This window comes from Equus caballus, chromosome 3, assembly GCF_041296265.1.
Source record: "Equus caballus isolate H_3958 breed thoroughbred chromosome 3, TB-T2T, whole genome shotgun sequence".
Classification (NCBI taxonomy): Eukaryota; Metazoa; Chordata; class Mammalia; order Perissodactyla; family Equidae; genus Equus; species Equus caballus.
The window spans coordinates 40484351-40556439 of NC_091686.1; the positions used below are offsets into that span (position 1 = coordinate 40484351).

At 36.1% G+C, this 72089-nt stretch overlaps 1 protein-coding gene and 1 pseudogene across 1 annotated transcript; both read right to left on the reverse strand.

The window, feature by feature from the left end:
• LOC119645514 (olfactory receptor family 2 subfamily L member 35, pseudogene) lies at positions 30546–31484 on the reverse strand (annotated as a pseudogene).
• On the reverse strand, positions 41706–42668 carry LOC138923317 (olfactory receptor 2T29-like). The gene has a single exon (XM_070261770.1). The coding sequence runs from the start codon at positions 42666–42668 to the stop codon at positions 41706–41708; it is 963 nt and encodes a 320-aa protein (XP_070117871.1).
• Between the last annotated feature and the right edge of the window lie 29421 nt (positions 42669–72089).

Consider the following 72089-nt stretch of genomic DNA (forward strand, 5'->3'; position numbering starts at 1 on the left):
TAATAAATAATACAAAGAGTAAAAATAAAAAGATGTTAGAAAAAATGTTAGCTCAGGTCATTGGCCAAGCTTACACCCAGGTAGCTGGTTGCTTTCGACAACTTGGATGGGAGCAGAAATGGCCATTCGAGGCTTGAATATAATTTTTTTTCCATTCCAAGAACCTATGTGCCCTGAGGTTAGAATTTGTTAACACCAATACCAAAGATGACCAAAAGCAAACAAATGATGACTATAAATTCCACCAAAGTGCACTCCAATCTGAGAGCACATTTCATTATGGATTCTTAGGACTAATGTGGGGAGTTCTGATGCAATGTTCTCACCGGCTTAGGTCCCCAGTGATGTGCCCCACAGAGATGATACCAGATATCGCCATGATGAGTTAATTTTACTAAAGACCACTGATATCACAGAGACCTCACTACATACTCAGGTGTGCTAGCATCCTTCTCTGATGCCACACAGCAAGGAAAGAAATCTTGGCAATTGATAGTTCTCAGTCTTATTCCAGTAGCTGGGAGCCATAGGTTAATTTCTATTGTAGTATGCCCTTCTGAGGTGCAAACTCAAGAGATCATTTTGGAAATATTTGTGGGTACCAGAAGTGGTACCTACAGCATGCACCATCCCCATGGATTTCAAGAAGAGTTTATTTTCCTTCCCTCCAAAGACTGTGCATTTTTAACTTGACTCAGTGTCCTGTTGCTTAACTTTTATTTCTCCTCTTCCTCTTTTTTCTGCCTTATCCTGGAAAATTTATTCAACATATCAATGGAGGAATTTCCAAGACCCTTTCCAATACTCAAAGTAAAAATATTTTCAAAAGATAAATTTTATATATTTATCAACTTAAATACTGCAGAATAAAATATCACAATTTAAATATTTCAGAACTGTTCGAGCCTTATCAGATAATTTTATTAATTTGAAGCAAGAAGAAAAAAATAGGATTCCATTCTTTATCAGCGTGATGTTAGATTAAGAATAATAAAGGAAGAAAAAATTTGTGCAATTTTATTTTTATTTGCGATCCTATTTGCTTGTTGCTGAAGTGATTTACTGTCAGTTGCAGCTGTGGTTATCATGTCTATGTTCACATTTTGGAAAAGTGTTTAATATTATAATTATTAATATTGTAAGAATGTCACTCTGCTTAATGTTTCATATCCAAAGGAAAATCAAAATGAAAAATAAAACAAATAAGGAGATATTGTCTCCAAGCCATATATAGAATGTTCACCAATATTTGAAAGTAAATATTCACATATTGAAAATGAATCTGCATATCATGACTAGTTTGTAATAGTACCATCCTGCAGGTTGGACATGGTGGTAACCCATCAGTTGTATCTCTAAAGGGCAGAGATGTCAGAAGTAACACTTATGTAGGCAGTTACCTATCAGTCTTTCAAATTCTGAAGTCTAAGCTGATGAATGATTTGGGCTGAATACCAAGGCTGAAGCTGAACTTCAGAGCATCCTTATTTACAAGTATCCTGCAAGATACTCAAATCTGAGGAACAGTCTACACAGTAAAAAAGGTACACTTAGGTACCATGTATATAAACAATGGAAATTTAGTTCTAAGAGACACACAAGTCTTGAATGTGAAAGTGGTGCTGTGCCCATGTTCTGAATGATGAGAAGAGGGAGAAGAATGATCTCAGGAAGAGGTTCTGTGTAAAGACAGAGAGCTGTCACGAACTTGTGGATTGGAGATAAAGGAAAGAGGCCTGTCACAGTTCTTGGCTGGGCAGGACACTGGAGACAGAGACACCTTTCAAGGTGGCTATTGTAATATCTTCAGAGGATCTTTTATTATGTTGGGGACATTGGGACCTGCTAGTAAGAGCCATTTTCAGTAGCTCAGTAGTAGGATTCAGCTCTGAAGCGTCTTGAAAAGAAGCTGTTGCTAGAAGAAGTTATCACTGGGGAGTTGAGAAACGACAGTGCCTATTAGTGTGGAAGTGATTTTGGCACCAAGCACTCTGAGTAATTAAAGCATTGCATCTGCTTGGAGACCAAGAGTCCATGGTGGCAGGAGATATTAACCACAATTGGCATGTACCTCAAGGAATACACTTTGTCTTTCCCTCCTTCATGAGCCAAAGGCAAGTACTGTGATTCCAAGGAATCTCTACAAGTAAGGCTAATTTTAAGACTACTTCATTGTCATTGCCTCAATATAGCTTATGACTTCCAAAAATTACATTTTGGAGAAACACTTGGCATATGTCTATAAAAGTCTATACATTAGCTAATAAATCATATTGGATTTTTATATTAATCACTTTTTATTTTTCAGAGCAGTTTTAGGTTCACAGCAAAATTGAGAGGAAGATACAGAGATTTCCTACATAACCCCTGCCCCAATACTTGCACAACCTCCCCCATTATCAACATCCCCCACCAGTGTGATACATTTGTTACAACTGATGAACTTACGTTGACACACCATAAGCACCCAAACTCCCTAGTTTACTTTAGAGTTCTCTCTTGGTGTATGTTCTATGTTTTTGGACAAATGTATAATGTCAGGCATCCATCCTTATAGCATCATGCAGAGTTTCACTGCCCTAAAAATCTTCTGTGCTTCATGCATTCATCTTCCCCCCACCTCTTCATATTGGGCTTTTAAATTATGAAATAAGATGAAGATGAATCTATCTTTAATTAGGCCATCTTCTTAAATTCTTTGCTTTTAAGAGATTTCTTATAGGCTAAATTATCTGCAGACAGAATCTGCCATTAGAAGGAACTGGGTCCACTTGGAACACTAGGTTCTGAAAGTTCATCTATTTTTGGAGCTCTTTAACAAATCAATAAGAGAACAAACATGATACATGTCATTATCATTTTCCAAACATAAGATCTTATTCTACTTGGCTAGATTTTTGAGTCCAGGCTATATTCTAGGGAACAAAGAAATTTATAATGTCATGCAATACTCTTAACTCCTTCATTGCCATGCCACTCTTGACCCTTACAACTTATCTTCAATTAATGTAGGTATGTAGGAGTAGATGGAAATCTTTTTATAAATATGCTTCTCATTAATATAAGCATAATCATAAACCTCATATCTAACTTTCCAGATCACATATCTTAATGATAATTGATAAGCAAAGGTACGTCTTCCTGCCTCAAAGAAACTCTCTTCCTTTCACAGGATGTGAGTCTATTTTAGTGTACAAAATTTTTATTCCTAGTGTGACACAGGTAAAGAGGCTGAGAATTGACATTTTTAAGTTTATGTTAAAAAATATAAACCCAGATTGTTTTGTGTATTGCAAATTTATTCATGTTCTTAATTAAAACAGTAACAACAGTACAGAACATTCATCTACTTAATCCTTCACTCATCATGTATAGTTTTTTGATCTGTTTGTAAATATCCCAGTCCTCTCCTTTTTTGGTTTAGACTACAATTCCTGGACTGCTTGTGGAAATATATTACATTATCTTGTAAAGTTGAATATGGCCACACCCTGCAACATATCAATTACATTTCTAGAGGACATGTTTAAAATGTTCGTAATTACTATTCATAGTAATGAAATACTAATTGAGAGGATAATGGATGAAAAAATTTTGAAATTATCACGCAATAGAGTATGTATAGAAGTGGAAATGAATCTACAACTGTATTCAACAACTAATATAAAAGTTAGTAGCCTTAATGTGGATGAAAAAATAAAAACAATTCATAGAAGTCTGCAGATAGTATGCTAAGTTCAGAACCAGGAAAAAACTAAAAAAATACGTGTATGATAAAGATATTCTGTTTTTAGGAAACAAGATAATTGTACAATTAAAAAATCGGATATTGGCTATCTTTACGGTGAGGCAGGGGGCAGGATATGGAAAAGGTTAAAAATTGATTTAATTATTGGTAATGGTAGGTAGATACCATCTTGGGATAGTAGTAATCTTACAAATATTCATTATATTATTTAAATAAATGTAAAAGGCAATAATATAAAATGAATCAAATAAAAGACACTAAAAAAGTTTGGAAATGGGTGAATTCTACAGTTGGAATTCTATTATAAGAATTGCTTTCTTCTGCTTTTCTGTTGCTTCTGCTTCGTTTTGTGTTGGTTCCATTTTCAATCAGGCTTTCTCCACTCATGGCAAGATTATGAGGAGTTCCACATCTGTACTCTCAGAAACTCTATTAGGAAAAAAAAAGACTTTTCTCAGTAGTTCAAGAAAAGTACTGAGATTGCATCTTATTTGCTAATATATACATGACCCAGTCATTACAACCTGGGGAAATGCTTTCTGATTGACCACACAGGAATGATACCCATCTTTGGGAGATAGCACTGCTCATACCTTATGTAATGAAAAGGCAGAAATTGTGGTTTCTCAGAAGAAAATCAAGTTTCAGTTACTCAAAGAAGGAAAATGGACTTGTGTCCAGCAAAAATAATCAATTCAGGGCCTATAAGATAGTTTGTTATAACTCACCTTTAGCATCCTTATGAGGAAGGCAGGATAAATCTACAGAAGTATTTAGATACTTTTATAGCAAAGCAAATATACACCAAAGGTTGAATACATCCTTCTTTGGGGGTTATATTCCACACCACAGCATGAGAAATATCATGCTCTATTGTAAGAACAACCTGACATTTTCAGTGTCCCAGATGATGTCTCCCAGGGCTGTTGATTCTAAATGCTGTTGAGGCACACAAATGAAAGGGATTCCTAAAGGAGTATTTGTTGTGTCACAAGACCTGACCTCACATCTACCTCTGTCCTAAATTAGTGGTTTTAGTGTAGCTCAGAGAGGATCTCTATGTATTTCTTTAACCATTACATGGGTAATTTTCCAGAAAAGGTAATTACAAATTATTACTCAAATTATTTTCAATTAGGCTTGAATTGTTTTAATCATTCATTCACCTACTAAACAATTGATAATTTGAAGCACAATGTGAACTGTTGTTTATAAATATGTTCTATTGTAGATATGCTGGAGAACAAGATTGTCATGAACCCTACCCTCAATGGCTATCTACAATTTCCAAAACTCAATAAGAGTTTGAAGAATAAAATAGGATATTTTCCTGGTTTTTGTTCTTTATGCAACATGTTCCTATTTTTAATTTCTCAATGATTGAGCATTTCAATCAAGACATTCATGTATCTGAGTTTTAGACACTAGTACTCATGTGGCCTTCTTATGCAGAAGATTCACTCCCTTCTTCCTGACAGTCTAATCCTTTGGATTTCAAATCACTGTGCCTTCATGATTTACTCATGATCCTTTAAGCATGCTCCTTAAGAGTCTTCAAAAATTCTTTTAAATGTTCATGAAACTCTACATTTTGTCATTTGCTCACTTCTCCAAACTACCTGTTTTCTTCAGGTGATCTCACCCAATCTCATGATTTAAACTATCATTTACCAGTAATGATTTCCCAATCTAGTTCTGCAGCCCTAACTTGAGATTCACAATTAAAAAAAAGCCAACTGTCTACTGAACATTTTCCCTTGTATATCCTATGATGACCTGACCCTGTCATCATTGCCCTATTATTCTAAACTCCCCAACCTGAGATACCACTGCTAGCCATTAGAAATTTTTTCCATTATCATCACCATCTAGTACTACCTGGTTTTCAATTTGGGCTGGTGTCATGAAAATGTGTGGGAAGAAGACAAACCATGGAAAAAGAGAGTGATTAGATCTCCATATTGAACTTATTAAATATGCAATTGGGCAATCTGCTTAACTTCTGTGAGTTTTAGTTTTCTTTTATATCAAATGTCATTGTTAACACCTACCTCATTGAATAGTTATGTAAATGAAATGATATAATTTATGTAGGGTGATAAAAAGAGTCTAATATGCATAATGTATTCAATAAATATTTGGTGAAGTAACATTGTTTCAATAAAGTGTATTCCAAAATAAGAGTCTGTTTACTAACATTAATTAGCAAAATAAATAGAAATGAATTCAAAAAATATGAGATATCTATTCAATGCTCAGTATGCATGTTAATTCTCAGTATAAATCTGTGGTTCCTTCATGAAGGATGGCTATAGCACACAGAACAGAACTTCTCATTGCAGGACACCATACTGCCTTCCCTGGATTGTACTTGCAAATAAATTACGAGAGCTAGGAAAATATCTCTCCTAATGCACAGAGGGGTAATTTAGGGAACTAGGTGGGAGCAGAGTAGTTTCTTGCTGATCTACTTCCTCTTCCACCAAATACACTGTTTTTTCTTCTTCCTCTTCTCTATCACCCTCTCTGCCATCCATTTATGTTTTCCTCTTCTTCCCCTGATACCTTTGCTCAGCCTAACACACATAATACCTCTAAACCCTTGTTTGTATTTGGATACCGAGTATGAGTCACTTTCTCTTTTGTGGGCTAAATAGACAAATCAAAGTTAAATTTATTACAGCATTTGGGATGCTTCTGATTAGCAAAGAAAAGGAAACTTTAGGGCATACTACCCTCTAGGATGCTTATATTTTACATCATCATGTCAAAATATTCCCTCAGGAATTAAGACGTGGAATTTTTCTCCCAGTATTCTGTGGGATGGCTGCTTTCAAAAAGGGATGGAAAGACTTGACACTACTATATAGTGTTCTAACAGGTAAGTTACAGGTTATTTACATCTTTGTACCCAGAAAGGCACCATTACAGAATAATGCAAATTAGTTTTTAAATATATTTTTTGTGTGTCTATATTGCTCCTACTTCCTCTGATAAAGGAACAGATAAAAGAATAATGTTTTTAAAAAGTTTACTCTTAATATAGTAAATAAATAGAATCAAACATAAGCTTTAGAATAAAAAAGTTTTTTGAGCTCAACAAATATGTTATGAGCACAAAGTATGTGAAAAGCCATCATTGCTGTGTGTGGATACAAGGAGGAATTCCATGCCCTAAGGTTTACCACAGATTCTTGAGATGGCAGAGTAAAAAAGTTCACAAAAGCTTTTCATGTAAGGTAGCTGAGCAAGATAAGTCCTCACTAGGGGCATTAAAAGTTAGAAAAGATTACGCCTGATTAGAGTTTAGAGAAAAGGTTAATAGAGGTAGTGACCTTCACATAGCTTCTGCAGAATGTTATCTCCAAGTGACAGCTTTAAATATAATGTTGTTTGTTACAGTATAGAATTACTAATCTCTGCATCTTCGTAAAGTGATATCATAAGAATAGAATTTGCAGTTTACATGCATCTCAGATTTAGTTTGAAAAACTGAATAACCGCTACTCATGGAAAATTCAGAAATGACAATGTGCAGGCTAAAAACTATGTAATGAATAAGAAAGGTAATGTCCCATATGTGTGGGAGGGGAGCTTTCTATCATTCTTTAATTTGGGCTTTTGAGGGATAAAGAATCTTGGGTCAACCTGTTAACCTTCCTGCAGAAAATGGTAAATTTTGTGTGTACATAAAATGAGATTCTCCCAAAGATAGAATTCTAGTGTAACCAAATCAGGGAGGGTTGAGTAGTTTAAGAGAGAGTTGTTAAGGAGAGTAAAGATTCTTACCGTGGTCGCTGCAATAAAACAGATAGGATAAGTTAGAAAGATCCACCTAACACTCTCATCTATTTTCCACCTTTATCTCTCTGCTTTTCTTTCAGCTCTTTTCTGTTACCTCCCCATCCAACACATTGTGTTTACTATTGTTTTGACAAATTTAGCCATTCTAAGGTTGGCTAAACTTGTTTCAGGTAAGTACAATAGTTATTAAGTTGTGCTATTTTATTAGTGTTGTCTTCAGATCATTGTTACTCATTTTTTGTGTTAGATTCCTTTGAGAACCTGATGAAAGGCGTTAACACACCACTGGAAAAAATCTACATATGATCATCCACAAAGACATAAACAAAAACATAACCAATATTAGGAGGATATGAAAAATGTCAAGGCTCTCCTCGTATTCTTTAAGGGCCAAGGATTCATGATAAAAAATAGTTAAATGCTAAGATGATCATTTTTATGGGTGTCAGGGTCTCAAATCTTGCATGGCCATGTGGTGCTGTTCAGACTACACCATCTTCCACTCCAGATTGTGGAGATGATTTATTAAGTTATTTAAAATTCATCGCAGTTTGTGTTTCTGAATTTATAAATTGTGAGTATGTTTGTCTGTCTACCATGCATAATAGATAGAAGGCCACAGAAGATTAATGATGTGAATACATTTTGTAATAAGAATAGCACTAAACCAATCAGATAAATATATTAATAAGTAACGGAGAAGGTTCAATTTAAAAACATTTACTCAGCACCTACATTGTACAAGGCATTGAGTTTTGAACTGTGGAGAATAAAATCTGAGAATACATAATTTTCAAAGATTTTTATTCCAAAAAGGAAGCTAAAGAGAGAGCACATATAAGTGAATTTAACTAATATTATGTAATAATATAAGAAAAGCTATCAAAGAAGCCCTTAAGGAACAGGAGAGAGAATTTCTTTCATCATAAAGCAGTCACTGAAGGTCACCAGAGAAGGTTTCTTAGCAGTTGGGTCCTGGAGTTTTGGGACAGTTGAAGTAGTTAGGAATGAAATGACATTTTAAGAAGGAAGGAGACTGTTGATTGAACTGCTGACTAAATATTTATTAGAACTCATAATTATTAATAAGTTAATGAAAATATATATATTTATAATTCTTAAGTTATCTTAATATGTGTCCAGATGTATAAATAAACTTGTTCCTACGGCCAGCCCCATGACCAAGTGGTTAAAGTTCCATGTACTCCACTTCAGTGGCCCAGGTTTGTCGGTTTGGATCCTGGATGTGGACCTATTCTACTCATCAGCCATGATGTGGAAGCATTGCACATACTAAAGTAGAGGAACACTGGCACACATGTTAGCTCAAGGTCAATCTTCCTCAAACAAAAAAAGATATCTCTACCATTGGCAACAGATGTTAGCTCAGGACAAATATTACTTAGCAAAACAATAAAATAAAATAAACTTGTTCTAGAAATGAACATTCTAATGGGGTTGATAGCACAAATCAAAAGTCATACGCTCAAAGGAGTGGCCACAATTATGGGACTTAATTTCAAGTACAAATATTTCATGATGGATCACTCTTTCAAATTAAGAAGGAAAGAATGAGCTTATTGTTTTGATTAAGATACTAAGGATCAGTTTCCTCATAGTTGAAGATGTTTCTCAAAAGTTTCATAGTGCAAAGAGAGTTTTTTAAAAATCTGGTATCCTAATATAAATTACTTCATCAGACACTTTCCTGAGAGTAGTTTTTGATTTGGAGGAACATAAGGTATATTTCAAGTGGGCTCAGGAGAAGAAAGCTTACCAAGCGAGAGGAAAAGATGTACAAGGGAAATTTTTATCTGTTTACTCTATCATAGTCTGTGCTTTGGCCACTTACAACTTTCAAGACAGTGTATTGAAGGATTGAAGAGGAACACAATGAGATACGTAAGCCTTCCAAATTTTTTGCTTGCATATAGTCCCTTTCAAAATTATCTTGAAAAGAAAGATGTAGATAAAAAGTTTTCTTCTTAGAAGTGAAGGCAGTGATAGTATTCCTTTCTAAGTTTGAAAAAAGAGAAATATTCATTGAAATTAATTAAATTTCAAAGTTAAATCATCATTGACTTAGCCAGGACAGAAATAAATTGAATGAAGTCAGTTACTGACTGTCCACTACTCTTTATATATATTCATTAATGGTATTTATATAGCATAGAAGAGTAAACTAAAAAACTTGGGGCTATAAATGTGTGGCTTAATGATATATACTTCTATTACATAAGAAATTAGTATAAATAATTCAAATAAAATATTTTAAATCATGGTTATATGTCAAATTTTCCCTTGTGAATGTAACGTTTTAAAATAGACTTTATTTTTTAGTGCGGTTTTAGGCTTACAGAAAAGTTTCACAAAAAGTACAGAGAGTTTCCACATATCTTCTCTGTTCCCCTCAGTTTCCCCATTTATTGACATACTGCATCAGTTTGGTATATTTGTTACAGTGGTAAACCAATATTGCTACACTTGTACTAAAGTTCATAGTTTACATTAGGGCTTACACTTTGTATTGTACAGTTTTATGGGGTTTGGCTTATGCAATATGTCATGTTTCCATCATTTCAGTATCATAAATATTTGTTCTCCTTCACTAAAAATGACTTGTGCTCCATCTATTCATCTCCTCTCCTCTCTCATTGAATCACTAGCAATGACTGGTTTTTACAGTTTCCACAGTTTTGCCTTTTTCAGAAAGGAAATTTATAATTCATAACTGTCATGTAAATATTGCCATTTCGAAACATAAATATCCTTCTTAAGGTTATCTCATTCATTGTTTTTTTCTATTAATATTTTAAAATTCAGTAACATCAATTGATTACTCTCTCTACTTGTAGACCACATTAATATATGACCCTTGATTTGGGCCAGCTATGTTACAATTAATTCGCATGATTCAAAAGAAAACTTAATACCACCCCCTGCCCGAAGAAAGAATCAAGTTGGGAGTATAAATTAGATTTTACCAAGAGAATGCTATTCTGAGTACAAAACCAACAGTCACAGCCTTCTTAAGATCCAAGACCTACCTCAGGACGGTGCATATTCTCACAGTTCGAGAAAGGTCTAAGTAAACACAAGCTTAGAATTTGCAGTAAATGCTCAAGAATTGGAAAGATAATTGCTAGATTTTATCTTGTTCCTTGCTACATGGACTTTTTACAGTTATTTGAGTCTGATACTTTCTGCTGAATTAGGAAGAAAAATTAAGTTGAAAGTTGATGATCAAATGCGTCGAGACAGAAGTGTCTAATAAATGAAACCCTTTGGAACAGGTAAAAGTAGCTAGGCTGTAGAGAGAATCATGGGGAGGAAGTTAATCTAGAAGCAGAAAGCATCAGTACTCACCATTATGAAGAACAGCTAAAGCACTGATAAAAACCATAGGTGACACTAGGAAGGCAAAAGTCAGAGAAACAGCAGTGAACCACAGTGGCAATGGGCCTTCTGTACCAGACTATACCTGGTGCTGTCACTTCCCCTTCATAAATTTGGCTCGATACTAACCAGCTTATGGGTTCACATTCTTTATTTTCCTGAAGTAAATACCTCTCATGCCTCAAGTTACGATTGTAAAATTCCACAATAAGAATATCATATTCTCTATGAACTTTTAGGTCAATCCAAACTATTAAGAAAAATTTAAAACTCCCACTCTTCTTTTGGCATCTGAGATGAACTTCTTGTTCCACAACTTTCTCATTGCATTTTTTACTTCTCCATTTCTCAGTGTACAAATCAGAAGGTTGAACAAAGGTTTTCCAATTGACAGGTGTCATCATGTCCATGCGGAAGGTGGTTGAAGGGTATGTTTATATAAATGTATAAGGACCAAAGTACACGATGACCACTATGATGTGGGAGATACAATTGAATAAGGCTTTTCTTATTCCTTCAGCACTGTGGTTTCTCAGAGAATGCAAGATGATAACGTAGGAGAACATCACCATGACAAAACTCACTATACAGATGGCCTCCCTTTTGGACACTAAGAATAGATTTACCACGTAGGTGTCTATACAGGTAAGTTTCAACAAAGGCTGCAAGTCAGAGAAATAATGATCGGTCACATTGGGGCCACAAAAAGGTAAACTCAAGGTCATAAAAATCTGAGCTGAAGAATGTACACAGGACCCCACCCAGGCCACAGCCACTAGTGAACCACAGACTTGATAACTTATCTTAGTTGTGTAGCACAGGGACTTACAGGTGGCTACAGAGTGGTAAAAAGCCATGAGAATTAGGATAAATATCTCTAGGCTACCAAAGTAATGCATTAAAAAGACATGGATCATGCACTCACTGAAAGAGATAGTGGTCTTCTTCAAAAGGTCAGCCACAATCATTCTAGAGGATATGAACATAGAGAAGCAGGTGCCAGATAAGGATAAGTGGAAAAGGAAGAAGCACATTGGACTTCCATGTGCCTAGCTGGTCTAATAATCAGCAAGTTATCTAACAATGTGCCCAAATAGAAAATCAAGAAAGTGACAAACTGTTTTCTTCCTTACAGGATCCTTAGTTTACCCAAGCAGAATGAACTCAATCACATTATTGTTCAGCTAAATGATTTCATGAGTGAGAGGAAGGGATGAATGTGAACTAAATTGTGTGAAAAAAATAAAGGAATTAATGTAAGTTGTGCCATGAGATATTTTGGGATAGTTAAAGGAAGTTAATTCTTGGTACTATGGGAAATCATGGAATATTTTAAGCAAAATTAAATACTCTTCATGAAGTACATTCTGACAGATTTCTCAACGTCACTTCCATACTTTGTTCCTAAATTTTTAATGACCAGTTCAGTGGGCACATTGAGTCTCAAATAAACTTGTGGGTGTGACACTTTTCCTACAGTACTCCTCAAATACAACCCTTTTTTAGCTTTGACGTTATGTTGACTAATTTTGCCAATTTAATACATACAAAATTAAGAGCTAACCCTCATTTTATTATTTTCTTCAGTTTTCTCTTTTTTTTTTTAAACTGCTGCCAATCCTCCTCTTTTTGCTGAGGAAGACTGGCCTTGAGCTAACATTTATCCCCATATTCCTCTACTTAACATGTGGAATGCCTACCACAGCATGGCTTGCCAAGTGTTGCCATGTCTGCACCCAGGATCCAAACTGGCAAATGCCAGGCCACCAAAGCAGAACGTGTGCACTTAACTGCTGTGCCACTGGGCTGGGCCCTTCAGTTTTCTATTTTAGTCAGTCTTGGAGCCCATGTTTTGCATGGTACATCTCTTGGCATTTAGGATATACATGACTGCCCTTGTAAGTTCAAGAATAATAATAAACAATGCACATACCACTCCCAACAAGATAAAGAATGTGTTATTTATATAGTCCTTTACAACATTGTTACAAACATTTATACAAATAATATATTTTCTAGAAATACATAATTTTCTCCACTTCTGTACACATTATATCCCAGATATTCCACTTGAAAGGAGAAACAGGAAACACTTATAGTCTTTGAATAATCTACTGCAAACTTTAAGCACTATTATGATATTAGTTCTTGGCAAAGACTAATAGACAGAAATGAACGCTCTAATTGTTAATATATCAAATATCCCCATTTTTATCTGTCTTTCATCAGTTTCTGGAAAGCACCCCTTAGAGCTCCTGAAGTGACACTCCTAAATTAAAGAAGAGATATTACATAATAGTTTGTTTTCACAATTCAAGTTTTTAGCTTAAGCATCATAGACCTAGAGTAGTTGTGTGTTTGGGTGTAACCAAGCAAATGGTTTAGGACCAAATCTTGACTGTAACCACCCAAACTCCACCTTCATGAAACAATGAAACGGAGTAGAGAAGAAGAAATGGCAGGGAGATGTGGCTTTAGAAAGAGGGATATTAGATCGTCAGTAACTGATTTATTTATTTTTTTATTTCTGTCTTAGCAAAGTCAACGGTTATTAAATGTTGGAGTGTCACTTCTTTCAATGAAGATTTCTTTTTTTTTTTTTCAAATTTGAAAACGAATATTATCATCACCCTTATTTCCAAGACCAAAGTCTTTCTCCAGATATTCCCTGCCAAGTTGATATTGGATGAGACACTGTATGAAAGTAAAAATATAAACTGAAATAAAGTATATTTAAATATAATCTGGAATACTTACTTATCCTGTTGTCTCTCTCCCCAGTCTCACCCAAAACTTCAATATATTGTCTTGGAAGTTGTGAGTTGACAAGTGCTCAGCCTGTGACAGACTAACTCACTGTCATAGTTATATATTTTTCCCTCTTTTAGTACATTTTCTTCTCAATAGACTTGAAATTTCTCTCATCTTCCTCCAAATCAAAAACAACTCTTGGGACAAGGCCTGATGAGGTTATTCACTTTGGAGTGTCAATGAGAAAAAAAAAAGAAAAGTCTTTTTGGACTTTGTGATCCAGGACAAACATCTGAAACTATAAGAGAAATGCGTCTTGGCATCATAACCATTACAATGAGTTTATCATTTCCTTTGTTCACTTAAATGAGTGATGTGTCCTATAATATTAGCATTTGAAACTGTGGTAGGCATTGGAAGCAAGATCATGTGAAATTCTCTCATGCTCTATTCAGTCAGTGATTTTGGCCACACACTAGAGAGTGTAGTTTTTGGTATGGATATTATCAATTCTATTAACCTGTCTGTTTCCAGGGTAAATTTAATTCTTTCTTACATTTGGACATATATACTGAAAATGACATATAATATTTTATTCATTTATAATTTATATTTATATATAATTATATTTAGTATATATATAATATATACAATAATTATAAATTACTTTATTTATAATATAGTTACAAATAATAAGTATATTTAATTTGTTTAACAATAATCGTGGATCTTTATCAAATATTTAATCAATAGTTTCATGATGACATTAAAAGTCTAGACCCAAATCTGCATCCACAATGCTCAATTCTATCCTTTCATGTCCCAAACAATTTAGACTACTTTAGTCATATATTTATTAATTTCTCTGAGAAATATTCTCTGTGGCCTCAAGCATACTTCAGGGAATCTCCTCCTGTGTTAAACCAAGGAATTTTAATCTATTTTTTAATATATAATACCCTCTGATCTAGCAAAAAGGACAATATAGTTCTCAAATCAACAAATATTTATTGAATTATGTGTATAAACAGGGTATGTTCACCATGTAATGGGGCTATACTAAGATTAGTAAATATAACAGGTGTGATCTCTGTAATAGAAGTAATGTACTAGCCAAGGATTTAAAATAACTAGTTGTAGCAGCAACTCGCATATAACATAGAGGAAAATTGGCAAAGATGTTAGCTCAGGGCAAATCTTCCTCAGGAAAAAACATAAATAAAAATAAAAAAATAAATAGTTGTACAGTATGCAAACTCCTCTTGCCCTCTCCTTTCTCGCTGCAATCTTTCTATTTCTAGCTGCTTCAACCTTCTGTGAACTTTAGGATCAAAATGCTGAGAAACATCCTTTAAATGGCTTTCAGTGATTGCCTGTCAGAAGGAAAATTCATTCTCCTGTTCTCTAAACGCTTGCTTTATAGCTTTTCTTACAATAGTAGATGCTATTGCCTTAACACAAAAAAAATGAATGTGCTTATTTTAGCTTCCTTCCTGGAGTTAGAATATTGAAAACTATGTGTTCTCAGGATTTTATTCTGCATTGTTCCAACTCAATGCCTTGTACTTCGTGGGTGCTCAGTAAGAGTTTTAAAATTGAATATTTTCTACTACCCTTTAAAACATGATCATATTTACCTCATTTTTATTGCACCCTACTGATTACAAAACACATTCACAACATAAATTTGCTGTGGCTTTCTGTCTACTGTGTAGGTTAGAGAGACAAATATGCTTCCAATTTATAAAACCAGAAAAAGAAAAAAAAATCCCTGAGATCAATTTTAAATAACTTCTGAATAATTGTACAACTGGAGTAGAGGATGTCATACTCTGAACAGTACCACATGGCATGTAAGACATTGAAACTCTGATACCCATAAAATGATCATCTTAAAGCATTTTTTTTAATGAATCCTTAGTCCTTAGGGGTGGAAGAAGATCCATTTTTCATATATTCCTAATATTTATTCTTGTTTTTTTTGAGTGATATATGTATAATCAGGTCAAATTTTTTTCAAAGGTGTGTTAACACGTTTCATCAGGTTCTCAATGGAATCTGATACAGCAGGTTACAACGATCCAAAGACAAAATGGCATCAGTAACCTAGCATATCTTCCAGTAACTACTGTAGTCACCTCAACTCTTCAAACAAGATAAGGCAACTTTGAAGTGACTAAATTTGCCAAAACAAGGATAAGAGAATTTGTTGGTTTAGGAATGGGTGCGTGACAAAGAAGTATTAAAAAAAAAAAGCAGGTGGGAAAACGTGGAGAATTGATGATGATGAAATACAAGTTGTTAGGTGGCTCCTTCTGTGTTTCTGTTTTACTGCAGATGTTACAGTGGGAAGCACTTAGGCACTGTCTCTTCAACCATCCACTCCTCCCTAGTTGAGCTACACTAGCTTCCTATCTTTGGGAGGATCCCTATACTTACTTTATTTCTACACAGAATTTACCATATTCTGTGAGAATGTTAGTAAGTTGCCCTGAGATTCTTTACCCCTTAAATGCCCAAAGAAAAGGGTAATGTAATTTATTCTTCTGAGCTCCTCACTCTGGGTACTGACTCACATAATTTCTGCTTATCTGTTCAGGAGATGGCCTGGAAACAACTTTAACTGAGAACCAAAATTTCATCATGAATATCAATACCCACTGCTTATGTTTTCTATATCTGTTTGCCCCAAATTACATGAAATTAATATTTATTTGTTCCTTTTTTCAAATCTTCTAAAGAGAGCAGGAATCTTGTGGAGAAGGAAGTAGTTAAAATCACATGTGGAAGAACACTGGAAAGGGACAAATGTGGATGAAAATGGAAGATTTTTACCCAAAATATCTTCAGTAACTCCCCTCTCACATACTGGCAAGTTATCTTTCAGTTTTTAGCCGCCTCACTGTCATAATTTCTGAGCTATCTCTGGGAAGTAGTCAGCTTTTAAATTAAATTTCAGAAATGTGTAAATTGCAAATTATATTCTTATGGTATCATATTGGAAGCATACAGGGAGTAATAATCTTATATCCTGATACAGAAACTCTATTAAAAGTTGTCTTTGGAGATGGAAAATTCAGCATTCTCCAGAAGTTACATGTAGGTCACTGCCTCCATTAACCTTTCCTACAATTTCTAGCCAGGCACGTCATTTCTAACTTTCTAGAATCCAAAGCTCTTAGTGAGGATTCATCTTGTCACACTACCTTACATCAAAATCATGTGCTAACTTTTCTGCATTCTGCCATCTCTAGAAACTGTAATGAACCTTAACTCAGGAAATACATTCCTCTATCCCTATACTGCTTTTCACATGATGCCTTTTCACAGATGTGGTGCTTATACAAGATTTATTGAGTTCAAATATCAGTTTTCCTCAACAACTATATTTATTCTATTTATTTCTTATATTAGCAGCAAATCTCAAAAAAACTAAGTTCTTTTTTTCTGTTCCTTTCTCACTGTTTGTGGAAACACTATAGTCAAAATAAATATAAAAACATATTAGAAAATTATTTTAGATTATTTTATAATGATGCATCTATGTGTAAAAAGATGGAAATATCTGTAAATTATCTGTTAGAAGACTCTCTGAATTAGTGTCAAGTCTGACCATTCTTTTTTGATAGTGGCATTTTCATATAACACTGAAAAAGTGTTGCCTGCATTCCAGGGGGAATATTTTAAAAAATAATTATGTAAGATGTTAGCCTCCAGGAAAGTATTATTCTCTAAAGTTTCCCTTACTTTGTTAGTCATAAACATCCCACATGTTATAAACTTAACTTTTGATTTGTCTGTTCAGCCTACAAGAATGGCAAATTAATCTGCTTCATGCTTGTTAACCACATACAAAGATTAAGAATTGTTAGATTCTTCAAACTGACAAAAGCTACCAGGGAAAAAGAAGAATAGAACAAATAAATGGTGGAGAGGATGACAAAGAACAGAAAGAAGAAAAATAGTGTCACTTACAAAAAAGGAAGTAGGTCACCCAGAAACAAATCTGCTCCAAACCAGAGCCCTAAATTACCCCTCCTGACATTTCTCGGTGGAAACTTTGCAGAACAGAAGGGTGTGAGATGATATATTCAAAATGCTGAATGAAAAAAATCACAAATGAAGAATTCAATACCCATAAAAAGTATCTTTTTAAAACAAAGATGATATAAACACATTTCTACACAAATAAAACCTGAGAGAGTTTGTCACCACCTGACCTGACTTACAACAAATGCTAAAGGGGCTTCACATTTAAAGGAAAAGACAATAAACAACAACATGAACACATTTGAAATTATAAAACATTCTATGTAGTTACATATGAATACAAATGCAGAATACTTTACTAAAGTAGTAAATCACAATGCATAAATTAATGTAATCACAGTATATAAATTTCTCTTAATTTTAGTGTGAACATTAAAAGACAAAAATTTTAAGAATAACTATAACTATGAAAGTTGCTTAATAGAGATAGCATAAATATATATGAATTGTGACATCAATAACATAAAATTATAATAAAATGTGAGGGGTGAAGTAAAAATGTAAATGTGGTTGATGTTAAGACGTCACCACTAAAATATACTATTCTAATATTAAGATGCTTTATGTAAGTCCCACAGTAACCACACATAAAAACACCTATAGATGATACAAAAGAGAGAAATGGAAAGGAATCAAAGAATATGAGTACAAAAATTAACAAAATGGAAAGGAAAACAGCAAGAGAGGAGTAGAGTAACAATTGCAAGACACTTTCACAATAACTAACAAAATGGCAATAATAAGTCATTGCCTATCAATGATTTCTTTGTGTACTTGGATTAAAATCTCCAATCAAAAGATATAAAGCAGCTGAATGGACTTTTTAAAAGAGTAAGACTCTACTATATGCTTTCTATAAGTAAACCAACTTCAGATTTAAGGAAGTGAAAAGTCTGAAAATGAAGGCACAAAAAAATACCCAATGCTAATAATAAATAAGAGGGAAGAGCTGTGGCTATACTTTATACTTGACAAAAGAGTCTTTATGTCAGAAATGGTTAAAGGAGACAAAGAAGAACATGATATAACGATAAAAGGATCAATTCATCAGGTAAACATAACAATTATAAATACATATGCATCCAACAGCAAAGCTCATAAATAAATAAAAATAATAATATGACTGAGGGAAAAAGAGAGCAAAATATACTAATATTAGGATACTTCAATACTCCCATTTCAATATTGGATAGAACATCCAGGCAGAAAAACAATAAAGAAACAGGTGAATTAGACCACCCAAAAGATGAAATTGAACTAACAGACATATACAGAACTTTTCACTCAACAGTAGTGGAATACACGTTAACTAAATAAACCCAAAAAATAGCAGAATAAAGGAAATAGTAAAGACTAGAGAAGAAATAAGTAAAATAGAGAAAAGAAAAACAATAGAAGAATCAATGAAAATAAGATTATTTTAAAGTTAAACAAAATCAATAAAGCCTAAGCCAGAGTAAGAATAAAAGAAGGCTCAAATAAATGAAGACAGAAATGAAGGAGGAGAAATTTCATGGGATGACAGAAATATAAAGAATCATTAGAGACTATTATAAACAATTATGCACCAGCAAACTGGAGAACCTAGAAGAAATAGATAAATTCCTAGAAGCTTATGACCTACCATGATTAAATCAATAAGAAATAGAAAGCCTGAACAGATCAATAACAAACAAGAAGATTGAATCAAAAATTTTCTAACATATAGGAGATTGTTGGAAAGATAGTGGAGTAGGAGGCCTCTGAATTCACCTCATCCTGGGGACATAACAAATCTACAACTACCAATGGAACAATTACATTTCAGAGAGAACCAGAAACTGGATAAAAAGAACCTTCACAGCAAGGAGCAATACTGACAGACGTGCAAGAGACACAAATATCCCTCTACTGAGGAATAAACCATATTCTAGCCACAGTACTCATGGCCGGGAGCAAAGTTAAGATACAAAGCCTTTCCTGGAGGAGTGGTGGAACTGAGCAGGAGTGCTCTGCCACAATAAGCAGCCTTTGACTTAAGCACAACTGAGATGAATGCCACAATATGTGGCTTTGCTGGCTATTAAAACCAATCAGGATACCCCCAGAAAAGCTATTGAACATAAGAGAAAGAAAAGTCTGCTCTTAGAGGGACTATGCACAGGTTGACCCATTCCTGAAACCAACACAAATCACCAGAAAGAAAGGTGCATAGTCTTTTGGTAAAAGAGACTTGATAAACGGTGAGCACATCTCCAAGAGGCAGGCTACAGCTGGGCCCACCTACACAGGGACTGAGACATCGGCAGCAGCTATTATTGTGACGTAATACAAGCATGCTGACACAGACACTGGCAAATGCCATTGGATTTCTTCTTCTCCTGTTTGTGCAGGGATTTGCTGCAGCCATTAGAGCTCCGATTTAATCCAGCTCAGCCAGGGCAGGTAGACCACCTGAAGGACTGGTCCTGCTCACCAGAGGGCCTGCAGGGAACTGATGGGCCCACGTAGGTGGGGCATACGGGACGTCTGCAGTGAGTTGAGTGAGTCAGTATTGGCATGGCAGGAAATGCACGTAAGACAGGACTGCATTGGTTGGATGTGTGGACCCATAGGTGGTGGGGTTGTCGGTGGCAGCAGACTTGTGCCATTGGCCATCTCAAACAGCCACACAGGGTATCTGTCCCACACTCCAACACCTGAAATGATTTTGTGACGCCGTGCCTAGAAACAGCTCCACCCAGCTGCACACCTGACAAACCTAACAACAGCCTCTGAGACAAGAGCCCTACAGCAATTGTGAGCCTCTGAGTCTAGCAACCAACCATGCTGAGTGTCTGACTCACTTAACAGCAAAACAGCAGCAGTTATGTGCTATTAGACCTTGAAGGCAGTTGTGCTGGGTCTTTCCCCACCCAATGATGTGAGTAAAGTGACCATAGGAGCTGCACACAGCTTAGAATTACAACCAGCCAGCCTGGGGGACAGAATCCACAGCAAGAGTAACCGTGGCACAACAGAAGGACATGTGTAGCCTTTACAGGGGAACCTCCTGCAATGTTAGGAACTGGTGACCAGATGGAATCAAATTACTGGGCTCCATATTGTATCTCTTACATAAGGACACATTGGGAGCTGATCCATCTAATACTTAGATATAAGCACAGAGAAGTAGGAAAAGTGAGAATACAGAGGAATATATTCCAAAAAAGAAACAGGAAAATCCTCAGAAAAAGAAATAAATGAAACAGAGATAAACAATCTACCTGATAAAGAGTACAAACTAATAGTCATAAGGATGCTAAATGATCTTGGGAGAAGAATGGGTGAAAATAGTGAGAACTTCAACAAAGAACTGGAAAATATAAAAACAATGAATCAGAACTGAAGAACATCATAATTGAAAAAATTCATTAGAAGAAGTCAATAACAGAGTAGATGACACAAAAGAATAGATCAGTGCACTTATGAAAGAGTGGAGGAAATCACCCAAGCTGAAAAGAAAAAGTAAAAAAAGAATGAAAAATAATCTAAGGGACCTCTGAGACAGCATCAAGCACACTAACATCTGTATTATAGGTGTCCCAGAAGGAGAATAGAGAGACGAAGGGGCAGAGAATCAACATGAATAAATAATAGCTGAAAAATTCCCTAACCTAAGGAAGGAAACAGATATCCAGGAACAGGAAGTGCAGAGAACATCAAAAAAAGATGAATCCAGAAAGGTCCACATCAAGACAAAGTATAATTTAAATGTCCAGAATTAAAGATAGAGAATCCTAAAAGCTGCAAGGGAAAGTAGAAAAGATACATACAAAGGAAACCCCATAAGTCTATAATCTGACTTCTCAGTAGTAAATTTAGACACTAGAAGGGAGCAGCACAGTACATTGAAAGTGCTGAAAGGAGGAAACCTACAACGAAGAACACTATACCCAATAAATTTATCTTTCAAAACTGAAGGAGACATAAAGAGTTTTCCAGAGAAGCAAAACCTACAGGAGTTTGTCACCACTAAGCCAGCCTTACACGAAATGCTAAAGGAATTTATTCAAGTGATAAACAAAAGATGACAAATAGGAATAAGAAAATTATCAAAGGAAAAAAATCACTAGTAAAGGCAAATGCACACTAAAGGTAGTAGTTAAACCACCTATAAAGCTAATATGAAGATCAAAAGACAAAAAGTAGTAAAACTATATATTTCCATGATAAGAGATTAAGGGATAAATACACAAAAAAGGTTAAATATGATGTAAAAAACATAAAATGTTGGGGGAGGGGAGTAGGAATGTAGAGTTTTTTATAAAAGGCCTATTTTAAGAGACCATCAATATAGATTGCTATTTTCATAGGTTATTATGCATGAAGCACATCATAATCACAAACAGAAACCTATAATAAATACTAAAAAAATTGAGAAAGAAGGCAAATGTAATACGAAAGACATCCATCAAATCACAAGGGAAGAGAGCAAGAGGAGAAGAAAGGAACAGATAACTACTACAACACTCAGAAAAATATGTAATAAAATGATAAGAAGTATACACTTACCAATAACTATTTTAAATGTAAATGGGATAAATACTCCAAAAAAGACATAAGGTGACTTAATGGATAAAAAATCAAGACCCATGTATATGCTGCATATAAAAGACACACTTCAAACCTGAAAACACTCTCAAAATGAAACTGAGGAGATGGAAAAAGGAACACCATGAAAATGCTAATAAAAAGAACACTGAGGTGGCAATAATTATAGCAGACTAAAGAGACTTTAAAACAAAAAATATAAGAACAGACAATGAAGGGCAGTACATAATGATAAAGGAAAAATCCAACAAGAAGATATAACACTTATAAACATATATGCACCCAACATAACAGCACTTAAATATATAAAGCAATTATTAACAGACATAAAAGGAGAAATAGTAACAATAATAGTGAGGGACTTTAACATTCCACTTAAATCAATGGATAGATCATCTGAACAGAAGATCTATAAGGAAACATTGGGCTTAAACAACACATTAGATAGATGGACTTAGTAGATATATACAGAACATTCCATCCCAAAACCACAGAATACACATTCTTTTCAAATGCAAAGGGAACATTCTCCAGGATGGATCACATATTAACATGAAAGCAGTGTCAATAAGTTTAATATTTTAATAATACTAAGCATATTTTAAAATTAATTTATTTTCAGATGTACATCATAATATATTTCAAATTCTGTGTAGATTACATCATGATCACCACCCAAAAAATAATTATAGTTCATCCCTTCACATGTGAGCCTAATCACCCCTTCTGCCTTCCTCTCCCACTCCCTATGGTAACCACCAATCCAATCTCCAATGCTATGTGTTTGTTTTTAGTTGATTTTATCTTCTACTTATGAGTGAGATCATACGGTATTTGAGTTTCTCCTTCTGACTTATTTCACTCCGCATAATACCCTCAAGGCCCATTCATGTTGTGACAAATGGCCGGACTTCATCATTTCTTATGGGTGAGTAGTTATTCCATCGTGTGTAAATACCACATCTTCTTTATCCATTCGACCATTGATGGGCACCTAGGTTGCTTCTATGTCTTGGCTATTGTGTATAATGCTGCTATGAACATAGGGGTGCAAGTATCTTTATACCTTTGCATTTTCAAGTGCTCTGGATAAATACCCAGCAGTGGAATAGCGGGATCACATGGTAGATCTATTCTTAATTTTATGAGGATACTCCATACTGCTTCCCATAGTGGCTGCACCAGTTGTTGTATTCAAAAGGACTCTGCTGAGACCAACGTCAGGGGCCAGTCCTGTGGTGTAGTGGCTCACTTCACACACTCCACTTCAGCAGCCTGGGGGTTCGCAGGTTGAGATCCTGGGCATGGACCTAGCACCACTCATCAAGCCATGTTCTGGGGGCATCCCACATAAAGTAAAGGAAGATTGGCAACAGACGTTAGCTCAGGGCCACTATTCCTCACACACACACAAAAAGACCAATGTCAAACAGCATATGGCCTATGTTTTCTTCTAGGGGTTTTATGGTTTCAGGTCTTACATTAAAGACTTTAATCCATTTTGAGATAATTTTCATGTATATTCTAAGATAACAGTGTACATTCGTTCTTTTTCATGTGGCTGTCCAACTTTCCTAACACCATTTATTGAAGAGACTGTCTGTTATCCATGGTATGTTCTTGGCTCCTTTGTCAAAGATTAGCTGTTCATAGTTGCATGGTTTTATTTCTGAGCTTTGAATTCTGTTCCATTGATCTATGTGCTTGTTTCCCCCCCAAAATCGTGCTGTCTTGATTACTACAGCTTGGAAGTATATTTTGAATTCAGGGAGTGTGCTACCTCAAGCTTTGTTCTTTTCCCTCAGGATTGTTTCGGCTATTCAAGATCTTTTGCTGCTTCATATGAATTTTAGGATTCTTTGTTCTGCTGTGAAAAATGTCATTGGGTTCTGATTGGGATTGCACACAATATGTAGATTGCTTTAAGTAATATGGGCATTTTAACCTTGTTAATTCTTCCAATCCAAGAGCAGGGAATATCTTTCCATTTCTTCATATCTTCTTTGATTTCTTTCCATAATGTCTTATGTTTTTCAGTGCACAGGTCTTTCAGCTCCTTGGGTAAATTTATTCTGAGTTATTTTATTCATTTTTTTATGAATGTAAATGAGACTGTATTCTTGATCTCTCTTCCTGCTAGTTTCTTAGTGTATAGAAACACGACTGATTTTTACATGTTGATTTTGTACCTAGCAACTTTACTTTATTTGTTTATTATTTCTAAGTTTTTCTTGTATATTCTTTAGGATTTTCTATATACAATAATGTTATCTTCAATAGTGACTGTTTTATTTCTTTCTTTCCAACTTGGATCCATTTTATTTCCTTTTCTTGCTTAATTGCTATGGCTAGGACTTCAAATTCTATAACGACTAAGATTGACAAGGGAGGGCATCCTTGACTTTTTACTGTTCTTAAAGGGATAGCTTTCATTTTTTTCACCATTGAGTATATGGGCTGTGGGTTTGTCATATATGGCCTTTATTATGTTAAGTTACTTTCCTTGTATAGCCACGTCATTCAGAGTTTTTATCTTAAGTGAATGTTGAATTCTGTCAAATGTTTTCTTTCTGTCTGTTGAGATGATCATATGATTTTTATTCTCATTTTATTAATGCGATGTATCACATTGATTAACTTGTAGATGTTGAACTATCCCTGTGTCCCTGGAATAAATCCTACTTGATCGTGGTGTAAGATCCTTTTAATGTATGGTAGTATTAGATTTGCTAATATTTTGTTTAGGATATTTTCATCTATGTTCATCAGTGATAGTGGCCTATAATTTTCCTCTTTTGTGTTATCCTTGTCTGGTTTTGGTATCAGGATAATTCTTGTCTCATAAAATGAGTTTGAAAGTGTTCCATCCTCTTCAATTTTTGCAATATTTTTGAGAGGATGACTATTAAATCTTCTTTGAATATATGGTAGAATTCACCTCATCCTGGGGTTTCGTACTTTGGGAGGTTTTTGATTATAGTTTCAATATGTTCACTTGTGATTGGTCTATTCATATTCTCTATTTCTTCCTGATTCAGTTTTGGGAGTTTGCATGATTCTAAGAATTTACCTACTTCTTACAGGTTATTCACTTTGCTGGTGGATAGTTTTTCATAGTATTCTCTTATATTCCTTTGCATTTCTGTGGTATTTATGGTAATTTCTCCTCTTTTATTTCTCATTTTATTTCAGCCTTCTTTCTCTTTTACTTTGTGAGTGCAGATAAATGTTTGTCAGTTTTGTTTCCCTTTTCAAAGAATGAGCTTTTAGTTTGATTAATCACTTTTATTGTCTTTTTAGTGTCTATTTCTATAATTTCTTACCTGATTTTTATTATTTTCTTCCTTCTACTGTCTTTGGGCTTTGTTTCTTCTTCTTTTCTAGTTCTTTTAGGTAATTAGTAATGTTAGATGGTTTATTGGAGATTTTTCTTTTTCTTCAGGTAGTCCTGCATTTCAATGTACTTCCCTTTTAGTACTGCTTTTGCTGCATCCCATAAGGCTTGATATGCTATATTTTAATTTTTGTTTGCCTCCAAGTATTTTGTAACTTCTCCTGTGATTTCTTCATTCATCCAATGGTTGTTCAGTATCGTATTTTTAATCTCCACATATTTGTGACTTTTCCAGCTTTCTTCTTGTAGTTGATTTCTAGTTTCATATCATTGTGATCAGGAAACAATCTTAGGATTTCAATCTTCTTGAAGTTATTGAGACTTGCTTTTTTCCCCAACATACAGTGTATCTCTGAGAATGTTCCATGTGTGCTTGAGACGAATATGTATCTGCTGCTTTTCGATGGAATATTCCATAGGTATAGGTATTTATTAAGTCCATCTGGTCTAGTGTTTCATTTAAGGCCAGTGTTTTCTCGTTGACTTTCTATCTAGACAATCTATTCATTGATGTAACTGGGATGCTAATGTCCCCTACTATTATAGTGTTGCTGTGAATTTCTCCCTTTAGCTCTGTTTAGTTGCTTTGTATATTTTGCTGCTTCTATGTTAGATGCACGTATATTAATAAATGTTATGTCATTTTTGTGGAATGTCTTTTTTTATCATTGTTTAATGCCCATTTTTGTTTCTTTCTATCTTTTGTCTTGAAGTCTATTTTGTCTGATACAAGTATGGCTACATCTGCTTTGTTTTGTTTGCCATTTCCTGGGGTATCATCTTTTATCCCTTCACTCTGAGCTTGTGTTTGCCTGTATAGCTGAGATACATTTCACAGAAGTGGCATATTGTTGGCTCTCATATTTTAGTACACCCAACTCTCTCTGTCCTTTGATTGGTAAATTCAATCCATTTACATTTAGAGTGATTATGGATATATGTGGGCTTCATACTGTCTTTTATCTTTTGTTTTCTGGCTTTCTTATATTTCTATTCATTCATTTTCCTTGTATTTCTGTCTGCCACTTCACTTTGGTGGTTTTCTGTGACATGTTTCTCAGGTTCCTCTTTTTTATGTTTTGTGACTCTGCTCTAATTTTTTATTTTATAGCTACCATAAGCTTTGCATAAGAGATGTTATAAATGAGATAGTTTTTTCATGCTTATAGCATTTTTTCTCCATTGACCTTTGTATGTGCTGTCCTTTTCTCTTCTCCTTCTGTTTTTCTTGTCACAAGTTATCTCTTGTGTATTGTAGGTTTCTTACCAAGTTAAGATGGTTACAGTTATATTTGATGCTTTCTTTCTTTCCAGACTTGATGTTATAATTAAGTGTTTACTAATCTCTTCTGATATAGAGTATAATTTTGATGAAGTCCAATTAATCCTTATTTTATTGTTACACAGGTTTTTCTGTCATATCTAGTCAAGCATAATTAAACCCAATGTCATGAAATGTTTCCCCTAGGTTTTCTTTTAAAATTTTATAGATTTTAACTCTACATTTTGCTCTAGAACCATTTAAGTGAATTTATGTGTATGGTGTCAAGTAATGGTACAATTTCATTATTTGTATGTAAATATTCAGTTTTATCACCAATGTTCGTTCAAAAGACACCCCCATTGGATGGTTTTCAGACCCTTGTTAAAAGTTATTTGACCACATATGTCAAGGTGTTTCTTCTGGTATCTCTATTTTATTGGTGTATTTGTCTCTATGCCAATACTACACTCTTTTTACTAACGTAGTTTTGTAGTAAGTTTTGAATCAGAAAGAGTGAATTTTCCAATTCTTCTATGGGATTGTTTTGGCTATTTGGGTACCTTGAGCTTCCATACGTATTATAGGATGTAGTTGTCTATTTCTGCAAAAAAACCTGATTGGGATTATGATAGCCTTTTCATTGAATCTGAAGTTTGTTTATGATAGTGCTGTCATCTTAATAATATTAAGTTTTCTGATCCATTAACAGAGGATTTTTTTCTATTTGTTTATCTCCTCTTCAATTTCTTTCAGCAATGTTTTGTGACTTTCAGTGCACAAATTATTTTGCCTTCCTTGTTAAGTTTATTCCTAAGTACTTTGCTCTTTTTGATGACATTGTAAATGTAATTGTTTTCTTAAATTCTTCTTAAGATCTTACATCATTAGTGTGTAGAAACACAACTGATTTCATACCTTGCAACTTTGCTGAATTTATTATTTCAACAGACTTTTTTGTGGACTTTTTAGAATTTTCTCCTATAAGATTCTGTTGTTTTTGAACCAAGATAATTTTACTTCTTCCTACCAATTTGTATGTCTTTTTCTTTATTTTTCTTTCCTAATTGCTCTATTTAATCCATCAGTACTATATTGATTAGAAGTGACAAGAGAGGGCATCCTTACTTGTTCTTGATCTTTGAGGAAAATCTTTCAGTACTTCACAATTGAGTATAATGTTAGTTGTGAGGTAAATTTGTAACTGTGACATCAATTTTACATCACTTTAGTATTTTTTCAAGTAAAGCAAGAACATGATTTCAGCAGCCACAGAGTAAAATTATGGTCCCATAACCCACTCCTCCAGATCCCAAAGGCAAATAATTCATATTGCTTTACCACTTTTACCCTCTATTTCCATGTATTTTCTGCCAATATGCTTATCTTATAATATTTAATAAACATCATATACCTTTTTTGACTCATCACCTCAACCACAGTGGATGGAGACTTTCCTTCTCCACATACCAGCACCTCTAGTACTTTTTTCCCTTTTCTCATCCTTTCAACATAGTTACATCTCACTTTGTATCTGGTATGGCAAAGTTGAGAGCATTATAACATCTTCTAGTATATATTCCTAAAATATAAAAGTATAAATTATTTTAAAACCTTATAATATTTTGGTTACTATTCCATATATAGTTTGTTTCATTATTATTGCTATCTTCTCTCTCAAGTTGCTTTTAGGGCCATAAATGTATTGGCAATATTGACAATTTTCAGAAAATGCTCCCACAAGGATATTTATAATTTTCAAGAAAACATCTTTCAATAAAATATTTCTTATTTGCTTTTCTATATTCTGTTCATGCTGTTTGAATATGATGGATCATATATAATATCAATTTCAAAAAGTGTTATCCTTTAATAATATTAACCCCATTATTATTTTGTTACATGCATTTCTAGGAATGACAATAAGCATAGATTTGTTTCCCTATATTAATTCTCTAATTCTCTTAATCTTTCAAAATGGTAATCTATTTATGCCGCTGTTGTTGTTTTCTTGTAGTTCTGGTAGATTTCTTTTCCCTTTGCCTTTGAAAGTTTCACTTAAGTTTTAAAATCAATTATTATATTTTTTAATTAGCAAAAGACTTTCTTGTTCCATGGCACTCCTTTTTATATATCTAATAATATTTATATTGTGGATTAGTGATGTCTCATACTTCTTTGAAGATAGCAACCTTATTTCCTAAAAATGCACTCTCTTTCTGCATCTTCCCAACCACATATAACTCACTTTATATTTGCACAGATTGCGTGTGAATAGGTATGTGGGTTTGTGTGTGTATGTATGCACATTTGTGCATCTTCCTCTTTCATGTTGGGAACTTCCTTAAAGTCTGGTAACATTGGGCTTTAAAATAATATTTAAGACTGAAATATCATATATCGTGTGGATCTTTTCCCTTATAATGTCTTTTGAGGAGAATTCCTCCTCCTACTTCCATGAACAAGACTCTCAAGGCGCCATTTCCTGATTTCCATTTAAGTAAGTGACAATTTCTCTATCCAAATTCCTTATTTCAAACGTCCTGAACTATTTAATCTAACACTGTCTTTTGCTCACTTACTGTCTTTTAATTTATAACATCTATTTCTTTATTATCATAAGAATTGAGTTTTAAGAGGGAGAGATGACAAATATATGCACTTAAATTCACACACTTATCTGGGCTTGGAAATAATATTAAGTACAAGTAAACAAAAGGGAAAAAATGAATAAGACAAAGTTTCATAAAGCAATGTAAAATGTTAGATACATGTTAGAGAAGCAGAGAGACAGAGAACATGCTATTTGGAAGAGCTTGAGCAGAGTCGTGAGAGCTACAGTGAGTGTGTGTATAGATGTTCCAGTAAAGGGTCTTCTTTAACAGCAGCATTCAGAACCTAAGTGAGGAGGCAGAAGAGTATGACTTTGTGTAAGTGGAACTGGACAATAAGGATTCATGCTACATTTCAGAACAGATGAATCAAATGATAATACCTGACTTCAGGAAAATTTGATTTGTCTTTATTTTGCCAAGTAGACTTAAGAAAGAATTATAACTCCTCAACATGAGCTGATAGGCTACTGTAGTTTTAGAAGTAAGTTTTAGGGCTTAAATATGTTAGAAAAATCATCCCTTAAGAGTCATAAAAATTTATTGATTTTAGAACTCTACAATGTATACATTTACATAGATTTTCTATGCTTATGTTTTGAATACATCTGATTTTGCTGAAATGTGAGTCTGTGTAGGGCAGTAAAACATACTTATCCTAATAAAGGCATAATTGAAATGTTTTTGAAATAATTTTAAAGGTTTCTTGGAAAACTCTTTGGCAACAAATATTTGCATATTCCAATTTTAATCTCTGGCTAAGAAAACAAGTTTTCTTTCTTCCAAAATAGATAAGTTCTGTTCTTCATTTAAGAGATGTAAAATTTTAAATAATACACAGTCTGACTAAAATAATAATTTAAAAATTATAGTTTTCTAAGCTTATAAAGTTAATAGCTTATAGTTTTATATTTAACATACTCTTGTGTTTCCTCTAGGAAAAAAACATATCAATGCCCCATGAAAAACTATAATCAAACATAGACTGATTTCATCTTAGTGGGGTTGTTTCCACCATCAAGAATTGGCCTGGTCCTCTTCATTCTCATTGTTCTCATTTTCCTAATGTCTCTGTTTAGCACCTTGTCTGAGATCCTTCTCATCCTCCTGGGCACTCATCTCCACATTCCTATGTATTTCCTAATTAATCAGCTCTCCCACATGGACCTGACTACATCTCAAGCATTGTCCCCAAAATGGCTTCCAATTTTCTGTTTGGAAACAAATCTATTTTCTTCATTGGATGTGGGGTTCATAGCCTTCCCTTCTTGACTTTAGCAATTTCAGAAGCACTGCTCTTGACATCTATGGCCTATAATCGTTATGTGGCTATTTGCTTTCCTCTCCACTGTTCAATTCATATAAGCCAAAGAGTGTGTGTAATGATGATAATAGGATCTTGGATAACGAGCTCTATCAACTCCTGTGCTTACACTGCATATGCCCTGCAAATCCCCTACTGTCTATCCAGGGCCATCAACCATTTCTTCTGTGATGTCCCGGCCATGTTGACTCTAGCCTGCATGGATACCTGGGTTTATGAGTACACAGTGTTTGTGAGCACCACCCTCTTTCTTGCGTTTCCCTTTATTGGCATTGCATGTTCCTATGGCCACGTTCTCCTTACTGTCCACCACATGCACTCAGCAGAAGGGAGGAAGGAGATCTATTCCACCTGAAACATCCTCCTGACTATGGTAACTTTCCATTATGCTCCCTTTGTTTACAATTATCTATGCCCAAGTTCCCTCTAATCTCCAATGGAGGAAAAGATTCTGGTTGTCTTCTACACTATCCTGATCCCAATGCTCAACCCCATCATCTACAGCCTGAGAAACAAAGAGGTGATAGGGGCCCTAAGAAGAGTGATTCAAAGAATATGCACAGTGAAAATGTAGACAGAGCTTTTTGCTTATGTACCCAGGACTTGGTTATAAGTTCACTAATCATATATAGTAAGTAAAAATATTTTATGCATAGGGTTCAACTAGTAAAATTAATCTGGTGCAGAAGAAAATCACTCATATCTGGACACAACCACCTTGTGAATATATGTAAAGCTGATAATTAAAGGAGAATCTTTTTATAAAAAGATTTCTCTTATGAGTAGATTTCAACCTATCAATTTCAATATAAATCAATTTCTTGTAAATCTGAGTTTAATTCAAACGTAAATTTAATCTATGGCATTTTAATGATTCCTCTCACATTTATTGTAATTTGTGGACTTTGTATAAGAAACAAGAAATGGCTTCATATTTAAAATGCCTGCTTATTCATTTTATCATTGTATTTTCAATTGCATGTTAAAATAACATTATTTTTCTCTTTTGTTAATAATTGATTTTTGAAGCTTCATATGAAAAGTGTTCTTTTCCATTGATTATTTTTCATATTAGTTTTTAAATTATCTGTACATCTTATTTATATTTTTAAGCCTGTGGACATTTTCTTTGCAACGTTGTTGATGAATTCCAATGACTTCCAATGCTGTATTGCAATGACTATGTGTGCACTTTTATTTAAAACAATTTAGGACAAAGTTTGCATCCTAATTTCCTTAGCATTCCCTGTCCTGGCACTCTGGTGATATAGTGAACAATTTTGCTGATGACACAGGGATGGTCTCTGGGATGGATGGATAAGTCAGACCTTGTTCCCATCATGGGTCATTGCTCTTGGCAGGCAGAGATCCTCCTCTCTTCCGAGCAGTGGCCTCTTCTACCATTGTTGCTCCATCTGCAGCTGCTGTTGACATCACTATCACCCATTTAGTTCTGGGTCCCAACCCAGCCAGTCCCTTGGGATCCTGTCATGCTTTGAATACAGATGTGTGTGTGCACATGGGGAGGCCAGGCCAATTGCTCCATGTACATGCTTCCTGAGCCCCCATGGGCAGGTGCTATTGCTGGACCAAAACTGCATTCTAATAGTGCCATCTAGCCTAGCTCCCCTGCTCACATGCATACTCAGAGATAAAATTATTGAGAATTTTAAGATTTCAACAACAGAGTACTCAAACAAGCAAAGAGTCTTTCTGAGTGTGAGACCCCATGCAAGCACACAGGCCACATGCCCATGAGGTCAGCCCTGAGAAGAGTAAAATAAATGAGTAGGAAGGGAATAGTGTCATGCAAACCAGGAAAATGATGACAATATCTGCTGTTTGTGTCAGTTGTTGTCAATGTAAATATACTGAGGGAGTGTGGAATTGAGCAGAGATGCCCATTTCAGACTCCTTATCCATTTCAGGTAGTGGACAATGGAGGTAGTCAGGAGGTCTGTCTATTTTTGCCCTCACTCACCATGACCTAGGCAAAACCATGGCATATCTCTGGATCTAGTTTGTTGAAAATCAAGATGGAGGCATTTTACACTATACTGTCAGTAAAAGGTGTAAGAAAGGAAAAATAATTTTTCCTTTACACTTCTAGGTTCTTGGCTAGACACGTCCCTGGAATAAATGATAAATTACTAGAAAAAAGTGAAAGTTTCATAACATGTATACCTCTTGTATTCATGGGAAAGACCCAGGAAAACTAACTCCCTGAAATGGCCCCAGTCTTCCCCTTTAAAATTGTCTTCAGCTAAAGATAAAAGATGTTGGGGGGGCGGCCTGGTGGTATAATGGTCAGGTTCTCACGTTCCGCTTCTTGGGGGCCCGGGGTCTGCAGGTTCAGATCCCAGGTGCGAATAGGGCACTGCTTGGCAAAGCCACGCTGTGGTAGGCATCGCACATAGAACGTAGAGGAAGATGGGCATGGATCTTAGCTCTGGGCAAGGCTTCCTCAGCATAAAAGAGGAGGACTGGCAGTAGTTAGCTCAGGGTTAATCCTCCTGAAAAAAAAAAAGATGTTGGGGGAGGGAGAAGATCACTTATGGGAGATTTCCAGGAAAAGTAGAGTAAAAAGGCGTATTTCTTTTTGCATATTTGAGTTGCTGTCTTCTCCATTGATAAGAGTTTATAGATATTTGGTCATCCTCCACTTCCTGGTACAGAGAGGGAGATACATTTACAAATCAAGATTTCCCTTATAAATGTAAATGTCTCTTACAAAATAGTAATTTCTACTCCAGTTTTCAGAGCTTTTCCTGTGTCTGCTGATTCTTAAAAATAACCAGCATAAAATAGTCTTTTTGCCAAAGAGGCATATTTTGGCTTGGCAAATTTTGCTCTCCCTCACTAGCATCATTGAAATCCCTCTTACTGACATTTCTACAAAGGCAAGGATAATTCATTTTTTTTAAATGCACACAACTCTGGAAATGGAGATAAAGAAATCATCAGCAAATGTTGAGCACTCCGGCCTATAAGAAATCACTTTCTTGAAATCCTTACTCCAATAGTCTCATGGCTCAGGAAATCAGTAAGCTAATTGCCACCAATATTGTGTCTGCACCCACAGGCCATTCCTTCTCCCGTAAGCTCTTAACATTAGGAAGAGAAATACAAAAAGAAGACAAAGTATTCAAATGTTCTACCATTTTCTCCATTATTTATGAGAATTTACTCCAGATAATTTTGGAAGTTGAACAATGATGCTTTTCAGGGGTAGAGTTACCCAAGATGTCTTGCCCCACAAGGTTCCTGGCTCTCTGTTTACTGTATCTCTCAATAGGCATTTTTATTTTCTTCCGGTTGTTAACCAGCAATTATTATGTAGTGCTTCTCATTCATTCTTTGTTTCACGTCAGGAAGATGCAAATTTTAAAGCACATATGTAATTGGATGCTTTTATAATGCACACTATGTGCATTTAGAATTTTCTTATATATTAAATTTTCAAAGTTTGATTTACAGAAAGAGAAATGAATATTTCTTTTGACAAGAAATTTTCACATATTGAGGTATATGGGGTAGTTATTGTCAATGTAAAATAACCATTCTTTAATAAAAGAAACAATATGAGTTTTACTTGAGTCAAACTGAAGATTATAACCCAAGAAGACAGTTTCCACAAAGGAAGGAAGTGTTCCAGAGAAGCATAGTTTTCAGTACAGTCTTATACATTTTTAGAGCAAATAGCATACATTAAACATACCCAAGATACACATTCATCAAAGTTTCAAAGAGATTTTATGTTGGACATTAGCAGGTCAACATGACTCTGATATCCCCAAAAGTGAACTTATCTCCAGGAGTCCTAATGCCACTATTATCAACAGGGCATTAGGGATACTGGCTTTGTAGTAGTGCAAATACATGTTCTTAGCTTAAGAGAACATCTTCTACTTTGAGATAACGTTTAATGCATTCTTTACTTTAATGATTAAAGCAGATGTACAATACATGTTTGATAGGCCATAAGTCAGAGTTTTTTAGTTCAAGCCAAATCTGTTTTGAATCAGAATAGCTACCTCATATACCCCAATATACGAAAATCTCTTGTCACTATTCTAGTTTAAAACTTATTTGGCTTAAACTAAACAGAGTGGCTGCACCAATTTACATTTTAACCAACAGTCTACAAGAGTTCTTTTTTCTACACCTCCTCTCCAACAGTTGTTATTTCTTGTCTTTTTTGATAATAGCCATTCTAACAGGCATGAAATGATATCTCATTGTATTTTTTATTTGCCTTCCCTTAATAATTAGTGATGTGTATATTTTTACGTGCCTGTTCTGTATGTGTGTCTTCTTTGGTAAAATGTCTATTAAGATTCCCTCCCATTTTTTAATCAGGTGGTTTGTTTTTTGTTGTTGAGTTGTATGAGTTCTTTACATATTTTGGATATTAATTCCTTATTGGATGTTATCTTTTCATTTTGTTGATGGTTTTATTTGCTGTGCATGTTTTTAGTTTGATACAGAGAACAGATTAGTGATTACCAAAGACAGGGTATAGGGGATAGTGTTAGGGTTAAATGGATAAAGGTGACCAAAAGACAAAGTAAGCCAGTCATGAAGATGTAATGTAAAGCATGATTCTATGGTTAATATTGCAATGTTGCATATTTGAAAGTTTCTAAGAGAGCAGGTCTTATAAGTTCTAATCATAAGAAAATATTTGCAGATCGTATATGAAGTAAAGTGTTAATATCCAAAATATATAAGGAACTCATACAACTCAATAGCCAAAAAGCAAATAACCCAATAAAATATGGGCAAAGGAACTGAATAGATGCTTATCCAACCAAGACCTACAAATGGCCAACTTGTATATTAAAAGCCACATAACACTACTAATTATCAGGAAAATGAAAATCAAAACATCCATAAGATATCTACTCCTTCCTTTTAGGATGACTATTACAAAAACATAAAAATAGAAAAAGAGTAAGTGTTGTTGAAGATGTGGAGAAAAGAAAAGCATTGTGCACTTTTGGTTGAAATGTAAACTGGTGCATCTGCTTTGGAAAAAATATGTAGGTTCCCCAAAAATCAGCAATCCTACTTTTGCATGTATATGCAAATGAATTAAAATATAGGTCTTGAGAAAATAGCTGCACTCCATGTTCTTTGCAGCATTGTTCACAATAGCCAAGATATGGAAACAAAATAAATGTCCATCAACCACAAGTGAATTAAAAAATGTGATAAAATGTAGAATGTTGTATACTATAGAATATTATTCAGCTTTAAAAAAGAAGGAAATCTTTTCATTTGTGACTATATGGATGGGTTTTCAGGACATCATCCTAGGTGAAATTGGCCAGATACAGAAGGGCAAATACTGCCTGATCTTAGTTACATGTGGAATCTAAGATAGTCAAACACATATGATCAGAGTAGAATGGTAGTTGCCAGGGGCTGGCAGAGGGGGAAATTGGGAGGTATTCTTTGAAGGGTATAAAGTTTTGATTATACGCGTTGAGTAAGTCCTAGAGATCCAGTGTATAGTGTACTGCCTATAATTGACAACATACTTCAAAGCTTGCTAATAGTGTAGATCTTATGTTAAGATCTCTTACCACAAGAGGAAGAACAAAACAAAACAAAACATTGGGGTGAAAGGAAACTTTTTGAGGTGATAGATAAGTTTATGGTATTGATTGTGATGATGGTCTCAAGAGTATATAGTTATATCCTAACACATCAAATTGTATACAGTAAATATCTATAGCTTTTTTATGTCACAAAAAATAATTTTATTAAGACATACCTTCCCTCAGGAAAGTCCCCAGATCACAAAGCAAACTAGGCATTAGGTAAGCAGCACCAGATCAGGAAAGCTAGAATTACTCGAACCCCTGAAGCCTTCCTTCAAGTGCTTCTCCTATTCACTACCTCTCCAAGAGAAGCCACTCACTCAAAACATTGAATCTATAAATGCAATATAAACTGTTTGAAGTGCATGTAATTAATTACATTTAAAAACAGAACAAAATATCAAATATCTCTTAACAGTGGTTGCTAAAATCTGCCTAATCTAAACAGAGAAAGAATTGTAAGCAGAATTAAAAGCTTAAGAGAGAACTAGGGGTGCAAATTTGTTGATTTAATATATTGAATTCTACTTATTTAAAAATAAAAAATAAAAATAAAATCAGCTGACTGTAAATAAAGCAGATTATCCTCCTTAATGTGAGTGGGTGTCATGTCAGGTAAAGCCCTTAAGAGCAAAACTGAGGATTCCTGGAGAAGAAGGAATTGTGCATCAAAACTGTAGCATAGAAATACTGCCTAGTTTCCACCCTGCTGGTCGTGCTACAGAATTCACACTCAAGAATGCACCAGTTAGTACATGAATTTCCAGCCTGCCTCCCTGCCCTACAAACATCAGACTTTCTAGCGTCCCCATTTGTGTAAGCCAGTTCTTTCCCACCCAGCAATCCCTCTCTCTGTCTCTCTTTCCTTATTTCTCTCTGGAATTTGGTATTAGTATTTATTGAGCAATATTATGAATATACTAAAAACCACTTAATTGTACAATTTAAAAGGGTTCAAATGGTGATTTTTATGTGAATTTTATCTCAATAATAAATAAAATGTGATGTGCATCTCACAGTATACTAAGAATATATTAATGCAGATTAATGAGCTATACAAAAATATATAAGAAATCACTAGAAAACAGCATAGAAGGCAATTTCAGTTACTGGGACCAGGAAACAAGGTTTCTAAACAAGGTTTGGAATTCCAAAAGAGAATGACTGACATATTAGACCATATTAAAAGATATCTTGGGGCCAGCCCAGTGGCCTAGGGGTTAAGTTTGTATGCTCCACTTTGGCTGCCCAGGGTTCACAGTTTCGGATCCTGGGCACTGACCTACACAGCTCACCCAGCCGTGCTGTGGCAGCATGCCACATACAAAATAGAGGAAGACTGGCACAGATGTTATCTCAGAGACAATCAGCCTCAAGCAAAAAGAAGAAGACTGGCAACAGATATTAGTTCAACAACAATCTTTCTCACCAAAAAAAAAAAAAAAATGCGTATAACAAGCAAACATTAAACATAAGTTGAGGTCTCACCTGTAGAAAAGCAGAACATAAAAAAACAATTAATATTAGTAATATATGAGGCAAACAAGTTAGAAAGCAAACTATCCAGTCAGAAAAATAAACAAAGCTGTTGAAGACTCATTCAGAGCTTAATAAATGTACAGGACAATGCATTTATGAAAAAATGCCAAGTCAAAATTAGAGAAATGCAAACCACATATATAACCTAGATGAAATTACAATAGTATAGGAAAAAATCTGCAGAGTATAGTCAATATTGATCATATCAGAATCAAAGTAGAAAAGAGGTGAGTAGGGGTAAGGATTTTTATCAGGGTATGGAGAATAACCCAAGGTTATCATTACGGCAAAGTTCTCTTCAGCCTTGATCCTGAGGGGCAGTGGGAGGAGAAGCAGTTCCCAGGAATTGCAGCAGCTGAGGCTGCAGGGAGCACATCCACTAGTGAGAGCTGGGCCCCAGGTTTTGGAACTTGGCCATTGCCAGTCTCAGCCTGGCAGAGACGGTGCTGAGGAATTAAATGCCCAGACCTCAGTGTCTTCCTTCCAGTCACCTGCTGGGATCTCTCAGTGACCAAACCATCCAAGAGGCAGAGGGACAAGCAGCCCCCTCTGCTCACAGAGCTGATGGGGAGGCTAGAGCACGATGGGAATGTGAGAAACTGGTCCTCTTTCTTCATGGACGTTGGGAGGTAAATTAGTCTAGAATTTTATCCTATACAAACTAGCAGTTTATATCAAATTCATTGATCATTTGAACCATAATCCCTTACTGGGAATCTGTCCTACAAAAATAATCGTATGTTTGAGGAAAAAGATATGTACAAGACACTCATTTTTAATGGTGAAAACATTTTATGTTTGTTAATGACTATTATTATTAATTTATTATTATTATTGTTATTAATAGGCAACTTCCTTTGAAATTGATGACCTATCTCTCCTATATTGAAATATAACCCAATCTTTATGCACTGGACTGGTTAAATACAGAAGATAGATTGCTGAGTTAAAAAAAGATTATTGAAGATAAAAAATTGATTTTCTCATGAAAAATGAAGTCTGACTTACACAAATCCAGGGTTCCAAGCCACATTAGAGAATTACATTTTATGAACACGGTGTAAAATAGATAGACAACCATTTGATTATAAAATAATGAACTAAGAAGGGAAACAGACAATCAAAATTATATTAAATGTGAATTTATATGCCTCTAATTTTATGAAGCCTCATTTCCTCAGTCATCCATAGAAAAATTAATTTGAGCCTCCTATTTTTTCAAATTTTTGAAACAAATTTTAAAAAGCAGAATCTTTGTGAAAAATAGTGCAAGCTTCTCTACCTAATCTTTGCTGCTTTACTTCTAAAATTGGGAAGGAGTCCAATCACAGTTCTTAATGCCCTTTAGAGAATGTAAAAACCCTGAGAGCCTCTTTTTATGAGGTCTAAGTGATGTCTGGCCAAATACTGGTGGCATTATGAGCACAAACATGAATACATTCTGAAATGTGAAAACTGTAAACTACTTCAGTGCACAGCTCCTTGATTGGCACTGTCAGCAAGTACACTTGAGTGCCAGAAACACTTCCTCTTATTCTTTTCATTCTGGAACTGGGAAATTGTTCTCCCATGTCTAGGAATTCTGAGTATTATACACTATATATAATTTCAATAAGAATTTCCAAGCTGCACATTTTTCTAAATCCTTATTAGTAGACGCTATGGAAAATTGTATTTTGAACACTTTATTTAAAAAATCGTCATCCTTCTGAAAACATTTTTGTCTTTTTTTTGTTTTTGTTTGAGAGAGCAAAAACGTCATCTTTGTAAGAATATGGTTCCACATCACGTTTTGTTGTTTTGTTACCCGTGTCTAGGGTGTTGTAAGTGGAATCATCAAATGTGTGTCTCATTATCGTTCAGCAAATTGAGGGGTACTTTTCATTTATTTTAAACTTTAGAGAGTGCAAATTTTATTCATTCTGACTGCAACAAAATTAATGTAAACTGGTTTTCCAAAATTGTTTCCCCAAATACTGCAAAATCCTTATTTTACAGTCATGAAGTAATTGAGTATGTCAAGAGGTAAAGGGAATTTATACTGTTGAAACCACCTGATAATTCATAAGTTGACATAGCCAATGGGAAATTTTTAGACATCCAACAGTTTGTCGTTTTATGTAAGAGGTTCAGCAAAGCACTGCTGACCCAAAATACTGCCTCCCTGTCCCTCCTGGTGTTAAGCCTGGTCCTTTCCACTTAGATCAACACCTTTAAGTTTATTGTCCTCACTCACCTGGTCTGCTTATCTCCAGTACTGCAAGTTTTAAACTGATTACCACAATTTAACATTTCTCAAATGCAAGTCTGAATATTTTACTACTGTTTGTAAAACCATGGGTCACAAAAGGACAGGAAACTAGGCTACAAGTTGAAGCAGGAAAGAAGTGCTGTTGGAACATTTACATCTCTTGCTCCTCAAACATCTCACCTTTGCTCATACCCTACCTTTTCCATGGCATCATTTCCCTGAGCACAACCCCCCTGCCCAGCTTAGTGTACTCATCTGATGGCAACGTCTAGTTGCCATTCTACACTCATCTCCAGGGTCTTCTGTCAGCCCCCTTGGTTGGCTGAATTTGCATGTCAAAGGTAGAGCCAATGTGTCCTAATAAGCTGTGCCCTTTCCACATGAGCATCAAAACAATTTATGCATTTGATACACCTATTTGCACAAACTATGCCTAGAGTTCAAGTTCCTTGGGGACAGTAGCTATATTTTATTATGAGTTTAAACTCATTTAGCTAGGAGCTATTACTTTTATTAAAACATAGCATAAGAAATGTTGGCTGAATAAAGAATTGAATGTTTGATGTTCTTCCTCTGCTTATTTGTTTAATAAGTTACATATTTGAAATATCATCTCAGATACCACCTCATGAAGGGAAATTTCCCTAAATCCAGCTTAAACATGGGGTTAATATTTTTCCTACAGTACCTTATATGACCTTGGATACTCAGTCTACCACAAGTTACTAACAATCTCAGAGAGGTAAAACACTCACTAGATGCCTTCAAGATTGGACCATGAGGAACAACACAGCCCTCAGTAAATGTGGGCAGATGACAGGATTTTCACAGTAATGATCAACCACATTAAAATGATCATGATTTCTATGATACGTCACTTAAATTGCCACCAAGCAGAAAGTAAGAACCCAAAGAAACTGAGAAATTCTGATACTTTACTCTTTATTTTTCAGTAATTTCAAATTTACAGAAGAGTAGCATGAATAAAAATGGTGCAATTAACACTCATATACTCTTTATCTATATTCGCCTATTAACATTATAACACTTTGACTTCATCACTTTTTCTCTCTTTAATTCATCAGTTGCACACCTTGTGATTTTTTCTCTAAATATTTTCATTATGTATTTCCTAAGAATATGAATATTCCCCAACAGAGTCGCAGTGCAGTTATCAACTTCAGAAAACATAACATTGATGTGATTGTATAAATATTTTCAATGCAGAAGGAGTATAAAAATGAAGAGCTTTCCAGTACAAGAAAAAAATACCTTCAAAAGGGACCAATACAGGACCACATATCATGGTACGAGAATCTGAGGAACAACATTGGCATGAGGTCTTAAACTTACGATGTGTAGAGAGAAGAAAAATAAACCATTAGTACCAAAATTTCCTACTTGATAGTTTCTTGAAAGACAGATCCCACACTCAACATTTTCTTTAGAGCTCCTGTGACATCCTTATTCCTAATACTATAGATTAAAGGGTTTAGAAAGGGAGTGATTATGGTGTAAAATACAGATACAACCATATCCTTCTCAGGTGTGTGGTAGGAGCTGGGGAACATGTAGGTGTAGATGGAAGCCCCATAATAGAGGGTGATCACCATCATATGGGAAGAACAAGTGTTTAAGGCCTTCTTCCACCCCTCTGCTGAGTTCATCCTGTGGATGGTGAGGAGGATAAAAGTGGATGAGCTTGAAATGACTATCACAGGGATGAGGAGCATGAGTACACAGCACAGGTACATGAGCATCTCATAGAGAGAGGTATCTGAGCAGGAGAGCTTCATTAAAGCAGGGACCTCACAGAAGAAATGATTGATCTCCTGGGATCTGCAGAAGGGAAAGGTCATGGTGACAGGTGTGAGCATGAAGCCATCCACTGATCCTAGGAACCAGCAGCCAGACACCAAGAGGAGACACACCTTGTGGTTCATGAGAATAGGATAATGCAGTGGATGGCAGATGGCCACATAACGGTCATAGGCCATGGCAGCTAGAAGGAAACATTCTGAACCTACTAGAGACAGATAGAGAAACATTTGCATCCCACATTCAGGGGCTGAGATCTTATTCACACCCATGACCTGGTCCATCAGCATCTTGGGCACAGTGACAGAAATGTGCATCATGTCCATGAGAGACAGCTGACTGATGAAAAAGTACATAGGGGTGTGGAGGTGGGCTTGAGAGTATACCAGCAGGATCAGGATGGTGTTTCCAAACAAGGTCATCAGGAAAACCACAAAAATGACCACACAAAGCAGAACTGGGTGCTTGGATTGGCTGAATAATCCCACCAGAATGAAATCTGACCATTTGGTGTTGTTGGTCACCCACGTGGTATTGTCCATGAGATTTCACCTAGATCACCAAGGAGAGCAGTGGCATTAATAGATTATTCACGGGATATGATCAACAGAAATTAATGATTTGTAAGCTTGCATTTCTGTGTCTGTGTGTGTGAGTGAGTGTACATGCCAACCCAATTGTGCTAACAGGAGGTGGTTCCAGGGTTCTTTAGATTTGTCAATTGTAAGTTACCTGAAACTCAACAGTATTACCAGAAAATTAAGAATTTGCAGCTGTACATGAAAAGAATCCTTGACTCACAGCAAGATTGCCATAGTTCAAGGTCATGAGATTTTCTGATGATAGATAATGTTGTTTGTTATCAATGCGGAAATTTGCAAAATAACTTCCCTATGCAAAAACAAAAAGTAAATCATTGAAAAAAAGGATAAATCACACCTCTTATTTCTACAATATTCTTTTTTATAGAAGTCAGAGTAGAATCAACCTCTCTGGTTTAAGGATCCAACTGGGATCCTAAAAACTCGGGAAGGTGTATTTCATATAAGAAAGATTTAGAAAGTAACTGAAACATAATTTGGGGAAATACCATTCTGAAAGTTTGAACACCCTTTGCCTGTAGGATCAAGCTATGCTGTGAGGGTCTGTGGTTGCATGAAATCACAGAAACAAGTCTGGCTTCTCACCAATGACCAACCTCTTAGATATTCTAGGGATACCAAGTAAGGAGCCAAAACTCTGAGGCTGGACTGTGGCTGTGGGTCCACTTTATCCTCTACCAACCATCTCTCTGTCTACTCAATGAAAACAGAAGATAATAATGTTTGACCTCAGATAGGGTGAATGTTAAATGAGGTAAAACAATGAAAGTGCTAGGAACATTACTACTCACAGATGAATAAGTGCATGTAATGTTAGTTTAAAGAGTTAATATCTACAGTACTTACTGCACAGAGTCTATGTAAGAGATGGCTGTTACTATTATTGACTTATGAGATGTGTTACTCTGGTTCACCAATCTTAGTATCTATTTATACATATAAGAATTTGGAAAATGAAAAAGCAATCAACTTAATGTGGGAAAATATCTGCACATCATATATCTGATAAGGCATTAATAGTCAAAATATATAAAGAAGTCATACAACTCAATATCAAAATAGTAACTAATCTGATTAGAAGATGTGCAAAGGATATGAATAGATATTTTTCCAAAGAAGACATACAGATGGCCAACAGGTAGGTGAAAAGATGCTCAACATCACTAATCATCAAGGAAATGCAAATAAAACCCACAATGAGATATAACTTCACACCTGTTAGAATGGATATCACCAAAAAGACAAGCGATAACAAATGCTGGTGAGGATGTGGAGAAAGAGAACCCCTGTGCACTATTGGTGATGATGTAAATTGGTGCAGCCATTATTGAAAAGAGTATGGAGGTTTCTCAAAAAAATTCAAAATAGAATTACCGCAGATTCCAGCAATTCTACTTTTAGGTAATTTATCTGAAGAAAACAGAAACACTAACTTGAAAAGATACATATGCATCCCCTTGTTCATTGAAGCATTATTTGCAATAGTTAAGATATGAAAACAACCTAAATGTCCACGGATGGATGGATGGATAAAGAAAATGTGGTATATATATATATATATATATATATATATATATATATATATATGTGTTTGTGTGTGTATGCATATAAAATATATATATACAATAAAATATTATTCAACAATAAAAAATAATGAAATATTTCTATCTGTGACAACATGGATGGAACCTAAGGACATTATGTAAGTGAAATAAGTCAGATAGAAAAAGACAAATAGCACATGATCTCATTTACATGTGGAATCTTAAAAAAGAAAAACAAGCTCATAGATACAAAGAATAGATTGGTGGTTACTAGAGGCAAAGGATGGAGGTCGGAAAAATGGGTGAAGGGAGTCAAAAAAGTACAAACTTACAGTTACAAAATAAATAAGTCATGGGGATGTAATATACAGCATGGCCACTATTGTTAATAATAGTCAATAATACTATATTGTATATTTTGAAGTTGTGAATTAGACTTGAAATTTCTTCATTTTAAGGCTAGTTGTTTCAGTTACACTAAGAAAAATATATGTTAATTTTTAAAAATTCTTTGTTAATCATATTTGTAGTCCCAATACTATCACTGAGCTTGAATGTGTTAAATGAGTGTTAAACAAGTTTTTAGAATAAAGCATGAAAAAAGAAAACCTAACTCAAAAAAAAAGAATTTAATTTGAATAATTTCTGTGGTCCCATATAGGTATGCATAGAAGACTTATATAAATACCTATAAATCCTACATAAATATGTATATCTGTATAAATATATATAAATATGAAACATAAATAAATATGTAATACATATTTCTTATTTTCACCCCGATTAAGGAGAGCTTTATGAAGAATCTCATCTCAGTTCTGTCTAGCACATGCTTCTCCAACTTCATCTCCTTAAAGTTCGTACCATTTGTTCTAAATTTCAGGGAGAAGGACTAGCATTTAGAAGGCCATTGCCACTTACAGAACGAGGCTTCAGCTGTCTTTGCAAATATAATCTGTTATATTGTCTATAGCAATCAACTTTTCATGGAAAATGAGATGCAGAAAGGAAAATTGAACAAGACTGAGATGTCTCTGACTCCAGTTCACTGTTTCCTCTTCTATCTGGCTGCTCACAGCCTATGTATGTGTTAGATGCTGGAGATGAATGAAAGAAAAGAATTATACCTAGTTACAGATAAGGAGGTCACATCAGTCTTTTCAGGGAGAAATATTATATAAATATGATTTAAAGTCTTAAAAGAGCTACAAAAATAAATAAGAAAGAACAATAGAAGCAAAATACGTTTGGCCTTTCTGAAGAAAATCAGTAATAGCTTTTTCTAACTTTTCTCTTATGGAGATTAAACCTGTGCAATTTTTCAATTTCTGACATGTTAAATGCTAAATTGTGAAAGTCCTTACTAACAAGAAGGATATTTGACACTTCTTTCTGAGAAAAGTTTAGAAGTGGTTACGATACAGGCATATTTCAATTTCTGAGTTTCAAATACATCTTGTACTCATGAAATAATTCCAAAGACCAATTACAGTGTTCAGCTTAATAACAGTCCCATGCTCTGGGGTTCTGAAGCATTAGACAGCACTAAAAATGAATTTGATATCAATATAAATATCCAACAAATCTGGGACACATAGCATTAAAAAAATATGAGCTTGTCAAATTCCACCACCACTGGCAGATGAAAGCTGAGCCCTGTGCAAATTTTAAAAACAGTACAAAAAACACAAAACACATTTGCTGACTGGGTCTATGTTTGTTGTCATAGTGAAGCAAGGGCCAGCACAGTCACTGGCACATGCGTAGACCTCAAAGCTGTTTTGTGAATGAACGGAAGGGAAGCGGGAGGGCCAATGGGGGTTCTGGGCAAATCTCTGTTGCATTTTGGTAAATGGCGGTGACTGTGATCAAGCCACACCAAACAGCCCACCTAGGACACAAAACAGACAAAGGAATACTGTCTACAAGGCAACTGGTCTCCCTGCTCACTTTTAGTCCCCTCTATCCAATTCCTTGAGTTTAACATAAACAGCTTAGTGCATACTTAAGTTGAGGAATTATTAATAGTGATGGTAGAAGAATATTGAATCTTTATTTGAAGCTGATAGCATCTCAGCAATTGTCCTATTGCTTTAGCACATTTTATCTTCCCCAAGAGCCTATGAGGTACGTACTCATCTTATTATGTGCCTTTACAGATAAAAACAAAAATGGGTTTCCAGGGCATCTGCCTACTATCACACAACTAGGCTGATGGAGAACCCATGTCTCAACTCAAGTGTGGGTCCCAGAGCATGGAATGCTGCCTTAGCTCTCCAGGAACACAGTCCTCCCTGCACAGGCTACACTGTGGGTATTAGATGCTAAATCTCTGTTTCATCTGGAAAACACAAATATGATTGAGACATTTATTTTGGTGTTCTGACTACTAGAAATAATCCCCATTCAAAATAAAATAAGACCCTCTTTTCCTGTAATATTTCAGTCTCAATAAAACAAAGTTATTTTCCAATAATATAAGAGGAATGTATATTCTTTTGCTCATAGATAATTGGAAACCAAGAACTGATTTATGAATAAGTTGCAGAAAATAAGTGATATATAAAAGATTAAAAAAATACAATTTTTTTCCTCCAGAAAAATAGGTGATAGGGAAAAGATCAGGGAAATATGGTCAAGAATTAATAGAATGCATCAGAAGCAGAACAGGAAAAAACAATCATTACCCTTTTGCTCCTGTGGTTCTGTCATCCTACCTGATTGAACCCAGGATCAGGTGATGCCACAATCCTCAACTAGATGAGCTGTTGGAGTGCGGCTGTTGTTAACTCTATAAAGAGAGAGAGTAGAGTGACATCATCTCTGGCTTTATTATGCCCATTAAAGGAGTGGGTGAAAGTTTTCTGTTGATAAATCCCATATGGGACTTCAAAAAAGAGTGCTATTAAGACAGCAGAAAAAGCTAGTAAACATGTCTGTTCCACTTTTGTGGTTTTCTTCTCATGTCTTTTTTTTCTTTCTCCTTTTATTGTACACTAGAAATCTTAATCAATATTAACAATAATCTCAAATCTCACCTCACCAATAAAATCTTATCTATGAAATGTACCTTATTTTATAGATAGCCTTAGCCTTTTTCACTTTACAACACAGTTTTCTTGTATGCATGTATATATCCTCATTTAATCTTCAAAATTATTCTGCGAAGTATTGACATTGCTCTTCTCATCTTTCACAGATACAGACTCTAAAACTCTTAGTCTAAGTGGTGTATCAAAGACAGCACCTCTAATCAGTACTGTGGCTGAGACTAAAATTCAGGTGGTCTCCTTTACACCTTTGTCTGGATCACTCTTCATTAGGTTACTTATAGTCCTCTTTCTTCTGTCACTCAGTTGCGATCAATGTCCTAACATTGCATTCCATTTTAGGGCACTTGTTCTTAATTTAAATGTTGAATGCTAATTATAGAAAAATATAAAAGCACAAAAGATTACTCCCCCAAAATTAAATCAAACATAATGCAATCACCCAGACAAAAATCATGCCTTAGATGTTATATCTTGCCTTCAAACTACAAATATTTATGGAGTGTATACCATGCACCAGGCAGTTGAGATAAACCAGGTAACAAGATAGAAGCAAACCCACCCTCATGGAACTTGCGGTCAAATTTCAGAGCCTTTTTTGTATGTGTGTTGTGGAACTATATTGATCATTTTCCCATGCCATCCTTTGTTCATGCCATCCTTTGTTCATGCCATCCTTTGTCTAGGTTGTGACTTCTGTTTGTAAGGCCCACACTTGCGGTCTGGAGCCACCTGTGTCCTCCCGGGTTTCAGCTGCAGATGGTTCATCCAGACCCCTTCATCACTTGGTTTCCTATAAATCTCTGAAAGTGTAGTCCTTTGGGACAACTGAAGAGAGGGAGGAATAAAGAAATTGCATCTTTTTTCCTGCTTCTGGTGATGGTCTCTGGCTGCTGCAACAGCTGTAGGCAGCCGAGGACTGTGCAGCAGCTGTGGGATCCAGTACCCCAAAGGCAGTTTCAGTGGCGTTGGTGGGATACAGGCATCTGGGTTGCAGCAGGGGAGGGTCCCAGCAGTAGCCCCAAGAAGAGAGTCTCATCGGCTCAGCAATGAGGGGGATGTGAGGATCCAAGGTTGGTGAGGACTTCTGGTCCTTCCGTGACAACACTCCCCTTCCTCCTTCCCCAGCCTTCTCTCCAGCCTTTTGCCACCTCTGTAACCAAACTCCTGCATTAAACCTCTTCAGTTTGCAATGTGTAAAGTGTTTGCATATGATTGGACACTAGATAATGATGTTAATATTCTATCAAATTGATTATACCTCAGTTACAATCCTCCCTAATATTGAATAATGACATTTCATTCAGATTTTAAAATTATAAGTTTTTCTAAAATAAAAGTGCTTATAAAGAAAGTATTCTCTGAATGTAAGATTTCCTAAGACAATTCACCAGAGGGTATATAAAGTTCCAAGTTTTTTCATACACAAACCTGAATTGCTTTCCCAAAAGCTTCTTCAAATTATGCTTTGACTTCAAAATTCACCTGCACTAGCATTAAATTGTATGGGCCTTTTTGACTCAGTTAATATGATAAGAAAACCCTTGTTTAATCTGCCTTTCTTGATTATTAATGTTTATATGATGTTCATATGTTTACCCTTGTACCTACTTATATGAAATATCCGTTTATAGCTTTTGTACATTTTTCCTATTGAAAGCTTTTCTTTATAAATATAAAAGTGTTTACATATTAATAATCGTAACTCTTTGTGAGTGGTATGGACTATAATATTTTAATTTCAGTTTTAATTTTGATATTTTGTTCCATAAGAATTTTAAAAAATATTTAGTCTAATACATTCACTTTAATAATTTCTTTCAGCACCTTTGTGTTTAGAGAGTCCTCACACATTTTTGGATCGTTAAAATTTTAATCGCTACATATTTTTAAGAATGAGATTGAGCATATTTTTGTAAATTTAACTTCTAATGCAGCAATAACTTATTGGGGGTGTGATATGAAATAGGTTTCTACCATGATTGTTTGCAATTAGAGACTACCTTAAAGTGCTAAATGATCCTTTTTTCATTCATTCATTCCAAAAATATTTATTAGTACCAGTTATGTTCCAACCACTCTTCTAGGTTCATGATGGTGAAAACAATGATTCTACCCTCATACAGCTCATATTCTAGTGATAAATGAAGACAATCAACTACTGAATACATAATATTACGTCAGGTATTAATAACTACAATGAATAAAATTAAAAGCAGAGTGAGAATCATGAGGGAATCTATTTTATACAGAATGTGAAATTTCATCAGACCCATCAATGAAACAACGGAGTCAGCCATTAAACTTCTGGGCAGGGATGTTTAAGCAGAGGGAACAGGAAGGGTAAAGACCCTGAGACAGAATCTCACTTACCATGTGTGATGAGCAACAAGAAGATCCGTTCCCACAGGTTATGGTGAGAAAGTTAAAGAAACATAGAAAATCAGGTTACACATGGAGCCAAGAGGCAGGTCCTCCAGGATTGTGAGGGAGCTCAGAAGGAACAGAGATGATCAAGATGTGTTTAGGGAAATGGTTAACAAAAGACATGTATAAAACTTAAAAGAGTGTACATTTAGAAAAGGAAAGAAAATCACAACCAATCAATGGTCTCTTTCTTCTGTTATCTCTGAGGACAATTTACTAGACGTGCTCACACTGTCTTATGCCCCGAATGCAGCCTGGTTTGCCCTTCCCACCACAACATTCTACAACTCCCAGCAACTGCCAGCACTCACAGAGCCTCACAGAGTGCAGGGCCTCAGAGCTGTGACTCTCCTGCCTCTTGGTAAAGCCCACTCTGAGATGTGACTGGAGGATTGAGAGAGAGAAAGGACATGATAGGACTTAGGTGCACAAGCATCAATGGAGGCTTGATGGAGAAAAAAGTCCAGGGAGCAAGAACGCAGAGAGTGGTTTGAGTGAGTCCCGGTGAGAGATGTGGTGGCTGAGTGAGGGGGTGGTGATGTTAGGTTGAAGTGCTATCGATGCACTCAGGACACTTGGGCTGGGCAAGTTGGAGAGGAAACTTAGAACTGAGTTTGAGACTCAAATTTCCCAATAGACATGTGCATGGAGATGAGGCAAGGCCACTGGGTGCCTGAGTCAGGAGTTCAAAGGGGAGGACACACCTGAAGTCATGGTTTAGGGGATGAGCAATGTGTAGAAGAAGGAATGGGATTGCATGATGAGGGAGAGAGGGTGTCTTACACCGGAAACCAGTGTAGATGAGGTTAAATTTCCATCTCACCTTTTGTTTTCCAATCACCTAATGCCAAATGCCTTTAGAATATCTTGTTTTATTGATGTTGTTCATGAGAATTTTTAACATCTAGTGGGACAATTTGCCTTGTTATCCCTATATTCACATTCAAACTTGGCAATTTCTTGCCTGTTTGTTTTTTCTTTAAGTTGATCTTTTAAATCTCTCGGTCAAGTTCAGAAGATCTTTTAGAATATATTTTTTCTTTTTTTGAAGAAGAAGATTAGTCCTGAGCTAACATCTGCCACCTATCCTCCTCTTTTCTACTGAGGAAGGTTCACCCTGAGCTAACTTCTGTGGACATCTGCCTCCATCTTATATGTGGGCTGCCTGCCACAGAATGGTCTGATAAGAAGTGCATAGGTCTACACCTGGGATCTGAACAGGCAAACCCCAGGCCACCAAACTTAATCACTGCACCACTGGGACAGCCCCAAAGATCTAATAGAATTTTTATTAGAATGTAATTAAAAGAAATACTTAGGAAGGATTAATATTTTTAAACTGTTGAGGATTTTCATCTAGAAATATGGTTGTCTTCACAGGTTTTTAAAATGGTTAGAAGCTAAACCTGACTTGTTAAAAAATTTTTCCTAAAGTTCTTCCATAGTAATTGTTGAAATTATTCCAGATTATTTCAAGATGTTTGTTTTATTAGCAGTTTGAAAAGAATATTTTCACATTTTTAAACACTTAATAAGCATTAATAGTGACAGAATAGCTATTGATCTTTATGTAACTTCATGGCTCTGCATTTTTAAAATCTGCTACTGATTCCAATATTTCATTTGAATATTTTCATTAGATATTTTAGTTCAGTCTCATGTATAATTTAATATACTATACTGTAAAATCTGTATTTAACTTTGGCAATAAAAAACAACCCTCTGTTCCAATTTTTAATGTTTTTCATCATTTTATGTTTCACTTTCTAGAAAGATACAGGGTATTGATTCACCATGTTTTGTCTTTAAAAATGTATAACAACAGCAAGATGGCGCCGTGAGTAGTCCTCTTTGTCTCTCGCCCTTCGAGTCTACAATTATTTGGACACTTATCGCTTGACAAAGGATATCCAGACAGCATCTCAGGACGTCTGAGACACCCACGCGACTATACATCGGAAGGCGGACGGACTTTCCTCTGGGAGGATGTGGAAATAGGTGAAAACTCTCCGACCCCGATGGGCAGCTTAGTACCCGCAAGCGGCTTTCTTCCAACGGACTCCCCCAGAGGATCCACACACATCTAGGGCAGGAGCGAGAACACAACAGAGGAGCGACGGTGGAAACAGGTGACCAGAACCCTACCTAAACCCCCCGCAATTACTCCTAAACGCAGAGGGAAACTTTGGAGTTGCACACCTGAGCCCGTGGGGAGAGTCTCTCCCCGCCATTGGCGGGGAGACCCAGCCTGATGCTCGGGGCACCCGGAGGGTCCCAGAGAGAGACACGGAGGGCATGGAGGTCTCCCAGCTGCCGTTGCCCACCCCGTGGGACTAGGGATTGCCGGAGATCTCAGAGAGGACCGGGGTTGGGGGAACTTTCAAAGGCCGGTTCAGCGACCTGGAGGGGAAGCGCCGGAGCTCCACCAGGCAGCAGACAAAACTCTCTGTCTGCCATTAGCAGAGGGGCCACGCCCAGCATTCAGGGCTCCCGGCAGAGGCCCGGAGAGAAGCCCAGAGGGCGGGGCGACCCCCAGCTGCTGTTGCCCACCCCGTGGGACTAGGGATTGCCGGAGATCTCAGAGAGGACCGGGGCTGGGGGAAGTTTCAAAGGCCGGTTCGGTGACCCTGAGGGGAAGCGCCGGAGCTCCGCCCGGGCAGCAGACAAAACTCTCTGTGTGCCGTTAGCAGAGGGGCCACGCTGAGCATTCACGGCTCCGGGAGAGGCCCAGAGAGAATTCCAGAGGGTGGTGTGACCCCCAGCTGCCCTTGCCCACCCCGTGAGGCTAGGGATTGCCGGAGATCTCGGAGAGGACTGGGGCTGGAGAGAGTTCCAGAGACCCAGCTTAGTAGCCTAGGGGGAAACCCTACAGGCTCACAGCAGCCTTAGGGAAAGCCTCTGCACAGCACCAGTAGAAGGCACCCAGCCGCCAGCCACAAGGCTGGAAGACCCCAGGGCAAAAGCAGCATAGCTAGGTGTACTAACCACAGACTGTAGAAGATGCCAATAGCTCTCCTGCGACCCATAGAGGACAAGTGAGATTTGGTGGGTGCCGACAGCAACGGAGCGACAAATATAAGTGATCCCACCCCTGGCCACTGGAAAAGCCCATAACACCATTGCAGACCCTAAGGAGAGAGCGCATCTAGGTGGGCAACAACAGTAGGCACCTGCAGCCTGAAGCCCCCCTGTGATGGCCCCCACGGCAGAGGAGGGAATCCAAAGGGCCACTGTGGCTACGAAGAGGGGCCCAGGCCCAGTTAGCAACTACGGACAGGGTTCCTGGTTGGTGAAGTATAAACAGCTGCTCCCCCCACCGCAGCAGCTGAAACAAGTGAAAGGAGCAACTAAACTCTATCTCCATGCGGAGGCACAAATCAACATCATCAAGCAATATGAAAAAATACATTAAATCTCCAGAACAGAAAGAAAGTAACAAATACACAGAAAACAATCCCAAAGAAAATGAGATATATAACCTAAATGATGATGACTTCAAAACAGCCATCATTAGGATTCTCAATGAGTTAAGAGAGAATTCTGACCGACAACTCAACGAGTTCAGGAGCTATGTCACAAAAGAGTTTGATACGATAAAGAAGAACCAAACAGAAATATTGGAAATGAAGAACACAATAGAGGAGATTAAGAAAAATCTAGATGCTCTGAACAGTAGGGCCGATAATATGGAGGAAAGAATTAGCAATTTGGAAGATGGCAATATAGAATTGTTGCAGGCAGAGGAGGAGAGAGAAGCAAGACTTAAAAGAAATGAAGAAACTCTCCGAGAATTATCAGACACAATTAGGAGATGCAACGTAAGGATTATAGGTATACCAGAGGGAGAAGAGAAGGAGAAAGGGGCAGAAAACCTATTCAAAGAAATAATGGCTGAGAACTTCCCAAATCTGGTGAGGGAGATGGATCTTCAGGTGACAGAAGCCAATAGATCTCCAAACTTTATCAATGCAAGAAGACCAACTCCACGGCATATAGTAGTGAAGCTAGCAAAAGTCAACGACAAGGAGAAAATATTAAGGACAGCCAGGCAAAAGAAACTAACCTACAAAGGAACCCCCATCAGGCTATCAGCAGATTTCTCAGCAGAAACTTTACAGGCTAGAAGAGAGTGGAATGATATATTCAAAAATCTGAAGGACAAAAATCTACAGCCAAGAATTCTCTACTCAGTGAAAATATCCTTCAAACACGATGGAGAAATAAAAACTTTCCCAGATAAACAAAAATTAAGGGAGTTCATTGCCACAAAACCTCCTCTTCAGGAAATCCTCAGGAAAACCCTCATTCCTGAAAAATCCAAAAAAGGAAAGGGGCTACAAAACCAAGAGCAGAGGAGATAAGTAGAAGGACAACAACAGAGAGTAGCAGCTCTACATCAGAACAGATTAAACCATGGGACGAGAAACAAAGGAAACTGAAGAAAACCGGAAAACAAGACACAAAATGGTAGTGGTAGGCCCCCACGTCTCAATAATCACTCTAAATGTAAATGGATTGAACTCCCCAATCAAAAGACACAGAGTGGCAGGATGGATCAAAGAACAAGATCCAACAATATGCTGCCTCCAGGAAACACACTTCAGCCCCAAACACAAACACAGACTCAGAGTGAAGGGATGGAGAACAATACTCCAAGCTAATAATGAACAAAAGAAAGCAGGTGTCGCTATACTAATATCAGACAAGGTAGATTTCAAAACAAAACAGATAAAGAAAGATAAGGAGGGACAGTATATAATGATAAAAGGGACTCTCCACCAAGAAGACATAACACTTATAAATATATACGCACCCAACACAGGAGCACCAAAACTTGTAAAGCAACTCTTAATAGAACTAAAAGAAGACATCAACAACAATACAATAATAGTAGGGGACCTCAACACACCATTAACACCAATGGACAGAACATCCAGACAGAAAATCAACAAGGAAATAATAGAATTAAATGAAAAATTAGACCAGATGGACTTAATAGATATATATAGAACACTTCATCCAAAAACAGCATGTTACACATTCTTCTCAAGTGCACATGGAACATTCTCAAGGATTGACCATATTTTGGGAACCAAAGCAAACATCAATAAATACAAGAGAGTTGAAATAATATCAAGCATCTTTTCTGATCATAACGCTATTAAACTAGAAATCAACTACAAGAAAAAAGCAGAGAAAGGTGCAAAAATGTGGAGACTAAACAACACGCTTCTCAACAAACAATGGATCATTGAAGAAATTAAAGAAGAAATCAAATATTATCTGGAGACAAATGAAAATGAGAATACGACATACCAAATCATTTGGGATGCAGCAAAAGCAGTCCTAAGAGGGAAATTCATCGCAATACAGGCTCACCTCACTAAACAAGAAAAAGCTCACGTAAGCAACCTCAAACGACACCTAACAGAACTAGAAAAAGAAGAACAAACAAAGCCCAGAGTCAGTAGAAGGAGGGAAATAATAAAAATAAGAGCAGAAATAAACGATATTGAAACAAAAAAGACAATAGAAAGGATCAATGAAACAAAGAGTTGGTTCTTCGAAAGAATTAACAAAATTGACAAACCCCTAGCCAGACTCACCAAGAAAAGAAGAGAGAAATCGCAAATTAATAAAATCAGGAATGACAGAGGAGAAATCACAACAGATACCAATGAAATACAAGAGATCATAAGAGAATACTATGAAAAACTATATGCCAACAAATTGAATAACCTGGAAGAAATGGACAAATTCCTAGACTCCTACAATCTCCCCAAACTGAATCAGGAAGAAATGGAGAATCTGAATAGACCAATCACAAGTAAGGAAATAGAAACAGTAATCAAAAACCTCCCCAAAAACAAGAGTCCAGGACCAGACGGCTTCTCTGGAGAATTCTACCAAACATTGAAAGAAGACTTAATACCTATTCTCCTCAAACTGTTCCAGAAAATTGAGGAAGATGGAGTACTCCCTAACACATTCTATGAAGCCAACATCACTCTGATCCCCAAACCTGACAAGGACAACACAAAGAAGGAGAACTACAGGCCGATATCACTGATGAACATAGATGCAAAAATCCTCAACAAAATTTTGGCAAACGGATTACAGCAATACATCAAAAAGATTATACACCATGATCAAGTGGGATTTATACCAGGGACACAGGGATGGTTCAACATCCGCAAGTCAATCAACGTGATACACTACATCAACAAAATGAAAAACAAAAACCACATGATCATCTCAATAGATGCAGAGAAAGCATTCGACAAGATCCAACACCCATTTATGATAAAAACCCTCAGTAAAATGGGTATAGAAGGAAAGTACCTCAACATAATAAAGGCCATATATGACACACCCACAGCCAACATCATACTCAATGGACAAAAGCTGAAAGCCATCCCTCTGAGGACAGGAACAAGACAAGGGTGCCCACTTTCACCACTCCTATTCAACATAGTACTGGAGGTGCTGGCCAGAGCAATTCAGCAGGAAAAAGAAATAAAAGGTATCCAAATAGGTAACGAAGAAGTAAAACTCTCATTGTTTGCAGACGACATGATCTTATACATAGAAAACCCCAAAGAATCCACAGAAAAACTATTAGAAATAATCAACAACTACAGCAAAGTAGCAGGGTATAAAATTAACGTGCATAAATCAGTAGCATTTCTATACACTAACAATAAACTAACAGAAAAAGAACTCAAGAACTCTATCCCATTCACAATCGCAACGAAAAGAATAAAATACCTTGGGATAAACTTAACCAAGGAAGTGAAGGATCTATACAATGAAAACTACAAGACTTTCTTGAAAGAAATAGGCGATGACATAAAGAGATGGAAAAACATTCCTTGTGCATGGATTGGAAGAATAAACATAGTTAAAATGTCCATACTACCTAAAGCAATATACAGATTCAATGCTATCCCAATCAGAATCCCAAGAACATTCTTCACAGAAGTTGAACAAACAATCCTAAAATTCATATGGGGGAACAAAAGACCGCGAATTGCTAAAGCAATCCTGAGCAAGAAAAACAAAGCCGGCGGAATCACAATCCCCGATTTCAAAACATACTACAAAGCTACAGTGATCAAAACAGCATGGTACTGGTACAAAAACAGGTCCACAGATCAATGGAACAGAATTGAAAGCCCAGAGATAAAACCACACATCTATGGACAGCTGATCTTCGACAAAGGAGCAGAGGGCCTACAATGGAGAAAAGAAAGTCTCTTCAACAAATGGTGCTGGGAAAACTGGACAGCCACATGCAAAAGATTGAAAATTGACCATTCTTTTTCACCACACACCAAAATAAACTCAAAATGGATCAAAGACCTAAAGATTAGGCCTGAGACAATAAGTCTTTTGGAAGAGAATATAGGCAGTACACTCTTTGACATCAGTTTCAAAAGAATCTTTTCGGACACTGTAACTCCTCAGTTGAGGGAAACAATAGAAAGAATAAACAAATGGGACTTCATCAGACTAAAGAGCTTCTTCAAGGCAAGGGAAAACAGAATTGAAACAAAAAAACAGCTCACTAATTGGGAAAAAATATTTACAAGCCACTTATCCGACAAAGGGTTAATCTCCATAATATACAAAGAACTCACACGGCTTAACAACAAAAAAACAAACAACCCGATCAAAAAATGGGCAGAGGACATGAACAGACATTTCTCAAAAGAAGATATGAATATGGCCAATAGACACATGAAAAGATGTTCATCATCGCTAATCATCAGGGAAATGCAAATCAAAACTACACTAAGATATCACCTTACCCCCGTTAGATTGGCAAAAACATCCAAAACCAAGAACGACAAATGTTGGAGAGGTTGTGGAGAAAGAGGAACCCTCATACACTGTTGGTGGGAATGCAAACTGGTACAGCCACTATGGAAAACAGTATGGAGATTTCTCAAAAAGTTAAAAATAGAAATACCCTATGACCCAGCCATCCCATTACTGGGTATCTATCCTAAGAACCTGATAACAGATATCTCAAGAGTCCGTTGCACCCCTATGTTCATTGCTGCATTATTTACAATAGCCAAGACATGGAACCAGCCTACATGCCCAGAAACTGATGACTGGATAAAGAAGATGTGGTATATATACACAATGGAATACTACTCAGCCATAAAAAAAGACGAAATTGGCCCATTCACAACAACGTGGATGGACCTCGAGGGCATTATGTTAAGCGAAATAAGTCAGTCAGAGAAAGACGATCTCTATATGACTCCACTCATAGGTGGAAATTAGCATATTGAGAAGGAGATCTGATCGGTGGTTACCAGGGAAAAGGGGGGGTGGGGGGAGGGTACGAAGGGGGAAGTGGTGTACCCACAACATGACTAACAAAAATGTACAACTGAAATCTCACAAGCTTGTAATCTATCATAACATTAATAAAAAAATATATAAAAAATGTATAACAACAAAAAATATAGTAAGGTAACAGGATATAAAATAAAGATACTAAACTCACTATCTTCACATACACAAGAAATAATGCAGTAGAACATATAATGGCGAGAAAATCTCATTTATAAAAGGAACAAAAATGATAAAACATTTAGGAACTAAACTCAGTAAGAAATGTGTAAGACTTATACGAGGAAAATTTGAAAGTACTCCTGAAAGATACAAGCACAGATATGAAGAAATGGAAAGTTACCTGCCCAGGGCTCAGGAATGGAGCCATCATCTCTGCGGACAAAAAATTGAATCAAAGAGGATTATTCTTGTCCAAAAACCTAATGGAATTTACATGGCGAGGTTTCTGACTAACTTCAGTCTCATGACTCCTATTTTATTTCTGATTTCTCACTTTTAGAATGGGACTGTCTATCCTACATCTGTCTCGTTATTACGTTTTGGAAGTAAATAATGTGTTATCTGGTTTCAGAGGTTCATAGAGAGAGAGGAATTTTTACCCAGGATGGATTATACCTGGAAACTCTCTCAGACCTGGATACTTGGATGAGACTTTGAACTTAGAGTTCATCCTAGAATGGATTAAGATTTTCAGGGCTATTGAGAAGAGATTAACATATTTTGCTTATTATAAGGGCATGAATTTGGGGGGACCAGAGAGAATATTTTATGGGCCAAACTACATCACCCCAAAATTCCTGTGTTAAAATCCTATCCCTCAGTGCCTCAGAAGTGATCTTATTTGGAAATAGGTTTGCTGCAGATGCAATTAGGTAAGATGAAGTCACACTGGAGTAGGCTGGGCTTCTAATCCAATATGGCTATTTTCCCTACAAAGAGGGGAAATTTGGGCACAGACACACACAGAGAGAACACCATGTGAAGATTGGAGTGTTGTTCCATAAGCCAAGGAACTACCACAAGTAGGAGAGAGGCCTGGGATGGAACTTTGTCTTGCTCCTTCACAGGGAGCATGGTCCTATTGACACCTTGATCTCTGACTTGCAGCTTCCAGGATTGTGAGGCAGGAAATTTATGTTGTTCTAAGTTACCCGGTTGGTGGTACTTGCTTATGGAATCCATAGCAAGTTAATATAATTTATTTTATTCTCAGGAAGGATAATTCAACATCAGGAAGATGTCAGTTCTCCATAAGTTAATATTAAGTTGATGTTATTAAGTGACTCCACAGCCAAATCTATTTTAGCTCAGCAATGGTCACTTAACTCACTGGAAAAGGTAGCTTTAGATAATCATATATCCCTTGATTATCTACTCGCTGAGCAAAGAGGCATCCATGTGCTAGCAAACACCTCCTGTTGCACATGGGTAAATGCCTTCAGGGAAGTAGAAACACAATTACATAACATTAGAGAGCAAGAACATTTGGTACAACAAATTTCACCACATAACCCATTGTCTTTTGATTTATTCAGCTGGTTACACTTAAGTCTGAGCCCTGGTTTAGAACCATCTTGTAAATTGGGTTTATAGTATTGCTCTTAATCTTACTATGTATACTTATTGTAAAGTTCTTTACTTATTGCCTGTTGAACCTCTGTAAAAATGACATGTCCAATAAGGCGATGCTGGCTCAGCACTTTGAGATGATGCCCAAAGACTACCACCTTGGAGAAATGTAGACTTTATATGGGAAATGCCAGAGAGTTCTCCCTCTCCCTTGTTACTCAGACATAAACTAAATGTTTTCTGAATACTATGCACTTTCCCCCCAGTGTTGGACCTGACAACCAGGAAAGGTCCTCCTTGGCACTGAGGGACAAGATCACTACCTGCAGAGAACCTGACTATCAATCAGCAATGCTTTTGGAGAAAGATTTTGATCAAAAGAAGAAAATGTGCCAATTAATAAAAGAAACCTTAACGAAATTATAGTTGGGAAGGCCTGCAGAGTGAGCTCTCATGCCCTATCATTCATTGTCAATTAAACTAAACAGGAAGAGATATTACCAGCATCTTTGACAGGAAATAAAACTACATTATTCTTGAAGGAAGATTTCTCTCCCCATCAGGCAACATCCCAGCCAATGAGAAATGCTGGGGCTCAGTCAATGAGAAGCCATTGCTGCCCTGAACTGTTACTTTCCTCCAATGGACTTTTTTTTAGAACAGCCCTCCCTGATCCCCATTTTTCTCTTTAAAAGTAAGTGCCTCTCCTTTGTTTTCTGGATTTGTTTGTGGCTAGCCATAGCATGTGCATTCTGAATTTCAATTCTTTTAGCTGTTCCTGAATAAACTCATTTTGAGGGTAAAATAATAAGTGAATTTGCTTTTTAAGTTGATATGCCTTGCCTCCACGTCCATGGAAAAATGGGAACCCAAATCCACCAGTCTTTCTCAAACTCTGAGTTTGAAAATTCTACCAGGCCACTTCTCATCTGAGTGACCTCTTATTTCTGCATGTTGTTAAAGTGCACCCAATCTGTTCAGAGCGGAGATCACTCAGGACATTGCATTCTCCATCTTCACTGTCCTATACAGGAAGGCAGAAGCCAGATCAGGCACTATGGCCCCATCATTGATGATTTGATTTACTGCGTCACTCAAGGAGAAAGTGGAAATGCAGGGGCAGCAGTTTAGGTTGGACTTGAGAAGTATCATGTCTTCCTGGCCCAAAAGGAACAACAGCAGCGGAGGTGGCTGGAGGAGGGCGAGTGAGCCACTGGGCAGAGCCTGCTGGAGATGAGGGTATTCCAGCAGAGCAGGGCCCTAAAGGAGCTGGCCTAGGGACTGAAGGGGAGGTGCCAATGCCTAGCCCTGGGTCTTCTGGAGGCAAGGCTCGGTGCCTGGTGGAGAAGGGAGTGGTGAATATGCGACCAAGGGGACAGACAGTGGGTTTTGGAGAGAAACCACTTTGGTATTTATCCTCTTTAGGAAAAAGAGTGGCCTAGAACTTACATGGGAAGCCTCTTAATTTTAAATCCTAGCATTAGAATCAGAAGGGACACCAGAGAATCATAAAAAATAGGTCACATTAACGACAAAAAACAAATATTTTTTTAAAAAATTAAAGTTAATTTGATGGCTTACATAAGTTTAAACAGAAAAAGAACAACCTATTCTATGCTGACTGCAAAACACTTAAAACCTCACAGTCAATCTTTAAATGACTAGATTGGTGTGTTCAGTGACAGCCAATCAAAAGCATCAGTAGTAACTCATTTGACTCAGTAACCAAGCATATGAATAATGCTTACAATTGTTCAGCTTAGAATTTTCACGTTAAATTTTAAGGCAAATGCTAATTTCCTTCCCCATGTCACTTGCCTATTCCAGACACTGGGGGAAGGAATTACAAGGGCTCCATGCAGCATGTTCACAATCCACTTGAGACTACAGAGCAAACAAATAACAGGGAAAAAGAAACATTTGTTTTAATCCTCCAAGAATATACTAAATCTCAATTGAATTGGGAAAGTCATTATCGATGGGCTTATGTTGTCACAATAGAATGCATTGCAATAGAAATTTTCTGGGCACACTGTAATCTATCTCATTCCTAATGAATTATTCAGGGACTTCTGAACTAAATAATTCACAGCCTCATAGAAGTACAGTGACTAAACAGCCCTGGACACATGGTGGGGGTCACTAAGTGAAGGAATTTACAAAGTATTTGTGTTTCATTTGTCCCGTTTTGTCCTTATTATATCTTTCAAAATTAACTATTTATTATTATTATTACTATTATTGCTATGCTTATTTCGTTGTGAACAAACTAAGGGTCAGAAAGAAAATAATTTTCTAAATTTCACACAGTAAATACACAAAACCTTTGCACTTTCAATAATAAGTGTGATAATCTTATCTTACCATAACTCAAAGTACATGTAAATTGGGCATTTAGGGGCTGGCTCGGTGGCATGGTGGTTAAGTACGTGCACCCCACTTCAGCAGCCTGGGGTTGACCAGTTTGAATTGCCAGTGTGGACCTACACTACTTATCAAGCCATGCTGTGGTGGTGACCCACATAGAAAAAATAGAGGAAGATTGGCACAGATGTTAGCTCAGAGTCAATCTTCCTCACCAAAAGCAATAATAATAATAATAATAATAATGATCATTTATTAGCACAAAAGCAATTTTAAAATGAGTTATAATACAAATACTTTGGAGAATATACTCTCAAATAATTTATTTTAATTTTTATACCCACTTTTTCCTTTTTTCCCCAGTACCAATAAGATACATTTTACCCACAATGGCCAAGACTAAGGCCTGCCATTTCTATAAACAATGAAACTAATCATTTACCTAATTTTTAAAAAATAATTTGACAGGTGGCTATTTTTAGAGTGATAGGGGAAATATAATACAGATGATTGATTTAATAATCTACTCTGAGATAAAATATTGCCAGATATTAATGCCTTTCATTTTTATCCACTTAGGTAACCTACTCATATATGTGTCCAGAGCTATGGCCTGTTGGCTCAAAGAATGAAGAATTTGGAGTTTTCTTAGGGACATTTAGAGTAATATTTTATGTCTGTACGTTCCACTGTTTTTCAAATAAATTTAGCAGATCATTTTTATTTTCGTTTTTTAAAAATTATTTTATTGAAGTCATGTTGGCTTATAACATTGTGTAAATTTCAGGTGTACATTATCATATTTCAGTTTCTGTATTGATTACATCATGTTCATCACCAATAGTCTAGTTTTTATACGTCACCATACATATGTGCTCCCTTACCACTTTTGCCCTCCCCCCCACCTTCTCCTCTGATAAGCACTAATCTCTTCTCCTTATCTGTGTGCTTATCTTCCACAGGAGTGAAATCATATAGTATTTGACTTTCTCTGACATTTCACTTAGCATAAGACCCTCAATGTTCATCCACGTTGTTGCAAATGGCACAATTATATCTTTTTTATGTCTGACTAATATTCTATTGTATATATATATTGCATCTCCTTTATTCATTCATCTTTTCTGGGCATTTGGGTCATTTCCATGTCTTGGCTATTGTAAATAATGCTGCAATAAACATAGTGCTGCATGTCTTTTTGAATTATTGACTTTATGTTCTTTGGATAAATAACCAGTAGTGGAATAGCTCGATCATACAGAATTCATGTTTTTAATGTTTGAGAAATCTCCATACTGTTTTCCATAGTGGCTGCTCTATTTTGTACTGTCATCAACAGTATATGACAGTTTACTTTTCTCCACATACTCTCCAACATTTATTTCTTTTCATTAATTATAGCCATTATGACAGATATGAGGTGATATCTCATGGCAGTTTTGATTTGCATTTCCCTAATAATTAGGAATGTTAAACATCTTTTCATATACCTGTTGTCTATGTGTATATATTCTTTGGAAAAATGTCTGTTTATATCCTCTGCCCATTATTGATTGAGTTGTTCATTTTTTTGTTATTGAGTTGTATGAGTTATTCATATATTTTGTAAATTATCCTCTTCTTGGGTATATGATTTGCAAATATTTTCTCTCAGTTGGTGGGTTGTCTTTTTCTTTGTTTTAGTTTAATTTTTATTGAGTTAATGATAGGTGACAATCTTGTGAAATTTCAGTTGTACATCATCGTTTTTCAGTTGTGTTGTAGGTGCACCCGTTAACTCTTTGTGCCCAGCCCTCACCCCACCTTTCCCCGGTAGCTACTAATCTGTTCTCTTAGTCTGCATTTTTAAATTCCTCATATGAGTGGAGTCATACAGAGATTCTCCTTCTCTAGCTGGCTTATTTCACTTAACATAATTCCCTCTAGGTCCATCCATGTTGTTTCAAATGGGACAATTTTGTTCTTTTTTATGGCTGAATAGTATTCCATTATGTATATATACACCGCATGTTTACCCAATTACCAGTTGATGGGCATTAGGTTGCTTCCACGTCTTGGCTATTGTAAATAATGCTGCAATGAACATTGGGGTGCATGGGACTTTTGGAATTGCTGATTTTAAGTTCTTTGGATAGATACCCAGTAATGGGATAGCTGGATCATATGGTAGTTCTAGTTTTAATTTTTTGAGGAGTTTCCATATTGTTTTCTATAGTGGCTGCACCTGTTTGCATTCCCACCAACAGTGTATGAGGGTTACTTTTTATCAATAACTTTCTAACATTTCCTACTATTTGTTTTGCTTATTTTTGTCATTCTAATGGGTGTAAGGAGATATCTTAGTGTGGTTTTGATTTGCATTTCCCTGATGATCAGTGATGATGAACATCTTTTCATATGCCTATTGGCCATCCATATATCTTCTTTGGAGAAATGCCTGTTCATGTCTCCTACCCATTTTTTTATCAGGTTGTTTGATTTTTTGTTGTTGAGTTGTGAGGGTTCTTTATATATTATGGATATTAACTCTTTGTTGGATGTATGACTTGCAAATATGTTTTCCCAGTTAGTGGGTTGTTTTTTTTGTTTCAATCTTGTTTTCCTTTGCCTTGAAGAAGCTCTTTAGTCTGATGAAGTCCCATTTGTTTATTCTTTCTATTGGTTCCCTTGTCTGAGAAAACATGATTTCCAAAAAGATCCTTTTAATACTGATGTCAAGGAGAGTACTGCCTACATTTTCTTTTAGAAGCTTTATGTTTTCAGGTCTTACCTTTAGGTCTTTGATCCATTTAGAGTTTATTTTTGTGAATGGTGAAAAAGAATGGTCAATTTTCATTCTTTTACATGTGGCTTTCCAGTATTCCAAGCACCATTTGTTGAAAAGACTTTCTTTTCTCCATTGTATGTCCTCAGCTCCTTTGTCGAAGTTTAGCTGTCTGCAGATGTGTGGTTTTATTTCTTGGCTTTCAATTGTGTTCCATTGATCTGTGCACCTGTTTTTGTACCGGTACCATGCTGTGTTGATTACTGTAGCTTTGTAGTATGTTTTGAAGTCAGGGATTGTAATGCCTCCAGCTTTGTTCTTTTTTCTTAGGATTGCTTTAGCAATTCGGGGTCTTTTGTTACGCCATATGAATTTTAGGATTCTTTGTTCAATTTCTGTAAAGAATGTCATTGGGATTCTGACTGGGATTGCCTTGAATCTGTAGATTGCTTTAGGTAAGATGGACATTTTAATTATGTTTATGCTTCCAATCCATGTACATGGAATCTCTTTCCATCTCTTTATGTCGTCATCACTTTGTTTCAGAAAAGCCTTGTAGTTTTTGTTGTATAGGTCTTTAATTTCCTTAGTTAAATTTGCCCCAAGTTATTTTATTCCCTTTGTTGCGACTGTGAATGGGATTGTGTACTTGAGTTCTTTTTCTGTTAGCTCGTTATTAGAGTATAGAAATGCTACTGGTTTATGTAAATTGAGCCTATACCCTGCAACTTTGCTGTAGTCGTTGATTATTTTTAAAAGTTTTCCAATTGATTCTTTGGGACTTTCTATATATAAGATCATGTCATATGCAAACAGTGAGAGGTTCACTTCTTCCCTCCCTATTTGGATTCCTTTTATTCCTTTTTCTTGCCTGATTACTCTGGCCAGGACATCCAGTACTATGTTAAATAAGAGTGGTGATAGGGGGCGTCCTTGTCTCATTCCTGTTTTCAGTGGGATGGTGCTCAGTTTTTGCCCTTTGAATATGATGTTGGCTGTGAGTTTGTCATATATGGCCTTTATTGTGTTGAGGTAGTTCCCTTCTATGCCCATTTTGCTTAGAGTTTTTATCATAAATGGCTGTTGGATCTTGTCAAATGCTTTCTCTGCATATATTGAGATGATCATGTGGGTTTTATTCCTCAATTTTTTGATGTGGTATATCACGTTGATTGATTTGTGGATGTTGAACCATCCCTGTGTCCCTGGTATGACTCCCACTTGATCATGAGGTATGATCCTTTTGATGAATTGCTGAATTCGGGTTGCCAAAATTTTGTTGAGAATTTTTGCATCTACATTCATCAGCGATATTGGCCTGTAGTTCTCTTTTTTCGTGGTATCCTTGTCAGGTTTTGGTATCAGAGTGATCTTGGCCTCGTAGAATGTGTTAGGAAGTGTTCCATCCTCCCTAAATTTTTGAAATATCTTCAAAAGGATAGGTATTAAATCCTCTCTGGAAGTTTGGTAGAATTCCCCAGGAAAGCCATCTTGTCCTCTGGTTTTATTCTTTGGGATGCTTTTGATTGTTGTTTCAATCACTTTCCTTGTGATTGGTCTGTTCAGATTGTCTGCTTCTTGACTAAGCTTTGGGAGATTGTAGGAGTCCTAGAATTTATCCATATCTTCTAGGTTATCCGGTTTTTGGCATGTAGTTTTTCATAGTATTCTCTTATAATCCGCTGTGTTTCTGTGCAGTGTGTTCTTATTTCTCCTCTTTCATTTCTGATTTCGTTTATTTGAGCTTACTCTCTTTTTTTCTTCGTAATTCTGGCTAGAGGTTTGTCAATTTTATTTATCTTCTCAAAGAACTGGCTCTTTGTTTCATTGATCCTTTCTACGGCCTTTTTTGTTTCAATAGCATTTATTTCTGCTCTGATTTTTATTATTTCTCTCCTTCTGTTCACTTTTCTCTTTGTTCTTCTTTCTCTCATATAGTTAGGTGTGGTTTAAGATTGTTTATTTGGGATTTTTCTATTTGTTAAGATGTGTCTGTATTGCAATGAATTTCCCTCTTAATTTAGCTTTTGCTGTATCACATATGAGCTGGTATGGCATGTACTCATTTTCACTTGTCTCCAGATATTTTTTGATGTCTTATTTAATTTCTTCAATGAGCCATTGTTTGTTCAATAGCATATTGTGTAGTTTCCACATCTTTATGCCTTTCTCAGCTTTTTTCTTGTGCTTAATTTCTAGCTTTGTAGCATTATGATTGGAGGAGATGCTTGTTATTATTTCAATATTTTTAAATTTGTAGAGGGTTGCCTTGTTTCTCAACATATGATCTATCCTTGAGAATGTTCCATGTGCACTTGAGAAGAATGTGTATTCTGGTGTTTTGTGATGAAGTGTTCTATATATGTCTATTAAATCCAACTGTTTTAGGTTTTTGTCTAGCTGCCCTATGTCCTTGTTGATTTCCTGTCCTGTTGGTCTGTCCATTGATGTAAGTAGGATGTTGAGGTCCCCTATTATTATTGTGTTATGTTTAATATCTTCTTTTAGGTTTGTTAATTGTTGCTTTATGAACTTTGGTGCTCTTGTGTTGAGTGCATAGATATTCATAAGTGTTATTTCTACTTGATGAAGTGTCCCTTTGATCATTATGCATTGGTCCTCTATGTCTCTCTTTACCTGCCTTTTATTGAAATCTGTTTTGTCTGATATAAGCATTGTGACACCTGCTTTCATTTGTTTGCTATTGGCTTGGAGTATTGTCTTTCACCCCTTCACTCTGAGCCTGTGTTTGTCCTTGGAGCTGAGGTGTGTTTCCTGGAGGCAACAAATTATTGGATCTTGTTCTTTAATCCATCATGCCACTCTGTGCCTTTTCATTGCAAAGTTCAATCCGTTTACATTGAGGGTGATTATTGATGCATGAGGGCTTAATGCTGTCATTTTGTCACTCATTTTCTGGTTTTCTTGTGGTTCCTTTTTTCCTCTTCCTTTGTGTTTTAGCCTACCCAGTGACCTCTGCAATTTCATATGCTGGGTTTTTATCTTTTTCCTTATTTATGTTTTGTGTCTCTGTTCTTTCTTTTAGTTTAGTGGCTACCCTGCAGTTTGTATTCAGAATCTCATGCAAAACATAGTCCATTTTCTGGTGGCCTATTACTTTCTTAGCCTAAACTGACTCAGTCCCTTTCCTCCTCCCCTCCTAAATTATTACTTTCATCTCTTATTCCAACTTGTGTTGTGAAGTTGTGGTTAGAGTGATAAGATTGTCTTTGCTTTGGTGACTTCCTTCCCTTTATCCTAATGCTGTAGTTGAATATTTGCTATCCTATTCTGGTTCTATCTACTTGTCTCCCTAGTCTGTATTTTGTGACCCCTTTCTCCATTTTTTTCTTTTTTCAGGTATGAGGGCCTTCTTGAGGATTTCTTCTATGGGTGGTCTTGTGGCTATCAAGTCCCTAGGCTTTTGTTGTTTGGAAAAGATTTCATTTCTCCCTCATATCTGTAGGATATTTTTGCTGTATAGAGTATTCTTGGCTGAAGATTTTTATCCTTTAAAGTTTTGATTATGTCATTCAGATCTCTCCTAGCTTGTAAGGTTTCTGTAGAGGAATCTGCTGAAAATCTGATAGGGCTTCCTTTGTAGGTTATTTTCTTCTGCCTTGCTGCCCTGAGTATTCATTCTTTGTCATTCATTTTTGCTATTTTACTACTATATGCCTTGGAGTAGGTCTTTTTACATTGACAAATGTAGGAGATCTGAAAGCTTCCTCCACACACGTTTCTCCCTCGATCTCCAGATTTGGGAAGTTCTCTGCTATTATGTCATTGAGCACACTTTCTGCTCCATTTTCCTTTTCCATGCCCTCAGGAATTCTGATGATTCTTAAGTTGCATTTTCTCATGGAGTCGGATATTTCTTTGAAATTTTCTTCAGTTTTTTAAATTCTTAGTTCTCTTTCTTCTTCTCTCTGGAGCCATTCAATCTGTCTATATTTGATTATGCTAATTTGCTCCTCTATGTCGTCTACACAGACATTCAGGGAGTCCATATTCTGTTTTATTGGATCCATTGTATTTTTCATGTCTAGTATTTCTGATTGATTGTTCTTTATGGTTTTGATCACTTTTGTGAAGTAACTCCAGAACTCATTGATTTGTTTCTCTATATTTCCCTTTACCTCATTGAGCTTTTTGATGATAGCTATTCTGAATAGATTTTCACTTAGTTTACCTATTTCTAAGTCCTCAGGACATACTTATGTATTTTTATTGTTTTCCTTTTGGTCTGAAGCTTTTATAAATTGCTGGATCATAGAGGAGAAGTTTTTGTGCATGATTCTATTATTGGGTTGCAGTTACAGCCTGTTGCCACTATAATGGTGTTGAGAGCAGTGCGTTCTGACCCCTCCACCTTCAGCTGCCACGGTGGCACACAGCACGGGTTGGGGGAGGAAGGCCACCTTCTCCCATGTGCAGACCTGGACTCTGATCAACTTTCGCTCTCTGGTTTCTTGGGGCCTTGGCTTGATGGGGTCCCCCCATGTGAAAGCTTTCCCCCATTAGAGGGTTTCTGCTGCATGGGTCTGTGGGAGTCCTGGATGATCCTCTGGGTGCATGGACCCTCCCCCACTCCTTCCCTCATGGAGCCTCCTGCAGCAGTGATCCCACTCTCTAGGGGAGGGAGAAAAGTTCTCTCTAACCCTGTTCCAGCTATTCCAAGGGCAGCTCCAGCCTCTCTACCCTCCATTGTTTGGGGGCTGTGGGTCTCTGACGATTTTTGTGTTATTGGGATTTCTTTGGTTGGAATGTAGTTGCTCCTCTTAGTTGTAATTTGGAGGGGAGAGAGTCCTGGGCAAGCTCACTCTGCCGTGTATCTGATGTCACTCTGGGTTGTCTTTACTTTTTATTCATGATTTCCCTAGAGATACAGCAGCTTTTTATTGTGATACAGTCCCATTAATTTATTTTTTCTTTTATTTCCTTTCTGGAGTAGACACAGTCTTCATAAAGATAGTCCTAAGATTGATGTCAAAGAGTCTACTGCCTATATTCTCTCCTAGAAGTTTTATGGTTTTAGGTCTCAGTAGATGCAGAGAAAACATTTGACAAGAAACAACATAAATTTATGATTAAATTTCTCACTAAAATGAGTATAGAAGAAAAGTACTTCAACATAATAAAGACAATATTTGAGAAACCCACAGCTGATAACATACTCAATGGTGAAAAATTGATAGTTATTGCTCTGAGAACAGGAACAACACAAGGATACCCCCTCTCAACACTCTTATTCTACCTAGTACTGGAAGTTTTAGCCAGAGAAATTAGGCAAGAAAAATAAATAAAAGGGATCCAATTTTGAAAGGAATAAGTAAAACTGCTATTATTTGCTGATGATATGATTCTATATATGGAAAATCATAAAGAATCCATCAAAAAACTATTAGAAATAATCAATATGGTATATTTTCAGCATACAAAATCAACATACAAAAGTCGATTTCATTTCTATATACTAATAACAAACTAGAAGGAAGAGAAATAAGGAATACACTCCCCCCATAAAGTATAAAACACCTTCAAATAAATTTAACCAAGGAGGTGACAGACTTATACTCTGAAAACTATAAGGTATAAGATATAAGACATCAATTTTTTTAAAGATTGACACCTAAGCTAACATCTCTTGCCAATCTTTTTTTTTCCTTCTTCCTTTCCCCAAAACCTCCCAGTACATAGTTGTATATTCTAGCTGTGAGTGCCTCTGGTTGTGCTATGTGTAACACTGCCTCAGCATGGCTTGATAACTGGTACCATATCCATGCCCAGGATCCCAACTGGCAAAAACCTGGACCCCAGAGGGGGACACATGAACTTAACCACTCAGCCTTGGGGATGGCATCTATAAGACCTTATTGAAAGAAACCAAAGAAGAGATAAATAAATGAAAAGATACTCCATGCTCATGAATTGGAAGAGTAAACATGGTTAAAATGTGCCTATTACCTAAAGCAATTTACAGTTTCAATGCAATCCCAGTCAGAATCCCATTAATATTCTTCATGGAAATAGACAAAAATGTCCTAAAATTTATCTGGAATGACAAAAGACCCTGAATAGACAAAGCAATCCTGAGAAAAGAAAGAAAGGTGGAGGTATCACATTTGCTGAATTCAAAATATACTGCAAAGCTATAGATATCAAAACAGCATGGTACTGGCAGAAGAACAGACACAGAGATATATGGAACAGAATTCAAAGTCCAGAAGAAGACACACAGACACATGTTTGGACAGCTCATCTTTGACTAAAGAGCCAAGAGTATGCAATGGAGAAAGGAAAATCTATTCAATAGATAGTCTTGGTGAAAATGGACAGGTGCATACCAAAGAATGAAAGTAGACGATTATCTCACATCATACACAAAAATGAACACTAAATGGATTAAAGGCTTGAATGTAAGACCTGAAACCATAAAACTCCTGGAATAAAACTTAACAGATATTTAGGATTGTGATATTTGTTGAAGGTCTTATAGAATAACAGAGTCACTGACACCCACATAAGCTACATTTGGCTAGAACAGAGGGCTTGAAAGTGCAATTCATCTCATCTTAGATGTGATACAAATAACACTATTTTCATTAAATCTCCATGTCCTTTTTTATAAAATGCTTAAAAACATATTGTTTGGAGGACTAAATGAACCATTTTTGAAAACAGAAAACAATCATCGATATCAAGGAATTATAGAGTATCAAATTATAATGGGTTTTGTTTACTTTATGAATGGTAATTTGATGAATTTCTTAAATTAGAGAATCAATAAATCCAAAAATACTGAATCAATTATTTCTATGTAGGAATTAATGTAGTGTCATAAGTTACTTTCTTTGGTCTGATTTTATTGTTAAGACAGCATATTCTCAATATTTTAAACTTTCTTTAATCCAATTTATACCAGAAATTGAAAACAGAATGTGGCTGAATAATGGTTTCACTACTTACACGGAAATAGCTTTGTCGCATAATGAGAAAACCCATATTAGCTGTCCTTTTCAATGATTTAATCCATGTTCTGAAGGGCAGATGAAAGTATACCAGCTGTGTGAATTATTGCAAGTAATTCACTCTCAGAATCACTGTCCTCATAGTTCCATTTCATTTCACTGAATTACATAGTTAATTAATCAATTCAACAAATATTTTCTATTTTATGCGAGTCACTTTTCTAAGTGTTGGAATATATCACTGAGCAACAAGAACAAATTCCTACAAATCTATAGCTTTATTTTGCAAATATTTACTTAAA

Excerpts from the sequence above, each read along its gene's own strand:
- LOC138923317 (XM_070261770.1), bottom strand. The coding sequence starts at position 42,668 with ATGGACAATACCACGTGGGTGACCAACAACACCAAATGGTCAGATTTC.